Source organism: Callithrix jacchus, chromosome 11 (assembly GCF_049354715.1).
Source record: "Callithrix jacchus isolate 240 chromosome 11, calJac240_pri, whole genome shotgun sequence".
In the NCBI taxonomy this organism is placed as follows: domain Eukaryota; kingdom Metazoa; phylum Chordata; class Mammalia; order Primates; family Cebidae; genus Callithrix; species Callithrix jacchus.
Window position 1 is genome coordinate 38,976,799 of NC_133512.1, and position 72,089 is coordinate 39,048,887.

The 72,089-nt window shown below is 35.7% G+C and overlaps 1 long non-coding RNA gene across 2 annotated transcripts; it reads right to left on the reverse strand.

The window, feature by feature from the left end:
- Positions 1–22,084: 22,084 nt before the first annotated feature.
- Positions 22,085–45,422, reverse strand: LOC103794799 (uncharacterized). Of its 2 annotated transcripts, XR_004728354.3 has the most exons (6): positions 45,314–45,422; positions 43,150–43,268; positions 38,500–38,600; positions 27,592–28,031; positions 26,393–26,544; positions 22,085–22,179 (listed from the first exon to the last, which is right to left on the reverse strand). It is a non-coding gene; the product is annotated as an uncharacterized LOC103794799 (long non-coding RNA). The 2 variants fall into 2 exon arrangements; XR_004728355.3 differs by lacking the exon at positions 27,592–28,031.
- Between the last annotated feature and the right edge of the window lie 26,667 nt (positions 45,423–72,089).

Consider the following 72,089-nt stretch of genomic DNA (forward strand, 5'->3'; position numbering starts at 1 on the left):
CAAGATATAGCATTGTTGATATATTCTTAACAATAATGCTTAACCTGAATTTACTCATGAAGCCACATTGGAAAGACACAAATTAAATAATATTCTATAAAATATGTGTCCTGTAATCATCAAAATTATTAAGGTCATGAAAATAAAGGAAATAATCTGAACTATTCCTGACCAAAGGAGATTAAAGAGACATAACACCTAAATGCAACTGATGATTCGGACCTGAACTTTTTCTATAAAAAAAGCATCATTGACAAAATTGGAAAAACTTGTGTAGGGTCTGAGGATGAGTTAATAATAATATATTAATGTTAATTTCCTGATTTTGATGGCTGTATGGTGGATATGTAGGAGACTGACTATGTTTATAATAAATCACACAAGATTAAAATAGTTAAGTTATAATTAGCTCAACAACTTACTTTCAAACACAATACTTTATATTGGTATTATTTCAAAATAAAAATAAGTTTCAAGTAGATAATTCCAGCAAGGGATAAAAGACACAAAATTAACTGTTTGAGTGAGTCTAAATGAGTTCCTTCTTCACAATTGTGGTCTAATCCCTTATACCTTCGCATCTGTTTTCTGCTTATTTGTTTGTTTGCTCTAGTGCACTTTTTTTGCACATGTTCTTTCCTCACTTTCCTTCGAGATAATGTACTTAACAGACACGCAAAATTTAAGACCACTGGAGACATGATGAACATGTTGTTCATTACATATTTATGGTTTAGAATTCCTTATCTTTCACTTACAGCTAAAAAAAAAACGAGTATATAATAAGCTACTTGGTCTTAATCATATTGTAAATAATATTAACAATGCAAAAAAATCAAAATATTATAAAAGATACTAACTCCAGAAAACTACAGCTTTATTTTTTCTTCATTTTTTACTTCGACTTTGGCTGAAAAGCAACATTTGATTTCACAAGGTTCTTTAAAACAGTTCAGTATGAATAATATCTGCAAATACATTTATTTATTATGCCTCTCAAATTGCAACTACAGCAAGAATATAATTTAGAAAGTATCTAAATTATTTTTAATGTTTAAAGATAAAGAATCATCTATTTTTTTATTTCATGTGTTAGCATTGCTTTCAATGCCAACATTCATATTCCAGAAGAGTATTGTTTCATATAAAGCTAATTTTTAAGCATAGTTTTTAAGCAGGGAGCAAATTTGGCCTGCCAGCTGTAGAAACTGCTTCTTGGCCTAACTTTATCAATTTTATGTCTGGTCAGCTAGCATATTTATAGCAGTTTTATCTTATATAAATACAATTATCAAAGTAATGTTTCTGAAAATAAAATATGTAAATTTTTCATTTCCCAAATATCTTACCACTTCTCACGGTAGGAGAGAGTCTAAAACCCATTTTAGAGATATGAATACGGGTCCAGAAACACTTTGTAACTGGTAGATGACATGTGGACACTTGTAAGATTATACCCCATAACTAGCAGTTCAAGGAAAAGCACAATAGTCATAGAACCAAAAAGTAACATATAATTCATTCATATACATATGTATCTGTTTTTCACTCATTGTATCAATAAATATGCATTAAGCATACAATTTGAACTATAATATAATATAGTTTGGTTTTTGTTTTAAACCTTGTCTTGAACCAGTTTTGCAGCAATAGTTAGAGGCCACGAGATCCCCTTCTTGAGCAGCTATTTATGTCTATACCCTAGCCACTTCCTTAATCAGGTTTTACACTCCTAGGTAACTATGAGCCCTCCTGCTTGCGTCAGATCCAGACACCAGACAACTAGAAGCAGCCTCTACGCCCTGGACCCTACAAAATTATTCAAACTAGCCAATAAACTAGAAGTCCAGTAACCTCTCTAAACCCACTCTATGTGCCTAAGTAAGTTGTCCCCTACAGCTCCAGCTGGTTGTTATTCTTCCCTGTGTGGCCCTGCATAGCAGCCTTTTCTCCTCTGCATCTGTACGTGGCAAAGAGTTCTGCCTTTCATCTATCTGCCATTGTGTTTTGTACTACCATCAAAAGCATATTTTAATCTTATAAAATAGATATAATGGTGAAAAAACCCAGTCTCAAATCTAATAGCTTTCCTACTTATTGAGAAGATAGACAAGCTATCACACACAAGCCGGGAGATTCATCAGTTTCAAATCATGACTTCTGCCACTATTAGAAGTTTGTCAGATAATAGGTATGGAAGGCAGTCGGGGAATACTCCAGGAAGAGTCTAAAAACACTGCAAAGAGTAGGAGATAAGAGAAAGCTCAGAACATTCATAGAGCATAATTTGGGTGAGTGGGAAAGGTCAGAAGAGGTAGTGAAGGATGATCTTAGTTGAGCAGAAGCAGACCCTACAGTGCATTTTATATAGTAAAGAATGTTGGCCCATCTTGAGGCCAATAGAGAGCTACAAAAGAGGATTACGCAGAAAACTGGCCATGATCAAGACAATATTTCAAAAGAATGTTTAGATTTTAACATGAAACATGAATTGGAAATTTTTAAGGGGGACTGCAAACTGTACACAGGGAATGCTAGCCAGGAAAACAATAACACCGCCTACAGTGGCTAAAAGCATGACTTGGAGTAATGGGAGCAGCACATTAAATGTATGCCCATGATCAGACTGTGGCAGGTGAGAACAGACTTTACAATACACACACACAGAGTCTGTATCATGATTAAAGGTTTTCATAGACTTTCTTTTTAAACTTCTAACATGGTTTTAATATATCCTGTTATCTTTTAGCTGGTATTGGCTCCAGCTCAGAGTTTTATAAAAATGATCTTATTGAAACCCTTCAGCCTAAACCAAACCTTAATCAAAAACACGGTTCCTTCTGATTCTTCCAATGCTAATTTATACAGTAGTAAAAATGCTGTCCTAAATTAGCTTTAATCTTCAGTTGTATCATATCATTTACAATTGAGTTAACTTGTTAAATATAATTGATTACAGATTAAGCTTTCCAGGGAATAAACATATCCTCTCATGTAAAATGAACAGAGGCAAGCATATCCTAAGCAGTCTATTTGAGCAAAAGGAAGAGTTTTCCTTTTTTTTTTCTACTATTAGGAAACATCTTTATTTGTGCTTAAATGACCAAAAATGACTGTATTCAACTACCAACAACTGGTAGATCAGCATTCAACTCACAGAACAAGAGCTCACCCAAATAACACGTTTTTAAAAAAAATTCCATATGCTTGGAAACTCATTGATGCAATTGAATTTTTAGCAGCATACTGTACTTATTTCTGTTAAGTGAGCAATGAGTTAAAATATTGTAAAAGGACAATGTAGTCTTCTGGGAGTATGGCACAACTTTTATTGACTGAGTGTTGCTTTTTTGTAAAGCTGACCTTCCTCCCGATTTTTTTTATCTGTTTGTAACAAACCACATCCCTAAACATTACACAGAAAGAAACAGTCATACTTTTTCTCACTGTTTCCTGCCATTATCAGGTCCTCAGATGGCCTTGGAAATAATCCTATAATCCCGTGGACACAAAAGTATTCCAGCGACTCTCAGCTAGGTCATTAATCATAATGCAGAATCCACAAATAGAATCATCATTAATCTGTTTCACTACCCCTTGAGAAATCTGAAATATAAAGTGAGTCACACATAATTAGAAAACTCATATTGCATTTCAGGAAAGGAGGGTAAAGGTCTCTCAATGACAAAGCTGCATGTAAAATGAAGAAACCTACTGAGTGCAAGTTCAGCAGTAAAAGAGTACTCTACTTGATTACCCTGCCATGTGCCTGTTTTTATACAGGATGTCAAACAACAGCCTACAGCTATACTTGATAATTAACCAGTAAAAATATTTTTTATTTATCTGCTCAAAACTTTGAAGAATCAAAAAAGTAGAATACAGAAGAAAAAGATTCTTAAAGTTACCCATAACATTTATGCATGTATCCATAAATACAGTGAAAATAGAATTTATGCTTAAATAAACACTATTGACATGAATTCCATACCTGAATCAGATATATTTAAAGCATTTTTTAAAATCTGAGACAGTTATAGGTTTACAGCTTGGGCAGCTGTAAGAAATAATACAAAGAGATTTGTGTACCTTTTACCCAGTTCCATTCAATTATAACATCTTCTAAAACTAAAATAAAATATTACAGCCAGGATATTCACATCCATACAATCCACTGATCTTGTGAGAATTGTGTTTTAATAACTGGTCAACCGACCTCAGTTGATCTAAATATCTCCCTCTTGCCTCATATTGTTCTTCACATGATGACATTTATGTTTTGGATTCATGGGCAAATAATTTGCCATTTGCTGAGATGATGAATGAAGAGAAAAATTAGGTACTTGAAGGTGGTGGTTAGAGGGAAGAGTCTGAAGATGCTGGGTTTGGGTTTCTGCAAGACATTCAGCTTGAGGTGGCTATCAGGTTTTTGGCTTGACAACTCTGCAACTCAAATCTGAACCCTGCCACACCTAGCTAGAAAGCAGATGTTATAATTAGGCTAAAGAAGCCAAGAAAAGCTTGGCCACCTTTAAAAACACACACACACACACACCAACAGTGGACACATCTCTTCCAGAATGCCCCTCTAAAACAACTACTTCCTTTATTTCTCAGGGCTTCTATTTACACCTCTTATTGGCCTCTAGAGTGAAATGTCAAGAATACAAAGATTGATTTGGTTTTGTCTGGGAGTAGAGTTTATTTTAAAGATGCTAACAAATTCAAGTAGTGGCCCAGTATAGTTTCTATAATATAAAATTTCAAACAGCAAGTTACTGTTCTTCCATCCCTTTGAAGGGGCCCAAACTAAACAGCTCCATATTCATTACAAAAGACCTCTGTGGAGTACCTTATTATGCATCATTTAAGAGTGTAGAAGAACACAAATCCAGGAATCCTTTGGAATTTCAGACTATATAAATAGCCCGTCAGTGAATGACAGCTTAAGCTGTGCTATGCAAAAAGCATGGCAGAGACAATAAATTATTTGAACTGGGTTGGTTTTTCCATATTATTCTAACCCTTGAGCATCATAGGGACAATTTCCCTTTGCTATATTTCTATACTAAAGTCCAAGAGTAATATTTAGAGTGATTTCCCACGAGCTCCTGTGATGATCTGCATTATTAAAAACGATTATTTCCAACCAGAGGTCATATCTGCCAGCAGCAAGCCAGGGGGGAAGGCATTGTGTGAGCTCCTGGCTCCAGGAGCACTGCTGTAGATCCCAGGACAAAGTGCCAGTGACTTTTTTTCACCCGACTGGAGGGTTTGGAAATGGTTTTCCTTTGTGTCTGCAATCCATTTTAACAAAGTAGTTTCTGTAGTGAGTTAAAACCAGGATAACAGAGAAGATGAGGCCTTTGAGAATAGTTGTTTCATCAACTAAAGATTCCTGGCAAACTTTAAACAATGCTGAATTACATTCCTTCTTGATTTTTCTGGCCAACATAGCATAATGGCTGATACAACATCAGGTAGACGCACCGCTGGATATGGAAAAATAACATGCAACTGAGATTTGTACAGAGATTAGGGAAATTGAATGTGCTTTATTAAACATTAGTTAATACTCATCACTGCCTCCATCTGTGCTGGGCCTTTCACACCCTTAGATAAATATGAAACACCCTTCGGCATTTTCATGTTTATCTAAGGCTTTTCCCAAAACATTTCTTACCTGAACTTGGTGTCTAGACTGTGAATGCAATTGGTAGGAAACCTTTAAAGCTGAGAGAGGAGCAGAGAAGGCTTTCTCCAGAAATCCACTAAGAACCTTAGCTTCAGAATAATAACACCCTGATGTCAACTGTTCCCTTCTATTGACTATGTTTCAGCCAATGCCAATCTTGACCTCAAACATTAACTTCCTTCCACCTCTTTTATAAGAAATTCAAACATATTGAATATATTATTTTTGATATGGGATTGCAGGTTGGGTAGGTAGGTAGGTAGGTACGTAACAGCCCACAGCCTACTAATATTTCACTTTAAAAAAGTGTCTTTGCCAAGCCACAAGGTCATATGACTTCCTACTGCCAGCCACCAAGTCACATGCTCTAACCATTCTTCCCACACACCGTTCTCAAGGATTCCTTCTTCCTTTTACCAACACTGGGTACCAGTCCTAGGGTAACTTCTCAAAAGATCTTTGCATTAAAACTTATCTTGCCCTACAAAAATATTTTCATATCAGTGTTCAGAAATTCAATTTTTTTCTTTATCATTAGATTAATAATAATGATAACGACCTCAAGCAAAAGAAGGAGGATAGTATGTCTGCTATTTCATCTTAGAAATTATTCAATGCAGAAAGTAATATTGCACAGACAGAAAGTAATATACTCTGGGTTGGGGAAGGAGGCAAGAGTTAGGTTCAGCCAAGGTAAAGACAGTTGCTGATTCTACAAACAATTGACTAGATTGGACCCTTTCTTGTCACTTTCTGTTACACAGCATTGGGGTGTGTTTAAAAAGTTCAGGGAGAGTGGCTATTTATAGAAATTATACAGGAGGTATCTTCATCTTTTCCAGTTACCAGTATTTCAGAATGTATACCATACTCCCCTAAATTAACACTTCTTTACTCCAAACTGATGCACCGATTCCCATAAGGATTTATCCAGTTTTAGGTCTTCTATGAAATTTTTTCATATTCAGAAAATAAATATTGGTTATCTTCAGAAAAAGAAAAATTTATAAATATTGAATGTCTATGCTAATTTGAGGAAAAACTCTCAATTAGAGACCAAACTACAATATATAAAGAGAAATATTGCTACAAACTAGTACTTGACAAATATCTCAGGGCACAGTATACTCATATTTTTATCCTTCTTTCTCTTTGTTTTTTTTTGAAACAGAGTTTTGCTCTTGTTGCCCAGGCTGGAGTGTAATGACACAATCTCAGCTCACTGCAACCTATGCCTCCTGAGTTCAAGCGATTCTCTTGCCTTAACCTCCCAGGTAGCTGGGATTACACCCAGATACATTTTATTTATTTTTTTTTTTGTATTTATAGTAGAGATGGAGTTTCACCATGTTAACCCGGCTGGTCTCAAACTCCTGACCTCAGGTGAGCCATCCGCCTTGGTCTCCCAAAGTGCTAGGATTACAGCAAGAGTCACCGTGCCCAGCTTTTTTTTCTTCTATCCCTCTCCTTCTGAACCTCCCCTCTCTTCCATCCACACCATGAATAAAATAAATTTCTATCACCCTGGTAGTCAGCATTATTTTTTTGAGAGTCTCATCTCCAATTTCTAAATATTAATAATTTGCCCAGAAACTACTGATGAAGTTCATAGCTGATTCATCTCCCGTAACACTTCTCATCTCCTCTCTAGGGCTAAAAGTGCCCTTTAGAGAAAATGGTGACTACTTAAGTGTGATGGTGCCTCAGTTTGGGAAGAAACAGCAGGTAGGGTCTACAGGAGCCTTCGGCATTTTCTTTAAAGATCTGCATTGGGGATGGGATGGGAGTGGCGAGGCATAATTATTAAACATTTTGGACTTGGACAAGAAATGAACAGGAAGTTGCTTTAGTCCTGGTTTGCTTAATTACTGCAAGGAGCAAAAAAGGAAAAGAGAGACGGAGAGAAAGTTGGACAGCCATCAAAGGATGATTGCTTAAAACTCCCTTCCTCCTTTGCCTTTTTATTTCAATTAACTAGCACAGAACAGCCAGCTTTTCCCTGAAATTAACCCTCTGTTACACTACCAAGAATATAGAAGTTCTGTTTAGAGAAGTCTCTCTATGAAGTCACTGTTATTTTAGAGAAGTAAAGTGATAAAGTACAGGGTAGCTAAATGGAGTCAAATGGGGAAAAATGAATGGCAAGAAATAAAGGAGCAAATGAGCTACATACCAGATTTCAAAATATGCAGTTTTATTTGAACATGCAACTAAGATTTTTGAAAAATTTAATTAAGAATTTTATAGAGTTTGGAGTTATAAATTACCTTAGAAACAATGAAATATGACGATTCTTTTTTTTCACTTATATTAAGAAACTGAATTCCTCAGAGATGAAGCAATTTGTTCATACATGTAATAAGAGTGATGAGTTTAGACCTTCAACCAGGTCACCTGAAAGAAGATAAAGGGACTTTCACAAAGAGCTTCATGCCATATACAAAGAAGAATGTTTTATGTCCTAGAATAATATAAACAAGTTGCCATGTACAAGGCATCTGTCAATCGACTATGTTTATTATTATCACTAATTATTTGAACATTATTCTTAGACTTACACTAAAATAAACAAAATATAGTAAGCTATAAATAAAATTATTGTAACATTTTCAATTTTCTATTGCATACATGCAAATAGAAGAAAATAAAGGAAGCCATAATACGAATCAGTGTTCTGACCTCTACATGACGAACATTTATTAAAATAATTAAATGACTGCCATCTCTATTTTCTTCATGCTTTCAATGCTTTTTTTTTTAATATCTGTATTTCTAGCAAACTTGAAGCATGATTTTTTTTTAGTTCGATTAATAGCCAGGAGACCGTGGGTAAGTTCCTTAACCTGTTGTGAAGATCAGATGAGGTACTTTATGTTGAAGTACTTAGCCTGGCATCTGGTGTTTAATCAGTGCAGTGTTAGCTGTTTTTATTAGTAGTAAGCATTTTTTAATGAAAAGAGTAAAAAGGAAAGGGTCACCTATATCCGAGAAAATGTAGGATTTGGCTACAAGTGTCAGTTCACTGTAAGCAACAGCTGGTCTCTTTACAGGGCTTAGGATACAGATTACATAAAATATATATGTATAGGAAGAGGAAAAGGGTAAAAACTTTCAAAGTTCACCAGTTGTAGCCTACAGCATTTCACTCAAGCTCATTAGGAAGTTTACATTTATAATGTAATCTCTTTGAAACAGATTTGATTTTTTTTTTTTTAGTAAGGATCTTGTAAATTAAAATTTTCCCAAGGGGCTAACCTAATACAAGTTGTTCCAGAGGTGGAATTCCTTCTGATCAAATATCCCTGAGCAGAAGAAAAATGGTTCACTAAGACTAGTGTACTGGTTTATATAATTAGCAGTGACTATCAGAATACCAGGGGCAGCACTAGCAATTAATAATATCCTTGCCTTCAGAACTGCATTTAGCAAAAGAAAGACATTTAACCTACATAAAAGAACTGTGCAAATTAGCAGTACATTGTCTGAGTCCAGCTGTTGTGAAGTATTACCATATGGCTTTATAGTACACCTTTATTTTACCTTGGAGATTGAAAGGCCTTTAAAAAATACTATTTCCTAAGGTTGTTCTCTGCTATACAAAAAATACCAGTATGTCTATACATTTGGGGGAAAATGGATAATGTATGGAAGGTTACAGTTTACACCCTTACCTTTTCCTACTGCCTCACCTAGCCAAGATTCCTGTGAATGAAGTCATACTTACATCAAATAAAGTAATTCAGAAGTGAATTAAATTCCAAACAACAATGCATGCAGAGACACTAGCTGTGGAGAGCACCATGCAGGGAACAAGAGAGTTGCTGCAGGAGTTTTTTCTTTAGTTCAACTCAATATGAAAATGGGGCCCCTTAACAGGGGCGGACTGGGGCTCTTATGAAACAGTGACCAAGCATATTGCCTGGTACCAAATTGACAGTTATAGATGATACGTACACCAATAAATACCTTTTTAAATATCACTGGGAAAGTCTCATAGTTTTGCTAGCATTTGTAAGGACTATTCAACTCCACAGGAGCAAAATACTATTCAAGAAGCCTGGTGATAAAAACTTCGAGATCTGGGAATAAAGCCTTTAGAATCCTGCCACTCTAGGGAGGTAAACTGACTTGAAGCCAATAAGGTAAATGAACAATGAGAGAGTAAGGGTTTTTTATGCACTTCTACTAGTGGAAAATTTTATATCGAATGTGATCAAATTTATCAAGCAATATTTTTAAAACCAGCTGAAGCTAATTATCATTTTTTAAAACAAGGATATATATACCTGGAATATTTTAATTTAAAGCATAAATAGATGTATATTCTAGCTATACACTGCTAATGTGGGACAACATCCTTTTCATTGCATAAAGTGGGTCTTCAAAATTTTCTGGGAAGGACTAGACAGTAAATATTTTAGATTTTGAAGGCCATGTTTGGTCTCTGTTGCTAGGCTGCTACAGATCCTCCTCCTCTACCCTCTTCTGCCTCTTGCTTTTCTCTTTCTTCCTCTTACAACCTTTTAAAATGTAAAAATCTTTCTTAGGTCATGTTTCATACAAATACAGGCTCAGGCCATTTATGACATAAGCCATATTTGGTGACTTCCAGTACGTAAGTTCACTGTTGGTGTTCTGTTTTCATCCCTGCATAAATCACATTGATAATCAAGTGTAATATCCAAATTATTTCTCTTTTAACTGTAAATACATCATTTAAAGACAAATGCAAATGCATGGCACTATAAATGTGGTACACATTTTTTTTCTGATTATTTTACAATTTCCTCTACAGCATTCAACTTAGATTTCCTAGAAACAAATCTGTTACTTCTTAAATTCATGTTTTATAGGTTTGCCTAGTACTCAAATTGCAAGGATAACCAAAACAGGAATACAAAGGTTGGAAACAAACCTACTGTCTCTGGGAAAAATAAACAAAGATAATTAGTGAAAGCAGCAGTGTGGTAATACACTAGTGTTTGAGCTGTGAAGCTTCCATGTGCCCTGGGCATTGATAAGTATGTTTTAGAAAGAGAATGGAAAGCATTGGTAATCCCTTGAATCAGTTTAACTTCAGCTGATCCTGGAAGCTTATATGGAATTGCTTGGGCACTATGCTAAATCTTTATATACGTTTAATGGCCAGAGGGATACTAACTAGCTAATATGCTGCACACTTAATTTGTACGAAGCAGTTTTATATGCATTCTTATTTAATCCTCACCATAACTCTATGATGTAGGTGCAAGTATTAATATCTGACTTCTGATATTTAGCACACATGTGACCTTAACCAAGTTTAGTTTCCTCATCACTTAATGAAATAATAGCACCTACATAATGCAGTTTCTATCCTCTTTCAAATATTTATTGAACACTGACTACATCAGTTAGACATGGAGTATATAACAGTATTTAGACCATTGGCTCTCAGTGTAATCTCTGGCCCAGCAACATCAGCAACACCTGGAATTTGTTAAAAATGCAAATTACCAGGTCCCACCCTTGATCTACCAATTAAGAAACTCTGCAGTTGGCAATTGGCAATCTATTTTTACAAGCCCTCCAGAGAGCTCTGACATGTTAAAGTTTGAGATTCACTGGTTTCAAATGAACAGTCCTGTCCTCAAAACAGTAATAGACTGTTTTGAGCATTTTTCCAGTTAATACATGTGTAAGCACTCAGAATTCTTCCAGGTACAAACTTCACAGTCATTAAATGTTTGCTGTTATTATTACTATAATTTTGACTACTACTAGTGCTGATACAACAATTATGAAGTAGGAAAAACTATAGATTTATTGTCATTAGACATAACTTCTATCTATATTTAGTAGATATTTACATTATGAATATGGAGGAACATTAATCACAAATAAAATGACTCAGGACAAACTTTAAAACACAGATCTACAAATTTTAGAGAAGAAAATGATCATTTAGAAGCTAAAACTCCAAGTGCAAAAGGTAATATAAACGACTCTTAAAAGTCCTGTACTAAAGAGGGAATTGCACGCATTGTATAAGGGGCCATGGCTACTCCCCTGCACCCAATAGTTGCTACGTGGAAATGCAAGCCCAGCAGTGCCAGATTTTATGATTTTTCAAGTGAGGCTGGAAAGCTGGAGTTTTATATAAAATATCTTGCCTTTTAAATATTTAAACCTAATGCAATCTGTGGATCCAATTAAACGTTTCTGTAGGCCACACCTGGCTCTAGATCCATCAGTTTGGAACTTTTATTTCACCCATTCCTCTTCATTTTACATGCATACAAATGAGAGCCCAGAAAACTTCAGAAACTTATTTAAGGTTACAGTGTCAATGAAGAATAGAAAAGGGAATTTATGACTCTCTTTTCATAATCACAAGGCCCTGTTTAGCCTTTTCCTATTCTGAATGACATTTACCAAAACTGGGTGGGGTAAGGGGAGGATCAGATATGAAATTGTATGAAATGAGAAATTACTGCACAAGGTAGGATTTAATAAGTGCTTATGAGTTAAATTCCAACATGAATTAGAGTCTTTCAAAGAGCTAACATTTCAAGTACTCAAGTTCACAGGAGAGGAGCTTCGTTTGTTTTTTATCTTTTACTACACCAACCTGGTCTGATTCTTGGAATGGAGTTTCAGTTTTGTTATGGAAAATTCTTATTGCTTTTTATTGTCTCTGAATGTTTTCACCAATTTTATTTCTTTTCGTTGTCCCTGGTGGCTCAGGCCTTAGTACAAAACTTAAGAATTTTGCTTTGTAAATGCTATGTTTGTATGCAATTGAGAAGCGGCCACTTCATTTGTATGAAAAGAGTTGAAAGACTAGCAGAGACATACAAGGCCAGATTCCATATGAGACACCTCACACTGCACCCAATATGGCATTTCCAGGCCCCAAGTGAAGTTAAAGTTAGCCATACTATACACTATCATTCAAACTTGTTTAGATTTTTTTCTTTTGATTCATGCCTTTGCTGCATTTTGTACATCCTCCTGACCATTCTTAGCAGCTGTAACAACACTTGTGGTATTACCAGTAATTTGCAACTTATCAAACATGATTGAACCTTGTTCTTTTGTGTAAACGAAACAGAACTCTTTGGTTGGCTTTCTTTATACTTTGGACATAGTGTAAAGGAAACGGAGACTATATTTGCATGCCAGACAATGAAACATAACACACAGTGTATACATGCCTTTGACATTGTAATTACTAGCTGTTGTTTAGATTCCATGTATGGTACTGGCTTTGGCTATGTTGAAATCAGCTGTATCAACATTTAATCAAAGTCTTATAGATTTTGGTTGTATATTTTTCTAATGTCAAAATAGAAATGCTGAGACTAAAAAATAGCTTGGAAGGAATGGAAATGTGTGTGCAATACATTGCAAAAATAATGAACATTCACGGTATAATAAATGAACTTTTTCTGATTTTGTCAGTAATGAAATCAAACATCACATGGAGCTCGTTTAAAATTAAGATTATTTCTCTAGCATTTCAGCAACTACTAATTAATTTTGCTTCAGTTTACATTCAAAATAGACCCTTCTGCAACATATTCTATTTAGGTATTTTGTGATTTAGCAAGGAATTTTTTTTTACAAATTGTAGGATTTTTCCTTTGACAAAACCATAATATATAGCTCATGAAAATCACATATAGAATATACAATGAATACCATATCATTTAACACTCTGTTATATAATGGCATTGAGCATCATAATGTCTAGTAGCACTTTGCCCCTAAAGACTGGGATACATTTCTATGGATTTATACCTGCTGGGACCTCTAAAGTTTCAAAGGCAAGATTTTTTTTTTTTTTTTTTTTTTGTGACAATGGTTGGGGAGAGATGGAGGAAAGGGGAAATCAGGCCTATTGCTCTTTGCATTTTTAGAAAACTCCCAAGACTATGGTATTATCCATCTTTTATTACCCACACTAATATCCCTTATTAAATATACTGGGTTCCCAAAAAATTTAAGGCTATAAAACCATATACCCATAACAAATGATGAACATATTTATTAATTTATATGCTACATGATGCTACATCCAGAATGACCTTTCATTTACAGTATCTTATGTATCATATAATGCAACTATGGTATAAATATAAAAAATATTGGGTTTTTGTACTCATTCACCAATCAGCACGTACCGTTGATATATAAAGCCCTGAAATAATCACTGTAGAAAACATAAAGGTAACTGAACCTGAAATCTGTCTTTCATCAGTTTATAATACCAGAATACATTGTAATTATATAACATACAAAGCAAATCATGCAGAAACATAATTGCATTGTATGCTAGATCAGAAAAAAAAGAGGACTCTCTTCTAGCCATAGTGATCAGGAATGTCTTCATGGGGGAAATACAGTGAGGAAAGACAGATATGGGATATATAGGGCTAGAGGGACTACCATTGATGTTGTTCTTTCAAGAAGACGGGGTTGAAGAGCTGAGTTTCAGGAGCTGAGATTTGTGAGTCTAGAAATATGATCAGGAACATGATTTAAGACTAGATTATTTAAAACTAGAATGAATGATTTAAAACGAGGCATGGTGGCTCGCTCTTATAATTCTGGCACTTTGGGAGGCTGAGGCAGGAGGAACACTCGAGCCTGGGAGTTTGAGATGAGAATGAGCAACATAGCAAGACTTCATTTCTACATAAAAAAATTATTTAAAAAACCACTCAGCTGGGCATGGTGGCACAAGCCTGTAGTCCCAGCTACTTGGGAGGCTGAAGAGGGAGGATCACTCGACCCCAGAAACTGAGGCTGCAGTGAGTTATGACAGCACCACTGCATTCCAGCCTGGGCCAACAGAGTGGGACACTGTCTCAAAAAATAAAAAATAAAATAAAAATAGATGAATATATGTGAGCAGGACATATACAGGGGTACCAAAGAAAAATGAAGAAGCTGCTGTAATGATTTCTGACAGGAAATAAGAGATTGATGTGTGAAAGAGGGGATATAGCCAGGAGACAAGAGTAGAATTAACAAAGGAGGCTAGGAAATTATTGCTGATTAAAATATCGAGCTTGCATGAGCTGGGGGATGGTGAAATAACACTGCAAATACAAAAAAAAATAAATGAGGAGGAAAAATAAGTTGAGATAGCTGTATATGAAATTTAAAATAGGAGTCAGCTAGTTGTCATACGCAGGCAGCTAGCACCTGGGAAAAAGAACAGGGCTAGAGATGCACATTCACAAAATAGTTTTCCATTGGTGGAGGAAATTACCAAAGGGTTATAAGGAATCCAGAATAGAACCTTGAGTTAAAAAGTAGAAGGTCCAAAAACATCTGTTGTTGAATCTGCCAGACCCAGAGAAAGGAAAAGAAGACTCTAATATAGAAGTCATCATAAGAAATTTTCAAGGAAAGCTTGGTTTTAACAACATTAAATTTTTTAGAGAATATGGAACTATGTGGACTGAAAATAGTTTGTTAAGTAAGAAATTATTGGCACATTTTTGTAAGGTTGCTTAAATTTTTTTCTCAGCTTGCTAGACAAAAACCAATATAAGAATAAATAATAGAAAAACAGAAATACTAAAAATACAAGGATAGATGTTTTTAGCTGACTTGTACAGTGGAAATACGAAGAAAATCCTTTTGCCATTCTACATTAATATATTTAAATATCCCCTTTTATGGAAGAACATGTTAAACATCCACAACAATCATAAACAAAAATCTGCCACAGACTGTGTAAGACTCTTCAATAACAAATGAGCACATGCATCTAAAAGTGATTTTAAAAGAACAAGCACAATTTAAATCTATGAACTATTACTGTCATCATCCTCACAATAAACTGACCCACAAGGCAGCTAGCCTACTTAGATTAACTTCAAAGTTAAGTAAATGGGCCTTAAAAGTAGCCCTTTAGACCGGGCAAAGATTAGAAAATTAAACTCGGAGATGAGTCAAATATACTTTAATTATAAAGACATTAAGAGAGGTCTGTCTGTGGCACATAGGGTCAGTAAGATAACGGAAAATGTTGCTGCTTGTTTGCTTTAATGGAAAAAGACTCAGTTATACTTTAGACTGAAAAGAAGGCTCCAGAAAGACAGCTGGTATAGAGGAATACCTGATAGAACTAAGTCTCTTAGTACATAAGAGAAAGGAACCAGTGGGCACTATTCGAAATCTCACATTTGGAAAAAGTGTCTATTCCTTCTTCTGATGCAAGATAGAAAAAGAAATGATGGTAAGACAATTTGAAAATGAATACAGAAGTTGCATAATTATATGTGCATGTGAAAAAGTGGGTTTTAGAGTTTAAAATAAATGTAATTCCAGGTAAAATGAAGGAACCCATAGCACACCAATTATTAGAAAATCAAATCTCTTGGTAACATTTAAAATTATTAAACTCCATATTTATCTTAACACAATTCTAATCTTAGTATAAAACATAGCCAGCTTTTGTACTTTGGACTATATATGAATAATGTTAATCACTTGATGCTTAGCCAAAAACCACTATCTGGGGCTACTGTGGACTGGTTCTTTAAGCTGGCAAACCTCCTCAAAGCAAGGGAGCAATTTAGCAGGAAGTCTGACTTCTCAATTTTGGATCCATTTTTTTAAGGGACAGGCAAAGACTGCCAATAGTGTCTAAATACAGAGACAAATATAAATAATAAACTTATATGAATATAAACAAAACATACTTTCCTATTAATCCTACTAATGAGAAGTTAAATGCCTGAATTTTATAAAGGCAGATGTTAGCGATAAATTTACAGTTGCTCCATTGGACTCTGAATGAGACGTCATTTGTCAATAGATAAAAATAATGATGCTGGTGAGGTTGCAGAGAAAAGACTTATACACTGCTGGTGGGAGTGTCAATTAATTCAGCCATCATGGAAAGCAGTATGGCTATTCCTTTAAAAACTTAAAACAGAATTACCATTTGGCCTAGGAGTCCTATTATTAGGTTCATCCCAAAGGAATATAAATTGTTCTGCCATAAGGACACATGCATATGCATGTCCACTGCAACACTGTTCACAATAGCAAAAACATGGAATCATCTAAATGCCTATCAACAGTAGACCAGAAAAAGAAAATGTGGTATACATACACCATGGAATACAATGCAGCCACAAACAAAACAAAACAAAACAAAACTGAAGTCATGATCTTTGCAGCAATGTGGATGGAACTAGAGGGCATCATTCTAAGCAAACTAATGCAGGAACAGAAAACCAAATACCATGTGTTCTGACTTATAAATGTAGGAGCTAAACAATGATAACACATGGACACAAAAAGGGGGAAAACAGACACTGGAGCCTACTTGAGGGTGGAGAGTGGAGGAGGGAGAGGATAAGAAAAAAATATCTACCTAATGCTGTCTTTATTACCTGGGAGACAAAATAATCTGCACCAGACCACTGTGACATACAATTTACCTATATAATAAGTCTGCATATGCATTCCTGAATATAAAATAAAAGTTTTTAAAAGTTGGTAGAGATTAGACAGTCCCCCTTTGGTGCAGCATTTAAAACATGACTTTTTAACTTTCAGAGATTTCAAGAGCCATCTTTGTTTTTTTGTAAATGGGAAATGATTTTTCAAATCTACAATGCTTCCTTATAATGGTAGCAAACCACTTTCTAAAGAGGACTCCTCTATAGGATAAAGTCTTCTTATTCTTTTTATTTAATCAGAACGCTCGGGGTGTTTTGAGATATCACAGGAGTTGTCCTGACTAAAGCAACTCAAAGGCAAACACAGAGCTGCACTGGTAACTGTAACTCTAAGACATAAGAAGACATCTATGGGGAAAACATTGTAACAGTCCTTGAAGTGTTTTTGAATGATGGCAAAAGTCAGCACTGTGTCTTTTTAATCTCGTAGAGAGAGAGAGAGAAAAAAAAAAGAATGACAAGTAACAGCACCCAGATCACCCTTTGAGGAGAGATAACATTGACTTGAAATAGCTTTAGACAGAGGAACTCCTGTCTAGAAGTTGAAGATTTTAAGCCTTTAGGTGTATGCTCACAGGAACAAAACCAAAGTTTACTTAGTTTGAAAATCGTTCAACACACAGTATTGACACCTACTATGTGCCTGATGCAAGAGTTGGGAATATAACAGTAAACAAACTATAGAAATCTCTACTCTCACTGGGCTTATGTTTTAAGACAATGGACTCAACCAGAGTAAGTAGATATTGTCTGTTTGGGGTGCATAAGTGCTTTGGAGAATACCAAATCAAAGAAGAGAGATGAGGGAGGATAGCCTAAAAGAGAAGGAATAGAGAACTGAAGACAATGAAGACAATGAAGGAATAAGCCATGTGGAAATCTGGGGTTTCTCCAGGGGAACCCAGCTGAAAGTAGGAAGGCTTCACGGCATAAAATGTGTCTGGCAGGTTTGTGAAAAAAGCAGAGGCCAATAATCCAGGCTAGATACAGTGGTGGATTGGACTAGGATGGTGGCTGAAGAAATGAAGAAATGTGATTGGATTGCAGATATATTTTAAATAAAGTGCTGACAAGAGATGTTTTGATGGATTTGATATGGGGTTTGAAAGAAAGAGGAATCGGGAATGATCCCAATAGTTTTGATCTAAGCAACTGTAAAAATAAAATTGCCATTGGCCAAGATGAGTGAGACAGAAGGAGAAGATGATTTGGAGTGATGGAAAATGCCAGCAATTTAGTTGTAGGCACATTAAGTTTGAGAGATGCCCATTTTACATCCAAAGGAAAATGGTGTGGGGGTAGCAGGATTTACAATTTTGGAGTTCAGGAGAGAAGTCTAAGATGGATATACAAATCCTGAAGCCATAAGCATATATGTGGTAGTATATCTCTTAGCAATGATTTACTAAGGGATTCAGTGTAGCTAGAGAAAGGATGAGGACCCAAGATTAGGCTTCAGAGATGAGAAGGAAATAGCAAAAAGGAGTAAAGAGGAAATGACTACAGTAATTGAAAACAAGAAGAATGTGGGTCTTAGATACCCAGAGTGGTGTTATAAAAGGAGTACTTCACGACAATAGGAATGACCATCGGAAATCTTAATGATAAGGTCACTGGCAGCCTTAATAAGAGCAGTTTCAGGGGAAGTGGGGGAATACAAGCTTGGTTACGGTAGACTAGAGAGAGAATGGAGGAAAGCTGTAGGCTATAGAAAGCTCTTTCAAGTACATTTGCTATCGAAGTGAGGAGAGAAAGAGATGTTCAAGGAGAGATGTGTCAAGAAATTTTAGGGATTTTTTTTTTAAGATCAAAAAACAAAACATGTTTGTATGATGATAGAAAAAATTTAGTAGAAAGGCTAAACTTGATGATACAGGAGCAAAACAGAAGGGTTGTCATGATGTTCTGGAGTAAGTCTGAGAGGTTGGGATATAGTGCAAAGTAAAGAATTTGGCCTTTGTCAAGAGAACAAACAATTTATCTAGTGAAATAGGAAAACCAGAGTAGAGGCCAAGAGGCAAGTGGAGAAGGACACAGAGGTGGAACACACAGAAATTTGCTTCTGATAGATTTTATTTTCTTAGTAGAAAAGAAGGGGTCATCAGTTAAGATTGAGAATGGGAGGCGAGGTGTTGGGAGTTTGCCTGGAGAAGAAAAAGTATGGAGAATCATCTAGGAGGGTAGGAATGGAAATGGATTAGGGAAATATTTGCTGTCCAGTTGAGTTTGGTAATCATAAAATTAAAATGCGACTATTTTTGTCTTTTTTTCCAGCCTCCTACAGTCAGCTGCTTGGGTACATCCACAGAATTTACAGAGAGGTGGATTCAAACCAAACTTTACATGTTCAAGGGGCTGAAAATATTGACTTCACTTTTATTTTTCAGTTGTATCATCATGAAAAAGTGGTACATATGAAATGTTCTTGATCATCAACAATGCTAAATTACTGCAGTAATATTCCCTAATTTTTTATGCTGTATACAAATTTGCCTATGTAGATTGATTTAAATTGTTTCACAATCTAGTATGTCTTTATGGGTCAGCAAATTTTTCATATAAAGAACTCAGTAGTCCATATATTAGGCTTTGTGGACTATATAGTCTCTGTCAGGTACTCAATAGCTATTACAAAATCTTTAGATAAACTTAAAATTTCCAAAAGCATCTACAAGTGTGCCTGGCATTAACAAAGATTCTTAGAACATTTTTTTCCAACAGAATGTATGGTTGGGATTCTTGCTGCCCAAGGGGTAAAATGCAAATCAGTACAATCAACTTTGCCTTGGAACTTGTTAGAAATGCAGAATCACAAGCTTCACATCGTGTCTTATTGAAGAGTCTGCATTTTCAAAAGAGCCCTATGTGTTCATATGCACATTAAAGTCTGAGAAGCTTTCATTCAGAAAGCAAGACTAGGATTTTCCATATGTTGAATCAAATAACCTATAACAAATATCACAAAGTTAACAAAAACTAGAATAATATGAAGCAAAACAAGAGAGAGAGAAGAAAAGAGGAGGGAAACCATCTTAATCAGATGTCCATCAAACAATAAATGGATAAATAAAATGTGGTATATCCATGAAATAGAATATTATTCACCCATAGGTGAACCTTGAAAATATTATGCCTAGTGAAAGAAGCCAGTCACAAATAGTCACGTATTTTATTTCCAATTATATGAAATGTCCAGAATAGCCAAATCCATAAAGACAGAAAAGAGATTAGTAGTTGCCAGGAGCTAGAAAGAGGGAAGAATGGGAAGTGATGGCTAACAGGTATGGGGTTTCTTTTCTGGGTGATGAGCATGTTCTGGAAGGAGATAATGATAATGGTTGCACAACTCTGTAAATACACTGATGTGTACACTTTAAAATAGTGAATTTAATGGTATGTAAATTATATCTCAATTTTTAACATCCAAATAATTGAAAAATCAAGACAATAATAAAAGAAGTGATGAAAGGTTTCCTTCGATGACAATTTTTGGCAAAGTATTTAAAGATTTCAAGAATTTTGGGAAGAAGAGATGAGCAGAGACTGCAGTTCCTATAGAACGAATTGAAATAAATGCCTATAATCAGAAGTTTTTCCTTTGACTTTAGGTGAGTTTGATAAGGATAAAAAACTGCAGAGAAATGGGTTTTCTCGTGTACCTAAAGTTACCTACCTTGGGCTAAGTTGGCAGCAAGGTTGCTGGCAACTACTCCTGAAAGACAGAAAGGGAGAGAGAGAGAATTTGCAAGTTTGGTATATTACACTGCATGTAACTTGAGTATCTTTCTTCCTGTATTAACACCACAGATCTCTGCCACTAATCCCACAACACCACACCCTGTAGCCACAAACAGCCTTCAGGTTTTTCCCCTGCCTTCGTAACAGTCTTAAGCCCAACCACATAATCTGAATTGGAAGATTTAAATTGTTTGTATATGCTCCAAAAGGAATCCCAACTGTTTGAGTGTTTCACATACTTGGAAGTCAGTAATCACACAGCCCGGGTGATGACTGAATGAGTCACACTGAGGAAAACACAGACTGGAGTTGAATCTGGACTACAATTTGCAGATGTGCCCTTACGCCCACTCGCAATGGGAATCTCCACTTATTTAAAGCCTCTAACTATAACTTAGTACCCATTCTCTTATACTGAAAATTTACAAAACCAGCAAGTTTTCTGAGTTGAAAATAACTTTCAAATAAAGCTGAAAGTAGCAAATTTTTTACATTTTGAAAATATATATATAAAGAGAGCAGTGAGTGCATTAGTTACAAACATCTAGCAAGCTGTGATTTTTAAGGTTTTTAAGGATAATTTTTATTTTAAAGTCATAGCATCAAACTTATCTATTTCAGAGAAAATGTCATTTCTTCTTTTCCTGTACCCATAGTAAAATGATATTGATGGATGGAGTATAATCACTTTCACAAACAAAACTTAACTTCTTTAAAAATTCCACTGTAGATTTACTTAATAATATGGTTAACTCCTTTTGTAAGAATGAACAAAGAATGAGCAATGGTGATTTAGAAATAAAATAGATTATTGGCCTGGTGGCTCATGCCTGTAATTCCAGCATTTTGGGAGGCTTAGGCAGGCACACTTGAGTCTAGGGTTCGAGACCAACCTGGGAAACATAAGGAAACCCTGTCTCTACAAAAAAAAAAAAATTAGCTGGGCATGGTGGCAAGCACCTGTGGTCCTAGCTACTTGGGAGGCTAAGGTGGGAGGATTGCTTGAGCCCGGGAGGTCAAGGCTGCAGTGAGCCAAAACTGTGCCACTGCACTGCACTCTAGCCTGGATGACACAACAACTCCCTATCTCTAAATACATACATACATACATAAAATATTATAATCCTTTAGGGAAATTTTGTTAAAGTCTCTTTTAGTCATAATATGTTTATTATAGATCAATACCTTTAGAAGAAAAAGTTGCACTGTACCTCTGTATAGTCTTCTCAAGGGCTGGTTCTTATGCTAGTGAAGCAGTAAATAATTTGATCATCTCCACTGAAGAAAAGAGAAAGAGTAGATATTAAAGCTTGAAATATAAATCTAATGTGAAATGCCAAATAGATTTCATCATTTGAACCAAGAACTTAATGGTGGATGCCTTGAACAAGGACTTGAAGAAGATTCTCAAGCTATATCTAGTTCCCTAATCAATTAGATATGTCTGCTATGGACTTTAGAAGTAAAGCATGAGTAGAATTTCTATATGATATCTATTGCTCTGCTTATAATTTCAATCCTGAATATATAATCCCTCTCAACCTCAGTTAGGTCACCATACTAAGCCAGGGTAAAAGCTCAGCCCTCAGTTAAAATGATTTTATGCAAAATGAGTATTTTCAAGAAAACTAGAAATTATCAAAATGAGAATTTCCTGAGGAAAACTTAACAATAAAAAAAATGCACACATCTGAAAGGTGAGTGAGCAGAGAATACTTCCAGGGATGTTAATTTGTGTACTCTAAGTACTCACAGTAATGCATCAGAATGCAAGTCCTTAGAAAAATAACCAGCCATGATGTTCTTCTTTGTTCTTGTCGCCTTTCATTTGTTCCTTGACTTTAGGACTCCCAAGGTTAGTACAGTTTTTTCTTAATGCTTTTGCTGTTTAAGTTTTTCCTTATAAATTTGCCCATTTTTCTTAAGGATTTTTGTCATTTCTTCCAGCAAATAAAAATATTTGACATGGGATAGCAATCAATCAGAACTACATTTTGAAATACATAATATATAGACATGCATGTTTGGTTTTATGAATAGTGTTATATAGCTGCGGTCACTAAAATAACTTCCAATGTAAATTTTTTTGTTTTGCTTGTGCAGCATTTGCAATTTCAGTCATTAAATGAGCTTTGCAGGTGTGCAAATACATGGTTAATCCTGGTGTTTTCTGAAAGACTGCTAGCCACATCAACCTATACTTTGGAAGACTGGCAAAATGGAGAAGCTTTTTCAGAATCCAACAATAAATTAATAAGATGAGTTGTATAACAACTGGAACTTTGTAGAGTTAAAAAATAAGACCACCTGAAATTTTACTTTTTTAATTCATCAAGGATTGGATTTTTAAATGCAAAACCAGATATGACCATTCTTGCCTGTCCTTTCCTTTTTCTTTCATGTAAACATTATTTCCTTGATAGGGAGAGATCCCCTAACCTGTACTTCTCATTACAGTACATTCAGACTGCTTTGGTGAGTTTTGTTTTGGGATGTTTCTTTTAAGGGGCACTTGTGTGCAGTAGAGAGAAACCATCTTTACATCTTTAAGGTGATGTGTGGCTTTTAGAAAATACCAACTAAACTATTTAGATGACATGCAGAAACCAGTAAAAAAAAAAATACCTGTACCTTTTCAGTGTATTTTTAATGGTTTTTCCACACTATGTTTAGCTGATCACACAAAGAGCTTTATAGTAACAGTTCTTTGCTATTTCTACAAGAGAAAGGTAATCTGATAGTAATTCCCATTGTAGAGTCAGCCTAAGCTGTGAACTTTAAAAATGTGTCAGTAACAGAAGTCAGGCTTCATATTACTTTGTAGCAGCCAAGAATTCAGGTTAAATTTTGGACCCAAATTCTGGAAATTACGAAGGAAAACAATTCACTCAGGTCTACATAGGAAGGTTGAGAATATCTTTTATATTTGGATGCCGTGAAAATGACTTGGAAAAATTTCAAGTTCTTAGGTATTATTGCCACCCCAGTGGTGACCAGTCATCAATTGTCTTCAAATGATCCCATACATTATTAGTTCTTATGAATTTGCAATCATTGACTCACTATGAATTCGGTAACCCTTTGTATAAATAATTCTTCTCAAAAGAGAGGATGAACTTAGCACTAAGAAGCATATAGGCATCTTAAACATCCTTTGAAGAACAGCCTAAGAGAATACTGTTTATTTTTTTGCTGCATGTGAAAGTTCACTCTCAGTATCAAGTTTATTTTGTCCGCTAACTTTGTTAACCTTTCCAATTTCTTCAGTATTTGGTGTCCTTTCACAAAGAGCTGTTAGGATAGAACAGTTGCATCAGGGTTAAAGGCCAGAGCCATTACCATGTTAACCTGAAGCATATATACTATTTCTTGAGCTCACAATGTGTTTTTGATTACTTTTTAAAAATAAAAAATGCCAAGAGTATTACAGCATTGTACAAGCAGCATCTATAAAACCTCCTATATCTAGTATATGTTACATAAATGCTTAAAATATTCCTATTTGTAAAGTCACTTAAAAGGGCAGGAAAAATGTAGTTTTTTTCATTAAAAGAATCAATCTGATGGTTTCATTTTAGCTAGCATAGCTGAATTTGTGATGAAACCAGAAATTTGAACTTTTTCAAAAACTGATGAATTTCTACATATCTTCTAAAATAGTATTTATGTGACCATGGTTAATGACTGAAACAATATCTATTCTTATTGAAATCATACTATCATAATGAATAACTAACTGAGAGATATTTTCTTGTAAAGATTTACTGCTAATCCCTTGGTCGTAATTCATTTCACTTAAGAGACATTCAGCCTATTGCTTAGAAACAGTATTTGCAGACTTCACCAGGGTAACAGCTCTAATCCTTAAGGTAATCATCTTTCACCCTCCTCTCCAGTTCTTTCTCCTTTTAAGTCTTCACTGGTCTTTTTAGAAAAACAAAAACTAGAAGACAGCTATTATTCTCCTCCATGGGATAGTCTACTTCATTCAGGCAAGTAATATCTTCTTCTGTTTACCTTCATCTAAAACAAGTGCACAGGGTCACCCTCTTCATGCTGATATTTTCCCAAAGCAGAATGAAAGACGATGTCGGGAGACAGCCAGATTGCCAACTATAAGAAACTAAGAAGTAAACTCCCTTTGCCTTTCTATCTTTGTATGCAATACCCAAGGGAGAGGAGAAAGAACAGATGATAAAGGGGAAAGGAGGAGAAGAGAAAAGCTACGTTTCTATGTCAGAACTCACCCTAAAACAGTATGAATATCTTCTTTTACTTTCACTAATATTCATTAACAACATTTCGAAGCATACTATAATCAGCAATAAGGCAAGAATAATTATTACTTAATTATTTTATTTAATGCTGGCATTTTCCTTTATAATTTCAGGCCAAAGAAGTATTAGTACACAAAGAATGAAAACACTAGTACACAAATAATGGATTACATGCTTTCATATACCATAGCAAAGGACAGGATTGCATAAAGATTTTGTGCGTTTGTAGATGTCAATGCAACAACTGTCAAAAAAGGGAAAGGATTTCAGAATTCTGTAGCAGGTATAAGTTCTTTAGGACCCTGAAACTGTTTATTTTCTTCAATTACTTTTTAGTCATCTACCCACATTTATCATTGGCTTTGGCTGGAAAAATAGAAGTCATTCATAGCCCTGAACGATAATAGACAATTGGCTAAAATTATAATGCATGTAATTTGGTAATGAATGCTACGTTTTTATCAAACAACTAGACAGGCTTCGGTCATCAAAAGACCTTCTAGATAATAAAAAGGTAAAATTTTTACCCTGAATCTCAAGTTTGTGCTAGGTTCTAGAAGTTATTTAAATTTCTACTTTTCAAAAAATTACTCTAGTCCATATAAATTTAGAAAAATCACTATTCTACTACCAGAAAACTTATTTGCAAACCACTTCTGTGTAAGGCAATAAGAATTAATTAATATTTTAGACTTAGCTTATGCTTCCAAGTATTTGCTTTCTCCTATAATGTTTTTATTTGAATATGCCCATGATTCCAAGCTAGAAACGTTCATATCTCTGATGTCCTCTGCCATTCAGTCTCCAAGTTCTCTAAACTCCACCTCCTACTCTCTCCACTGTCCGTGGATCTCCCCTGTCATTGCCTTAGTTCAGATTCTCATAGAATGCCTGGCTGGACTACCTGGTGGGCAAGAAAACCATATTCTTCAAGTGTCAGTATAGCAAATACAAGGTAAAATATGAGAAAAGCTTAGGTTCAATGAATGTATATAGAAATTTGAAATTTGAAGCTCTGGAAAGCAGTTATATAAATTATGTGTTATTTTAATGTCAACATTTGTGTATGCTTTGTATATTATTTTAAATTGTATAAAAGGTGCCCCCAGAATCTTTTCAATGTTTAGGACTTTTAAAATTTATTTTAATAGCCTTTATCTGTCCTTATTACTATCAGTGACATTTTCCCAAAATGCACCAATCGTGTCACTTACTTGTTTAACGATCTTGATGGGTCCTTAACACCAGAGGGAAGGTTCACATGCCTTAGCTTCACAAATGAGGCCCTCGATGGAATAGCCAGAACTTGTCTTTTCAGTCTTCACACATTCATCCTTTGTCCTTTAATCACATTGAACTGTAAGTTCTGCAGACATAGAGATTTTATTTAATATTTCTCTTGAATTTTCCAATAGGATCTTATACATTGCTCTTCCTAAAAGCACAGTGGCTCATGCCTATAATCCCAGCACTTTGGGAGGCTGAGGTGGGCAGATCACCTGAGGTCAGGAATTCAGGACCAGCCTGTCTGACATGGTGAAACCCTGTCTCTACTAAAAAAATACAAAAATTAGCTGGGTATGGTGGCATATGCCTGTAATCCCAGATACTCAGGAGGCTGAGGCAGGAGAATTGCTTGAACCCTAGAGGCAGAGGTTGCAGTTAGCCAAGATCACACCACTGCACTCTGGCCTGGGTGACCAAGCCAGACTCCATCTAAAAAAAAAAAGAAGAAATAAAAAGGATAACAAAAACTAATGACAGGCATATAGTCTTAAGACTTCATTAAATTTAGATTATTTTCCTTTGGACCAGCACCAATGTTTCTTTTGCCTATTCTTTGACATTTTCTTCATTCAGGTTCAAAACAATCCAGTCTTTAATATACTCTACAGATGACATGTCAACTGGTAACATCCTTCCTCGGATATTTTGTTTTTATAAAGGCAGGATGTGGCTTCTTCAATCTGACCTTTGGACACTTATTATTATGAAAATACATAAGTGAATTATAAAAATCCATTTATTGACTCACATGTTGGTTCACCATATAAAATCAGCAAAAAATGTCACCACAACTTCTACATACCACACCCCAAAAGGAGAAACTTCATGCACTACCATACTATTAAGTAGCCTCAGAAATCCCTACCCACTGTTTTAAGGCTGAGTTCCACAATGAGGTCATGTGAACAAAACCTCAGGTTCCCACATAGGGTAGCTCTCTCTGGAAGGAAAGGGAGCTTTCACTTCTTCAAGCTGCAGATAGCCTCATGCACAAACCTTAGGAACAGGGCCAGACCAAGATCCATGGGTTCTCAGGACAAGCTAATAATTTGCCATCCCTTTAAACCTATACTTTTCAAAGTCTAGCTAGATCACTACGTGTTTAGAAAAGAGGTTGGAAACTCACTAAGAAAAAGAGAAAAAACAAAAGGAGCATTCACACAGCTTCTCCTCTTGTCATGAAAAATCAACATGAAAACAGCAAAAACTCTTGGCTCGTCGTGGTCACTTTTATGTGTCAGCTGGACTGGGTCATGGGGAACTCAGACCTTTGGTCAAACATCTGGTTGTTTCTGTGAGGGCATTTTTGGATAAAATTAACTACATAAAGCAGTTGTCCTTCCTAATGTGAATGAGCTTCATCCAATCAGTTGAAGGATTGAATAGAACAAAAAGCTGGAACTTCTCTGAGTAAGAAAGAATTCCTCGTGCCCAATGATCTTCAAACTGGGACATCAGCTTTCTTTTTTCCTGTGGTTGGAATTGAGCTAAAACATCAATTCTTCCAGGGTTCCAAGAATGCCAACCTTCAGGGTAGAACTACACCATCAGTTCTCTTGAAAATGACTAATTCAGGAAAAAACAAAACAAAATGCAACATATATTGAAAGACGTCAAGGATGTTTATTTCCAAAAAGTAAAATGTTTCCACGTTAAAAGATCTATTAATATAATTCAACATACAAGTAGATCCAAAGAGAAAAATCACACAATTGTAAAAATGCTAAAAAAAGATTTGGTAAAATAAATAATCTTTAATAATTTCCTGTAAGTTTGCAAGTGTGTGTCTATACCTGTGCATACGTATACATATACACACAAACACCCCTGTATTTCAGGCTTAATACAGAAATACCAAGAAGATCCTCAATAAAGTAAAAATTAAGACAAAGATGCCTACTGGCTCCCAATCATTTAACACTGTATTAGAAGTATCAGCATTAGAGTTCAACTAGGAAAATAATTAGAAGCACAAAAATTAGATATACAAGATCAAATATAGAATTAGCTACACTGGTATGCTTGCATACATTGATTATTTAAGAGATTGAAGTTCTAGAGAATTCAGTAAATTGGCAAGGACAGTATGAAATCTGTATCTTTCAAAAAGACACACAACATATTAGAAGATAAAATGGAAAAAATTCCTTTTTCACAACAATGAGTAACTGAAACAATAAAAATATTTTAAAACTTGTCTAGTGATAAGCTTACAAGAAATGTACAAGATCTGTAGAAGGCAAACTTTAAGATACTACTAAATTATGTAAGGGAGACTGGAAAAAACAAAATTTTATAAAAGGAAAACCAAAAAAATTTAAAGTAACCAATACATTTAATGTTACTTCTATGAAATATTAGGAAGATGTTTCTGCTTCCTACTAGACAAACTGCTTTTGGCATATGTATGGAAAAATAAAAACAAAGGATTAAAATAAAATAAATGCTGGGAGACCCTAGTACTACCATATTTTAAAACATATTCAAAAGCAATAATAGTTAGACGAGTGAGATAATAATACAGGAAGAAATAAACAGATAATATGAAAAGAACAGAATGTCCAGGAATTAACCCAAATACATTTAGGAAATTGCATCCCAAAGGTTGCAATTCAATCACTAAAGGAAAAAATGGATTATTTAAGAAATTGTGTTGAGAAAGATAAATAGCCATTTAGGACAAAATATTTTTGGTTGCATACCTCATATCTTATACAAATGTAAATTTCAAATGGACCAAAGAGTTGAATGTGGTAAATTAAGCTGTATAAATACTAGAAGAAATAATGTTACCATGTTTTATAATCTCTGATAATTAGAGACCCCTTTTGACCCCCCAAAAAACTACATAAGACACTGATAACATTATTAGATTTTAGGAAGGTATGTTGGTTTTGTTGATGTGTCAACTTGGATAAGCTATGTAAGGTCTCCAGTTGTTCAATCAAGCACTCAACTAGATGTTGCAGGAAAGGTATTTTGAGGATGTAAATAAAACTCCTAATCGGTTAATTTTAAGTAAGAGAGGTTATCCTGGATATTCTGCAAGGGCCTGACTGAATTCACTGGAAGGCAAAAATGCAGGAGAGATATTTTCTGAGGAAAAGAGATCTTCTGCCTGTGGACAACAGCCTCTACCTGAGACTGTGGAGTTCCCTCCAGCTTGGAATCTTCCTTTCCTGACTACCTTGCTGTACAGCCTAATAGCTCCAGCCTGCACCTGTGGGTTTGAGACTGCCCATAATCTCACTCTTCCTGAATGGCTGCCCTGCAGATTTTGGACTTACTTAGGCAGACCCCACAATCACGTAGGCAGATAGACAGACAGACAGACAGACAGACAGACAGATGGACGGACAGACAGACAGACAGACAGACAGACAGACAGACAGACAGACAGATAGATAGATAGATAGATAGATAGATAGATAGATAGACAGACAGACAGATAGATACATAGATACACAGATACATAGATAGATTAGACAGATAGATAGACAGATAGAGAGATAGATAGGCAGGCAGGCATGTAAATATATACTCGTAACTCCTACTGCTTCTTTGTTGAACCATGGTTAATACAGGAGGGTAACTGTGTTCAGGATGAGAGATCTGGGAGATAAACTTTCTGCTGTATCTACTCTTATATTTTTAAAATTGGAAAAATGTGAATATATTCCAAATCAACAAATAAACCAAATACATTTAGACAATATGCCCTAAACACAAAGTATTGAAAGCTCTGTGTTAATTAATAGAAATGTGTTCTAACCTCTTTTTTTGTTAATTTTTTATTGGATTTTAGGTTTTGGGGTACATGAGCAGAGCATGCAAGACAGTTGCATAGGTAGACACATGGCAGTGTGCTTTGCTTTCATTCTCCCCTTCACCCACATTTGGCCTTTCTCCCCAGGCTATCCCTCCCCACCTCCCCATCCCACTGGCCCTCCCCTTTTCCCCCAAATAGACCCCAGTGTTTAGTACTCCCCTTTCTGTGTCCATGTGTTCTCATTTTTCATCACCCACCTATGAGTGAGAATATGCGGTGTTTCATTTTCTGTTCTTGTGTCAGTTTGCTGAGGATGATGTTCGCCAGATTCATCCATGTCCCTACAAACGACACAAACTCATCATTTCTGATTGCTGCATAATATTCTATGGTGTATATGTGCCACATTTTTCCAATCCAGTCTATTATCAATGGGCATTTGGGTTGATTCCTTTGCTATTGTAAACAGTGCTGCAATGAACATTCGTGTGCATGTGCCCTTATAGTAGAACGATTTATAGTCTTTTGGATATATACCCAGTAATGGGATGGCTGGGTCAAATGGAATTTCTATTTCTAAGGCCTTGAGGAATCGCCACACTGTCTTCCACAATGGTTGAACTAATTTACACTCCCACCAACAGTGTAAAAGTGTTCCTTTTTCTCCACATCCTCTCCAGCATCTGTTGTCTCCAGATTTTTTAATGATCGCCATTCTAACTGGCGTGAGATGGTATCTCAATGTGGTTTTGATTTGCATCTCTCTGATGACCAGTGACAATGAGCATTTTTTCATATGATTGTTGGCTTCATATATGCCTTCTTTCGTAAAGTGTCTGTTCATATCCTTTGCCCACTTTTGAATGGGCTTGTTTTTTTCCTATAAATCTGTTTGAGTTCTTTGTAAATTCTGGATATCAGCCCTTTGTCAGATGGGTAGACTGCAAAAATTTTTTCCCATTCTGTTGGTTGCCAATCCACTCTAGTGACTGTTTCTTTTGACTTGCAGAAGCTGTGGAGTTTCATTAGGTCCCATTTGTCTATTTTGGCTTTTGTTGCCATTGCTATTGGTGTTTTGTTCATGAAGTCCTTGCCTACTCCTATGTCCTGGATAGTTTTGCCTAGATTTCCTTCTAGGGTTTATATCATGCCAGGTCTTATGTTTAAGTCTTTAATCCATCTGGAGTTAATTTTAGTGTGAGGTGTCAGGAAGGGGTCCAGTTTCTGCTTTCTGCACATGGCTAGCCAGATTTCCCAACACCATTTGTTAAACAGGGAATCATTTCCCCATTGCTTGTATTTGTCAGGTTTATCAAAGATTGTATGGTTGTAGATATGTTGTGTTGCCTCCGGTGTCTCTGTTTTGTTCCATTGGTCTATATCTCTGTTTTGGTACCAGTACCATGCTGTTTTGATTACTGTAGCCTTGTAGTATAGTTTGAAATCCGGTAGTGTAATGCCCCCCGCTGTGTTCTTCTTGCTTAGAATTGACTTGGCTATGCGGGCTCTCTTTTGGTTCCATATGAAGTTCATGGTGTTTTTTTCCAGTTCTGTGAAGAAAGTCAATGGTAGCTTGATGGGGATAGCGTTGATTCTGTAAATTACTTTGGGCAGTTTAGCCATTTTCACGATATTAATTCTTCCTAACCATGAACATGGAATGTTTCTCCATCTGTTTGTGTCCTCTCTGATTTCGTTGAGCAGTGGTTTGTAGTTCTCCTTGAAGAGGTCCCATACATTCCTTGTGAGTTGTATTCCAAGGTATTTTATTCTTTTTGTAGCAATTGTGAATGGCAGTTCATTCTTGATTTGGCTTTCTTTAAGTCTGTTATTGGTGTAGACGAATGCTTGTGATTTTTGCACACTGATTTTATATCCTGAGACTTTGCTGAAGTTGCTTATCAGTTTAAGGAGTTTTTGGGCTGAGGCAATGGGGTCTTCTAGGTATACTATCATGTCGTCTGCAAATAGAGACAATTTGGCTTACACCTTTCCTATTTGAATACCCTTTATTTCTTTTTCTTGCCTGATTGCTCTGGCTAGAACTTCCAGTCCTATATTGAATAGGAGTGGTGAAAGAGGGCATCCTTGTCTAGTGCCAGATTTCAAAGGGAATGCTTCCAGTTTTTGCCCATTCAGTATGATATTGGCTGTTGGTTTGTCATAAATAGCTTTTATTACTTTGAGATACGTTCCATCGATACCGAGTTTATTGAGGGTTTTTAGCATAAAGGGCTGTTGAATTTTGTCAAATGCTTTCTCTGCATCAATTGACATAATCATGTGGTTTTTGTTTTTGGTTCTGTTTATGTGGTGAATTACATTGATAGACTTGCGTATGTTGAACCAGCCTTGCATCCCCGGGATGAATCCTACTTGATCATGATGGATAAGTTTTTTGATTTGCTGTTGCAATCGGCTTGCCAATATTTTATTGAGGATTTTTGCATCTATGTTCATCATGGATATTGGCCTGAAGTTTTCTTTTCTTGTTGGGTCTCTGCCAGGTTTTGGTATCAGAATGATGTTGGTCTCGTAAAATGATTTGGGAAGGATTCCCTCTTTTTGGATTGTTTGAAATAGTTTCAGAAGGAACGGTACTAGCTCCTCTTTGTGTGTCTGGTAGAATTCGGCTGTGAACCCGTCTGGACCTGGGCTTTTTTTGAGTGGTAGGCTCTTAATTGCTGCCTCGACTTCTGACCTTGTTATTGGTCTATTCATAGTTTCAGTTTCCTCCTGGTTTAGGCTTGGGAGGACACAGGATTCCAGGAGTTTATCCGTTTCTTCCAGGTTTACTAGTTTATGTGCATAGAGTTGTTTGTAATATTCTCTGATGATGGTTTGAATTTCTGTGGAATCTGTGGTGATTTCCCCTTTATCATTTTTTATTGCATCTATTTGGTTGTTCTCTCTTTTATTTTTAATCAATCTGGCTAGTGGTCTGTCTATTTTGTTGATCTTTTCAAAAAACCAGCTGTTGGATTTATTGATTTTTTGAAGGGTTTTTCATGTCTCAATCTCCTTCAGTTCAGCTCTGATCTTAGTTATTTCTTGTCCTCTGCTGGGTTTTGAGTTTTTTTGATCTTGCTCCTCTAGCTCTTTCAATTTTGACGATAGGGTGTCAATTTTGGATCTCTCCATTCACCTAATATGGGCACTTATTGCTATATACTTTCCTCTAGAGACTGCTTTAAATGTGTCCCAGAGGTTCTGGCATGTTGTGTCTTCATTCTCATTGGTTTCGAAGAACTTCTTTATTTCTGTCTTCATTTCATTGTTTACCCAGTCAACATTCAAGAGCCAGTTGTTCAGTTTCCATGAAGCTGTGCAGTTCTGGGTTGGTTTCTGCATTCTGAGTTCTAACTTGATAGCACTATGGTCTGAGAGGCTGTTTGTTATGATTTCAGTTGTTTTGCATTTGTTGAACAGTGCTTTACTTCCAATTATGTGGTCAATTTTAGAGTAGGTGTGATGTGGTGCTGAGAAGAATGTGTATTCTGTGGATTTGGGGTGGAGAGTTCAGTAAATGTCTATCAGGGTTGCTTGCTCCAGGTCTGAGTTCAAGCCCTGGATATCCTTGTTGATATTCTGTCTGGTTGATCTGTCTAATATTGACAGTGGAGCGTTAAAGTCTCCCACTATTATTGTGTGGGAGTCTAAGTCTCTTTGTAAGTCATTAAGAACTTGCCTTATGTATCTGGGTGCTCCTACATTGGGTCCATATATGTTCAGGATCGTTAGCTCTTCTTGTTGTATCAATCCTTTTACCATTATGTAATGGCCTTCTTTGTCTCTTTTGATCTTTGTTGCTTTAAAGTCTATTTTATCAGAGATGAGAATTGCAACTCCTGCTTTTTTTTGCTCTCCATTTGCTTGGTAAATCTTCCTCCATCCCTTTATTTTGAGCCTTTGTGTATCCTTGCATGTGAGATGGGTTTCCTGGATACAGCACACTGATGGGTTTTGAACTTTTATCCAATTTGCCAGTCTGTGTCTTTTGATTGGTGCATTTAGTCCATTTACATTTAGGGTTAATATTGTTATGTGTGAATTTGATACTGCCACTTTGATGCTAAGTGGCTGTTTTGCCTGTTAGTTGTTATAGATTCTTCATTATGTTGATGCTCTTTAGCATTTAGTGTGATTTTGGAATGGCTGGTACTGGTTGTTCCTTTCTATGTGTAGTGCCTCTTTCAAGAGCTCTTGTAAAGCAGGCCTGGTGGTGACAAAATCTCTGAGTACTTGCTTGTTCAGAAAGGATTTTATTTTTCCTTCACTTCTGAAGCTCAGTTTGGCTGGATATGAAATTCTGGGTTGAAAGTTCTTTTCTTTAAGAATGTTGAATATTGGCCCCCACTCTCTTCTGGTCTGTAGTGTTTCTGCGGAGAGATCTGCTTTGAGTCTGATGGGCTCCCTTTGTGGGTGACACGACCTTTCTCTCTGGCTGCCCTTAGTATTTTCTCCTTTATTTCAACCATATTGAATCTGACGATTCTGTGCCTTGGGGTTGTTCTTCTTGTGGAATATCTTTGTGGTGTTCTCTGTATTTCCTGCATTTGAGTGTTGGCCTGTCTTGCTAGATGGGGGAAATTTTCCTGGATGATGTCCTGAAGAGTATTTTCCAGCTTGGATTCATTCTCTTCGTCCCCTTCTGGTACACCTATCAAACGTAGGTTAGGTCTTTTCACATAGTCCCACATTTCTTGGAGACTTTGTTCATTCCTTTTTGCGCTTTTTTCTCTAATCTTGGTTTCTCGTTTTATTTCATTGAGTTGGTCTTCGACTTCAGATATTCTTTCTTCTGCTTGGTCAATTCGGCTATTGAAACTTGTGCATGCTTCACGAAGTTCTCGTATTGTATTTTTCAGCTCCTTTAATTCATTCATATTCCTCTCTAAGTTATCCATTCTTGTTATAATTTCCTCATATGTTTTTTCAAGTTCCTTAGTTTCTTTGCATTGATTTAATACATGTTCTTTTAGCTCACAAAAGTTTCTCATTATCCACCTTCTGAAGTCTAATTCTGTCATTTCGTCACAGTCATTCTCCATCCAGCTTTGTTCCCTTGCTGGTGAGGAGTTTTGGTCCTTTCTAGGAGGTGAGGTGTTCTGGTTTCGGGTATTTTCCTCCTTTTTTCGCTGGTTTCTCCCCATCTTTGTGGATTTATCTGCTTGTCGTCTGCGTAGTTGCTGACTTTTCGATTGGGTCTCTGAGTGGACGCCCAGATTGTTGATGATGAAGTATTTCTGTTACTTGGTTTTCCTTCTACCAGTCTAGCCCCTTCGCTGTACGACTGCTGAGGTCCACTCCAGGCCCTGCTTGTCTGGGGTGCACCTCTAGCAGCTGTGGCACAGTGAGGGATGCTACCCGTTTCTTTTTCTGCTATTTTGTCCCAGGATGATGCCTGCCAAATGTCAGTCTTTTGGATATAGAGGGGTCAGGGAGCTGCTTGAGGAGACAGTCTGTACTTTATAGGAGCTCAATTGCTGAGCTGTGAGCTCTGTTGTTCATTCAGGGCTGTTAGGCTGCTATGTTTGATTCTGCTGCAACAGAGCTCATTTAAAAAACCCTTTTTTTCTCAAATGCTCTGTGTTGGGGGGTTCGGGCTTTATATTTGGATGTCCGTTGAAGTGTCCTGCCCAGCTAGGAGGCAGACTAGCCACTGTTTGCCTGCCGAGGCTCTGCCCTGCTGTTGTGTGATTCGCCCTGTTGCTGCAGGCTCTGCTGTTCTGCTGTGGTCTCCGCCACACCCTGCGGCGGAGTCTCTCTGTTGTAGCGGGTTGCTTCGGCAATGGCAGGCTGCGTCAGCAGTGGGCGTGTATCTCAGTTGGGGTGGGTTGCCTCAGTAATAGTGGACGCCCCTCCCCCACAGAGCGTCTCGGACCGTCTGCACAGGGATCGTTTGAAATCGCGGTTTTGTTCGTCCCACTGGGCTACCCCAAACGCTCTGTCCCTGCAATCCCCTGGGCTGGCCCACTGTCCATGTCTCGTTCAGTCTCAAGTCCAGCCCTCTTCAAGTCTCAGGTTGCCAGTTCAACAGGGCACCTGGACAAGCGCGCCCTGTGGGGAGCGCTGGGTAGGGCTGGCCGCTGCCACCCTGGCTGCCGGCTTCCCCAGGCAGAGGTACTGCCTGGCATCCCGCGTCTCCTTATACTTGAAAATTTCCCCGTTCTGTGGGCACCAAAGATCAGTCTGGAAATGCAGCTCCGACTCACCTCTCTGCGGATTCAACGAGAGCTCCAATCCTGGGTTGTTCTCACAGCGCCATCTTGAGTCCTCCCATGTTCTAACCTCTTAAAAGGATTTAGAAACTTGCTATTTTCTACCAAAATTAAATTCAATATTTTCTCAAACACCTAATATTTGCTGTTTGCCTACACATGGCTCTACTTCTAATTCTATTTCAAGTGCCTGCATTAAAAAAATGTATATTGAAAACTTGGTATGTATCTTGACATATAAAAATGAGCATTGGCTTATCTCAAGGCTTCAAACTGACCCCCTAGCATGAATTGGCCTTCATTTATCTACTTGTGTTGCACTCCCCAAGGCCCTGCCTCTGCCAAGAGCAGTATGGAATGGTAGAGAGACTGGAGACATAGAGGGTTCAGTCTAACCATAACATTTATTAATTCTGTTATGTATAGTCTCTAACCAAACTGCTCTAAATTCAGAATAATTTGTGTAATGGTAAAAGAAACAGCTGCTCTGTCTGTACCACATAACATAATAAACCTGGAAGCATTTGCAAACTGTGCAGGATTAGGTAAATGCAAGCAAATGTTTTTATCATCGTTAGTTATTTTGGATTTGAGTCTACTCATGCTTGGACTGATGTAACTACAAATCAAGAAGGAAAAGAAAAGGAAGGGGTAAGTTATTTGGTAAGTATTTGCTCTGCGTAGTCTCCTTTCTTAACCTCATTAAATATAGCAACTCTTGAAGGTAGGTTAACTCTGCCAAAGATCCAGAACAGATAAGAAGGGAAACTAAATTTTTTTGGGGGGATGGAGTCTCACTCTTTCACCAGGCTGGAATGTAGTGGCATGATCTTGGCTCACTGCAACCTCCAACTCCTTAGTTCAAGTGATTCTCCTGCCTCAGCCTCCCAAGTAGCTGGGTCTACAGGTGCTCACTACCACGCCCAGCTAATTTTTGTATTTTTAGTAGAGACAGAGTTTTACCATGTTGGCCAGGATAGTCTTGATCTCCTGACCTTGTGATCCGCCCACCTCAGCCTCCCACAGTGCTGGGATTTCAGGTGTGAGCCACTGCTCCCAGCCAGGAAGCTAAATTTTAAAGAAGAAACTGCCTGGCATGGAAGTTGGTACTACAATGGAATGGCCATACAAATAACTGTCCTTGTTTATTTATATATCACAACCATAAATATATATGTAAAATAACCCAGATCCTTAAGCCCAAAGACCCATCAGATTAAAATTAGTTAAAACAATGTTCTACATTAGATAAATCAGACTAGAAGACTGAGATTGCATTAATATGTCCATTTACCTGGTTGAAGAGAAACACTGAACACTTTATACAAAATGATTTTGTTCACAGCCTTGTGGATTTTCTCAGCAATAAAATGACTTTAGGAAAACACACTTTTAAAAATCCCTCGGATGAACTATAGATTTATTCTAATAGGGCATAAACTGAATCATATAAAAAAAGTTTTTTTTCTGAATGTGGGATGATAACATAAATACATGGTTTTCGCTGATTAAGATTTTGTTAATTTTCTCAGAATATTCTTATTGTAAAACTAAATATTTATTTTTAGACTATTTTATTTTTGAGGCTATGTATTAATATACTATAATAACTAATTTTATTTATATTTTAGATTCATATTAAGCTTAGTCATTTGAGTACTATATGCCATATTTATTTCTATTATTTTATAATTTTTATAATAATCATTAGTTGTAGTACTATTTTTCTTAATGAAGTAACAGGCAGAGAGGCCTTGAATAACTAAAGCTTTATTACATATTTGAAATGTTCTAAGAGTAGATCTTAAGTGTTCTCAAAAAATGGTAACTGTGAGGTGATGGATGTTCTAATTAACTTGATGGTAATCATTTCGCAGTGTATACTTATAACCAGTTATAGCACTGTACACATGAAATATATATTATTTTGATAATTATACCTCAATAATGCTAAAACAAATAAACTGTGTATCTAAAACAGAAACACTTTATTACATACAAATTATACCTTAATAAAGTTGATTTTAAGAAAAACTGAGCCTACCTCTTGGGACATGTCCAGAACTGTACAATGTGGTTAGAAAGATCAGTCCTCCTCATACCTTCAAGCTGTGAGACTGGCCTGCTTCTTTTTAATCATTTGTCCTACAAATAGAAGACAGAAGAGACTTCTTCAAGAAAATTTTTATTTGCAATCACTTCTCTGCTCAAATCCTTCTAACTATTCCCAATTATTTTAAAAATAAATTGATACTTTGAATTGGAAAGGTAACAGTTAATTACTCCATTACTTGATTACTACAATTTGACATAGTACTTATTTTCCAAACACATCATTCAGAATTCTGTCTCCTAATTACAAACCTTCTTCCTTGCTTCCTACCAATCCTTCAGAAATGTGTTTCAAGTTCCACTCCTTTCTAAAGCTAGTCCAGCTAAAGGCAAGTGCCCCGCTTCTCCATGTTCACACACTCTCACTCATGTGCACACACGAATGCCTATGACTGATCATGTATATAAATACATGTTTTTTGATTGATGGTGACTGTGTTACATGTAAGTTATTATGCTTCAAGCATCTTTTGTAAATGCATGCAAAATATTGTAAAATGGGGGGCCTTTGTAAATTTTAGTTGCCATTCTTTCTACTTTTTTCTGATTATAAGCACCTTGAGGGCAGTGTTGCCATTTTGGTTTACCACCTGGCTGGTTATAGCTCTTCTAATATGGCAGGTGTTCAATAAATTGCATTGCATAAGGATCTATGGTGGACTGATTAACTTCTTGGCAAGTGAAATTTATTTAACATTCCCCTTGAGTTCACAAATGGTTTATGTACTTCACAAAGCACCATTACTTAAAATCATTCTGGCCTTGCTTGAATCTGACAAACAACCTCTAAATAAAACACTAAGGGTTCTAAAATGAAGACTGTCTTTTAGCCACATGGAGTGTTTTCATTTTTATTACCCTATTGTTACACACATATCAGACTGGAATATGGTTTACATATTGGAACCTTCCAACCTCCAACCCAGCAGTCTTGCACTGGTCTTTCCATGCTCTGTTTTCTTTGTGAATCACGGATTAGTACTGTAGCCTTTCTGACCTGCAATAAAACTCACACATTCCCTTAAACATATGCTACTCTACAATGAATTTCATTGAAGGAAAAAATACATGTGAATTCTACCTGACGGATTTTTTTCAGCTTTGGGGTACTGTGGTTAGATCAAATAATGCAAGTTATGTCAGGGAGAGCCAGGAACTTCAGGCCTCCATAAATTCTGATCCTGTGAATCTACTGACAGAATTAGAAAGAACATTTTTCTTTGTCAAGGTTTCAACTTCTTTTTGTTTAAACATCAGCTCTTTCTCCTCAACTTGCTGTTGTTTCTCAGACAAAGCAGAATCAGAAGTCATATTCCAAGGAAGGATGTGGCACATGATAAATGACTGGAAATAAAGCTTACTACTGGAAAATACTCTTTAATAGTTCTCACTTGGATATCACACTTTTGTTTTCTCTCTTTCTCTTTCTCTAGCACTGGACTTTGGAAAACACACATATCCATACCCACACAACATAAAATAAAGCCTGATTTTGTATGTATTAATACTTATTTACATTAGTAAGTTGAAGAAGTTTTAAGTCACATTTAAATATCTTTATCATTTCCAAAGCTTTTTAAGGAAAGGGATCTTATTTATCTATCACTAGAAAATACTGCTATGAAATTCCCCTCTGCCATCTCCACATAGAGAAGAGATATATACACATCAATACACACATATTAATTTTGTTTGCCCTTTTCTACACAGAAACTCTGGAAGAATAAATTCTTAATTTGTAACAAAAGATAGTATGTACACTTCAGCTCATTTATTTTTAGGGAAGCATCTCTATCAGTTATATCCATTTGTTCTCATTATGAATACATACAAAGCACTTTTAATCTTCTTTTTGAAAGTAGACAGTGGGGGGAGTTATTTTATCCCATCATGAATTACGGCTTTAAATTTACTTTGTTTTTAAAAATATTTTTAAAATTAATATACTTTGGAGTTTGCTGAGGAATTTTACATTCCCAGAAAAACTTGGTAGAACATACAGTTTCCATACATTATCATCCAACCCTCCCCACTTATAATTTCCTGTATTATTAATGATTTGCTTTAGTGTGTAGTACATTTTAAATATTCTTTTAATACATGTTTTTGGTAGGATTTACATTAATAATATTCAATCTATGTTTAATAGTAGCTGAAAGTACATTTTTAAATGGACATTTTGCCTTTATGTTAAAAATACACAATAAAGATCTATATAAAGTTATAACTGTATATTTTTATGAGATATAAATAGTACATAATCCATCCCATTATTATGATACGTTATAAAATTTTAAGCCTACCTTGATGCTTTTTTGAAATAAACACACACACACACACACACACACACACACACCTGCTTGGTCACTTTCTGAGTCCTGCATGGGCACTTTACTTCAAAATGTGCTAATTGCTCTGACTTTGGCCCAGGCTCTTTGCTGGGCTGCACACCTCTGCCTGCTACATCTGTGTTTACATAAATTGTGGGATCACTCAGAGCCCTGCTGCTGGTCCCTTTAGCTTCTTTCAGGACCAGCCTTCAGTGAGTCTAACCAAAGTCAAAGTCACCAAGATCAGTTACTCCTGAGAGCTTACTCTGGTCAGAATTTGCCTTTCATTAACAGTTTGATGCAAAATCATAAACAAAATATTCCCTCAACTGAGGATATACAGCTTGTAAGAGTGTGAATTTAAAAAGTAGTTGATAAATTACTTTGGAAGACCTTTACTATTAATTTCTGTCAGGAGACAGTATAATAGTAAAGGGCATCCAACATTGTTCCAAAAACAACACTTCCTACAACAGGGTAGAACTCTCTGCAGTGTCATATTGAAATTAATCTTGCTCTCTGTTGGTTACCGAGTGCTATTCAAAGTTTTTCAGCTGAAGTTAAACAGAAGTATTGTTCTTACGTAAGAGTATAAAACCAAATTCATATATTTTTATATAATTAATGTCTGAAACACAGGTCAAATAATGTCAGCAACAAGATATAAGAGGGAAGAAAAATAAATATGTAAATATTAGAAGTCAGACTCACAAATATAATGAAATAAAAAGTAGTTGGAAACCTATGCCTATTCTAATACAATGAATATATCATTTGTTGTACTCTGTGATGTTTTTTAGGTAAAGCAAAACTAATTTGTCAGTTTGAATGCCTGACAAAGAATTCAAAATAATTGTTCTAAAGTAGCTTATTAAGTTACAAGGAAACACTGTTATACACATTAAAAACATAAAAAAAAATGAACAAAATGAAAAATTCAATGTAGAGATGGGGATAAAACAGCAAACAGAAACACTGAAACTGAAGAATACAAATGAATAAAATGAAAAAGGCAATGGAGAGTGTCAACAGTAGACTTGATCAAATGAAAGAAAGAATCTGTAAACCGAAGAGAGACATTTGAAAATATGTAGTCAGAAGAGAGAAAATGAACAGTGAAAAAGGGATGTAAAATGCCTGTGGGATACATGGGACACAATAAGGAGAGCTAACTTTTACACTGCAGGAATTTCAGAAGAAAAGATAAAGGGTAAAAGTTTATTTAAAGAAATAACAGCTGAAAACTCCCTAAATCTACTGAAAGATACAACCATCTAGATACGTGAAGATCAAAGCTCTTCAATCAGGTCCAGCCAAAAGAAGACTTCACCGAGACATTTTATAACCAAACTAGCAAAAATCAATGACAAAGAAAATCTTAAATGTGTAAGAGAAAATTGGTTTGTCACAAAAAATGGAAACACCATACTGGCTACCAGATTTCTCAGCAGAAACTTTGCAGGCCAGGAGGTGTTATAATATTTTTGAAGTACTGAAAGAAAAAACTGCCAACCAAAAATACTTTGCCTGGTATAGCTGTTCAGTAATGGAGAAAGCAAAACTTTCTCAGACAAGAAAAGCTGACAGGGTTCATTATTACTAGATTTGCCTTACAAGAAATGCTGAGGGGATTACTTCAAGCTGAAAAGATGGATGCTTCTTAGTAAAATAAAGTAATATGAAAGTATAAAACTTATTGGTAAAAGTACCTAAAGAGTCAAATTCAGAATATGTAATACTGTACTGGTGGTATGTATATCACTTATAGCTCTAGTATAAAGGTTAAAAGACAAAAGTATTAGAACAACTATGGCTACAATAATAATACACAATATAAAACTATGTAAATTGTGTCACTGGAAACATAAAAAAGGTGAAAGAGAGTAAGTACACAGAGTTTTTATATATAATCAAAATTAAGATATTAGCTTAAGATAGATTGTTAAAATTATAAGATATTATATGTAAGCCTCACAGTAATCACAAGCAAAAAGCTACAGCAGATAAACCAAAGATAAAGAAATCAAACCATACCGTTAAAGAAAATTATCAAATCACAAAAGCAGAAAATAAGAGGAGAAAGGAACAAAGACAAAACAACAAGAAAATAATTAACAAAATGACAATAGTAAGTATTTATCTAAAAATAATTACCTTAAATGTAAATGAATGAAATTATCCAGTTAATAAAACATAGAGTGGCTTAATAGATTAAAGAAAAAATATATAAGACCCAACTATATCAGACTTACTTCGGCTTTAAGGATACACATGGACTGAAGGCTGAAAAATGATGTTCCATGCATGTGGAAACCAAAAGAAAGCAGGGGCAGCTATAATTATATAGGACAAAGGAGAGTGTGAGTCAACACTGTAAAAAAAGAAAAAGAAGGTAATTATATAATGACAAAGGGGTCAATTTATCACAGATATAAAAATTATATATATTTATGCAACTAATAGCAGAGCACCCAAATATGTAAAGTTAATACTAACAGATGAAAATGGAGAGATAAACAGCAATATAGCAACAGTAAGAGGCTTCAATGGATAGATTACTGTGATCAATGGATAGATTATCCAGACAGAAAATCAATAAGGAGACATTGGACCTGAACTGTCTCAAAAAATATATACAGAACATTCCATTCCACAACAGCAGAATACATTCTTCTCAAGCATAAAACAGAATATCATCTACAATGGATTCTGTATTAGGCCATAAAACAAGTCTTAATAAATTTAAGTAGACTAAAAGTACATATTTTTTCCAACTATGATAGCATAAAAATAGAAATCAGTGACAGGAGAAATAATGGAAAATTAACAAGTATGTGGAAATTAGACATGTTCTTTTATCCAAAGATAACAGCCTTTTATCCAAAGATAATAGTCATTGGGAAAAAGTTATCTTAATTGATGTGAAGTGATATCTCATGGTGGTTTTGATTTGCATTTCTCTGATGATAAATGATGCTGAGTACCTTTTTATATACCTATTGGCCATTTGTATGCATGTTCTCCTTGGAAAACTACCTATTAAGGTTCTTTGCCCATTTTTTTAGGTAAAAGTTATCACTTTATATTTACTTCACACAATCGCACAATTGCCCATCAATCGAGTGGATAAAGTGTGGTGTGTGTGTGTGTGTGTGTATGTGTGTGTGTGTATGAGATGGAATATTAGCCATAAAAAGGAACAAATTGATGGCATTTGCAGCAACCTGAATGAGATTGGAGACTACTATTCTAAGTGAAGTAACTCAGAAATGGAAAACCCAACACTGTATATTCTCACTGACATGTGGGAGCTTAGCTATGAGGACACAAAGGCATAAGAATGATACAGCAGACTTTGGGGACTTGGGAGGAAGGGTGGGAGTGGGCAAGGAATAAAAGACTACAAATAGGGTGCAGCATATACTTCTCGAGTGATGGGTGCAGCAAAATCTCACAAAGCACTACTAAAGAACTTACTCATGTAACCAAATACCACCTGTACCCCAATAACCCACGGCAAAATAAAAAAAAAATTTAAAAGGCTATTATCAAAAGTTCATGGCAGCATTATTCACTATAACCAAGATATGGAAACAACCTATCTATTGATGGATAAATGGGTGGATATATCATGGGTGTGTTTGTGTGTGTGTATACAATGGAATATTAATAAGTCTTAAAAAGAAAAGAAGGTCCTCTCATTTTGGACAGTATGAGTGAAACTGAAAGACATTATACTTAGTGAAATAAGCCAGACACAGAAAGACAGATGCTACATAATCTCACTTATGGGTAGACTCTAAGGAAGTTGAACTGAGACAGAGAGAAGAGAATGATAATTACCAGAGGTTGGAGGTTGAGGAAATGGGAAGACTTTGGTCAAAGGATAAAAATTTCGATTAGGCAGGATGACTGAATTTTGGAGACCTAATGTTCAGCGTGGTGACAATAGATTTTTAAAATATACTATATGCTTGAAATTCAGAGAAGCTAAGAGAGCATATCTTAAGTAGATAGGCATGTTCATTAGCTTGACTGTGGGAATTACTGAACAATGTGTATGTACATTAAAACACCATGTTACACTACTTTAAAAGAAAGAACTCTTTTTTACCAGTGTGGTATTCTTTTAGGTAAAGCAAAAGCAGATTTGTCCACAAATTCAGAAGCAACACTTTTCATTTAAAGAGCTAAGTAAAGCACATACAAATTAATAACATGTATTTCTAAGAACAAAGGAAAGAATTACAATTAAGAACTTTTAACATCATTCTAAATACATCAAGTCATCGACTTTGTGGATTGATGTGTTTATTTTAAAGTTTTAATCCTTTGAAAGTCTTTATACAAATCAGTGCTCTTTAAAACTGATTTGCTAGTATTATACTAATATAGGGTGATAAATTCATTCCCTACCTATCGTGAAGTAGCATTAAGATGAAACATATTTCATTAACTGTTTTTTGTTTGAGGCAGTTATGGATGTTCTATATCACTGCAGGTAATTCCATATCTTAATAACCTATGGCAAAAGAAAAAAAATTAAAAGGCAATTATCGAAAGTTCATGGCAGCATTATTCACTATAATCAAGATATGGAAACAACCTATCTACTGATGGAAAAATGGATGGTTATATCGTGTGTGTGTATTTTCTCTTTAAAATACTGCTCAAAACTCACCTACACAAAATATATGAGGTAAGGAATCTGCTTTATGTTCATTTTAGCAAATATTTTCACTGAAAGTCCATGTTACATGGTAGAAATAGCCTATATTATGTCTTTGCAGTAGAATTGAATTCTGGGGAATGTTAGTGATATTCCACTGGCTTTTGACAATTAGTAGCTCAGAACACAGTTAGATTATAGGGGTATCAGCCCACTTAACATTGAGGGTGGCTCAGTGAGATGTGATCCAAGGGAAAAACAGAAGTAAGGATCATGGACCTCTCTGATATGAGACATGGTGGTGCCCTATTTACTAACAAAAAGGCTGGAATCAAGCATGTGACCACCTTACAAGCCATTGTTTCTTTTACTCTCTACGACATGTACTTGGCCTCTCAGCACAGCACAGCTACCCTGGCAATACTGCCAGCCTTCTGCTGAACTGGCTCAAAAAACAAACAAACAAAAATCCTATATCTGAAAGTGCACAAGGTGTTAAGAAACTAAGGTTCAATGCATGTTAATTTTAACTCAACAAATGCTTGTTATAGTAAATATTATATAATACAGAGAAAAATAAACATTTCATATTTTATAAGAACTAAGGATTATATGTGAGGTTTTTTGTTTTGCTTTTACTCAAACGAAAATTTTAAATCTTTAGTTTTATTGACTACCCTCTTAGGAGATTTCTAATATGGCTTAGAATTTTTTCCCCAAAGCTTTTGCTTTTAAGTATTAGACATTAAGTTTCAACTACCAGTAGGTAACTTTTTCTTGACGTCATCTCAAGTTGGAAGATGAGATATGTGCCTTTTCTAGATTATACCAGTTACCTATAGCTTACAATAATTGTGTTTTATGGAAAGCACTTTAGGTCCTCAGGATTGTACTTTCAATCAGCCACTCTATATATACACATGATAAGCAGTTTGCTACTGGTAAAAATTTCTTAATACTATACAGAAAATTTTTGTTTTTTCTGCTATTATCTTCTTTTTACAACTATTTCCTAAGTTGAGGTTATATGCGTTTGTATCTGCCTATGATTTTTCTTTCATATGGACTTTTCAGGCATTCTGTAACTCCTTTATGTCTACCCACTCAGCCAAAAGCAAGTTCCCAACTCCAAAAGTACGAGATTTCAATTAGTTGGTTCATGGCATTATTGACAAGATATAAGAAAATTGATTTGCAGAGACTTAGGTTGCAACAAAAGTTCCATATACAAACTTATAAGTGCATGCACACATGCATGCATGTATATAAGTGAAGGGAGGCTTTGCTTTATTTACACTTGACTCCTCTCATACCAAAAAAGATTATCTAGTATATTTCATCCATGTACTGTTTTAAGAGCTTTTAGAGTCAGTTTTCACTTTTGCACCATTTGAGGTTTATGACTAGGAAGCATCCTCTGGCAAAGGCTGTGCAATATTTGTGAAAGGAATAGCACATAAGTTACCAATAAATCATATGAACTTTACATTTGACATCTATAAAGAAAATTAGACTGGTTCACATCATGGGTAAACCACGATTGACATTATTTAGAAGCATTAGATTGGAAAGATAAGGAAACTCTACCTCTTTTTTGCAGAAGGACTGTTGATAATGGTAGGAAGAAAAGAAAGTGCGAGATGCAAGGTTTCATCAACAGCAGAGAATGCAGAGGCCATACTGTTTATCTGCACTTTCCAAAAAAAGGAGAGTTCTGTCCCAAACCAATATCACAATTCTCCTCAGGTAGACTGTATAGCCATAACAATCAAACAATGCAAAGAAAATATCAGTGAAAGCTTTGAGAAGCTTTGAAAACAGTTTGAAGGGAATGAAAACTAAAACTATATGCAGACTAGCATATATTTTATTGCTGCTAACTTTAGGGCAAGCTCTCAAAGTGTCTTTTAAATTTAATTTTCACTAGTTCTTGATGAAATGAGAGCAGACATGGACTGCTAAAACTTTGTTTTTACAGTAAGGAAAAAAATGCTGAAAAGGAAATAAGCAACTACACTCATTTTTTAAGTCAAATGACAAATCCTGCCACATATTTCAAAAGCAGCTTAAGAAGAGAATAAAATAACAGCTAATTTAATCTGATTTATTTGAAAACCTAGACGTGTGTGCAAGTTTTTAAAACCATGGTTTAACTCATGCTGCATTTTAATTTGATATCTTTTCTTTTGAATTCAAACACACTAAATTCATAGTATTTTCTTTGTAAAACTTACATATATTTATGTTTCCATGCATAATGTAAATTCCTTTGCCCAAAATAATAATAAATTGTTTTATCAGGACATAGTAGCAATCTAAAAATAAATAAATAAAAACATCAAATGGAGCACTTGCAGTTATTATGGATGGAGATACTCTGCACAAACTCATATTTATCTGTTGGGGAACCAGGTATATTTTTGCAAGTCTCGTGTCACCTGTTACAATAGAGTAATTTGATACTTCCCAGAACACAACTGCCTAGTGGAGTGAAGTTTATTTGCAGAATGAAGTTGTATTTAATTCCTTATTTTTTTTTTCTTACTCATTCAAAATGGCCTCTAAATCTGATTTTGACTCATGTTTTACATAGGTTAATCTTTCTCTGACGGTGGACAAAGGATTACGGTTAGACTTACCAATAAAATAATCTAGAAATAAATCATTCAATCTACCTCCTCCTAATTTTTCCATCCAGAGTTCCTTTTCTGAGTAAGTCCCTTTGGCCATACAACTCAATGAATCTACTAGATAACAGTTGATCTAGAAAGCTGTTAATTATCCTTTGAATAAAGTACGTCTTGCTAAAGTTTCTAATTTCTTTTCAGTCATTAAGGAGACCATAAGGGAAATTAAAAGTAATCCTTACCTACATTTCTTGTTTTACACTTTTTTATCCACTTTACATTTAATTCAGTTTCCTCTTATTTTTACAAAGTGTCTGCATCACTCACCTGTCTTATTTGTGGTAAGAGTTTGCAATTTTTTTCCCAAAAGTAATACAGGTGTTTAGTAGAATATCAATTATTGAATTGATAAAGGTGTTTTTACCCCTGAGATTTTTTTTTCTACTCTTCTTTTTACTATAAGAGGGAAAAAAGGGCATATCTACCCTAGGTTTAAAATTTTCCCTGAACTCTGAAAACCTTCCAGCTGTATCTTAAAAGGAGACTTTGGCTTTTGACTCTCTTTCCTGTCTTATGGATAAGAGCCTGACTGTTTTCATAAACAGTGACCAGCTGTGTAACTTCTAATACTTTTCAACTATCTCCTACTTTTCACAGGGAAAATAGATTTTGATTGCCTCTTCTTCTCCTGCCTAAGTTAGGAAACTCATTAAAGATTCTGAATTTATAAATGCTTCCTTAACCTAGACATGCAATAAATATATTCAGCTGCTGGTGTAAACCTAGAAGTTGCCTGTAAGTTTCAACAACGTCCTTGTAGTTATTAAGCAGGTTGTTTGGGGATATTTTAGAATCTTTAGAGTAAGACACTATCAGTATAAGAGGGCAGTGAAGGACAAGTATGCTGAGCATTCATGAGAAATAGCCTAACCATGTAAATTTGTTTCATACAATTAGCAAAGTTGGCTACATGGAAATATTATGGGAGAAACAGATACCGCTAGACTCTACTACCTGCTCCACCATGTAAGGGCCTTAACAGCAATAGTACAATCGCATGGGGTAAAAAAGCTAATTGTCAAAGCCATTCTACCTTAAAGAATAATCAGAGCATAGGGAATATAAAGCTCTTAAATTGATTCATTACATAGAAATCTAAATGCTTTATTTTATTTATTTATTTATTTATTTATTTTGAGACAGAGTCTTGCTCTGTCAACCAGGCTGCCATGCAGTGGTGCAATCTCCGTTCACTTTAACTTCTGCTTCCTGGGTTCAAGCCATTCTCTTGTCTCTGCTTCCCAAGTACCTGGGATTACAGGTGCCCACCACCACACCTGGCTAATTTCACATATTTTTAATGAAGATGGAGTTTCACCATGTTGGCTAGGCTGGTCTCAAACTCCTCAAGTGATCCACCTGCCTTGGTCTCCCAAAGTGCTGGGATTACAGGCGTGAGCCACTGCGCCTGGCCAGTGCTATATTTTTTTTAAGTGAAGACTTACTATGAAGATAGAAAAGATGGCTGGTAGAAAAGGAGGGGAAAAACACAGGTAAAGTTTTAAAAGCAGATAAAAAATAGACTTAGTTTTTTCCATTATGCTTTTCTAATTGAAGAACAATATTAATTATTTTCAAATAAAACATTTACATTTGTGCACAAACTATCCGATGAAGAAAATATCACTATTATAATCCAAATGATGAAAGCAGGTATTCTGGGAACACCTTCTATTCTTATTCGATGAAGGATAAATATATATGTCTATATCCATACGATAAATGAACTTGGACGTAGACATGGACAAGAACATTGTTACAGAGACGCCTCATTCTTGAAAGTAGACTGCCAGAGGTAAGGATTATAGGGAGATGGGAGGAGAAAGGAGATGAGAGAGAAAACTGGAAAATATTTTCTACATGTGAATTCAAATATTTAACAAAGAAAATTCCCGTGTGAATAATTGTTCAACCATTGTTCCCTGAGAATATCCTGAATTGCTTGTCAATGCAAAATATAGATTAAAAAGAACATCTTCCTAATGATTTCTTAATAGCAAAGGTGTTACATGGTGCTCATATGTAGCTCAGAGTCTGTTACTTGTGAGGCTAGATGTGTATTTTCGTTACTAAATAAGTACCTGTAAGTTTGCAATTCCATGGGGACTTAGTAATCTAAGGAATGTTAGCAAATGAAGGGATAAATATCAGGAAGTTTCCTGCTAAGTACGTTTAAAATGTCAACAGAATGTGATGTTTAGGCATCTTGGAGAATTTTGAAATAAGAGCCTGGACACTCTGAATAGTTATTGTCAGATCAATTGGATTGACCACTAAAGTAATACTCTGCTTATTTTTTCATTATATTTCAGGTACCTCTACATTTCATTAAGAGGCAAAATGTAAATGTGACTTGTACAAAAATGAATTTCTGATGTCTGACTTGGATTTTCTTCGAAATTTAGAATTTGTAACTTCTAGCAGCTAAGGATTGCCATGAAAGTATAACCTCAAGAAGGAAAGGAAAGCTCATATATCAAGGATAATTTAAAACTTTGGAAAAATAAGGCTATTTTAGATTTATATAAAATGTCTCCATGTATAAAGCACTTTGACAGCCATTATATCATTTCATTCTCTCAACAACTCTGTGAGGCTGGCAAGGAAATGGTATTTTTCCCATTTCCCAGATGAAGAGGCTGAGGCTCCAAATGCTTTCATGCCTTGCCTTAGAACAATGTGCTACTTAAGCTGCAAGACTTGAATTCTGACCAGCTTTGTCCAGCTCCAATAATTCTTTCTACATCATCTGCCAGAAGAGCTACACGCAAGAGATGAAGTGTGATCAGTTATTTAAAATATCAGAAATTAATAAACCCACTACCTTTGCTTTCTAAGTAAAACTTTTTTCCTGGCATGAAGAAAAAGGTAACCTCGGAATATTAAACATGATAAAAACTTTTCTTCATCAGTTTGGTTCTTTTCCAATTAAAGAGAGTTAACAAACTTGCTGTTGGAGATGACAGTAAAATACCCAAAATGTAAACACACCAATCAAACCTATGAGTACAGTCATAGTCGTTGAAATTCAGAATCGTTGTTCCTTGGCTGGTTAATTAATATAATTTTAAATATTTCATATGAAATAATTTTTTGGAAAAGAAATGAAATGAACCTAAGATTGACTGGAATTTACAAGCTCATTTAAAGAAAAGTCTCAGCTATTTTTTTTCTTAAAAATGTAATACCTCCCCAGATGGTAGTCTTTGTAGTTAGTGGCACCGATTCAAAAGGCATATTAACTGCCACTCTACTAGCTGCATCAAGCATTTATGGCCTCCCTACAGAATGGGTTCAGCAGTAATTAAAATAACACCTTTCCTCAGGGTGAAGTTACACTTGAAGAGTTCGGGGATGTTTCTCTTTCCTTCCTTTGGGTAAATTCCTTCTCCCAAAAATATGAGAAAAAGATGAGAGTGGAGAGAGCTTAAGAGAAAGAAGATGGGAAGAGAGGGAGAGAAGTTTAAAATAGTACACCAAAGCCTGTGTCACAGAAACTATGTTAAAATATTAGTATTTCTTCCATTCCCTACTAGACATTGATAGACAAACAGGTTAAAAAAAAAGCAAGGGGGAAAAATATCATTTACTCACTGTAGCAGCAGGAAATCAAGGAAAGAAAATAAACAGGGCTTGAATTGTGGGCCTTTAACCTGCTAGTCAGACAGTTTCATTCTGTGTGTATTTGTGTGCTGCTAAATGGCGAAGGGGAGGTACAAGGACGGGAGGGTTGTGGGATTCTCGGGACTCCCACAGCTTCCAGTCCAGCTGTACAAACACGCACAAGCTTTGTTAAGGTACGGTGGGCAACAAGCTCAAACTGCTGAGCTATCTGACCTATAAATCCCTCGCAAAGGCTTCACTTGAGGGGAAGCCAGAAGTTATGTGTAAATGTTGTATCCAGCCAGAAGCTAGCTATTGGTCACTTCCGCCTCCCCTCTCTTTTTCTTTCAATGAATCCTCTGCTCTGGCTGGCTACATTTAAAGTATGTTTAGATGCATAAATGACTGTCTTAAATTCTATTTCTCTCTAGGCTAAACAAGAAAGTATGACTCAGAAGCCCCCTCTTCATGACACAGCTTAGAGCCTGGGTACTGAAATTATGAGCCATAACTTTAGGCAGAGCAATAAAACTTTGTTATTATTATTTTTATAAACTTCTTTTTCAAACTCAGTAAATGCTTCACTTAAAATACTATGAATTTACAAATTCATTTTTTTTTAAACAACTCAGGCACAAGATCCTTGAGATAGTCCCTTATATATGACACAATTTACTTTGCCCTGTTATTACCTTTGCTTTTTGACTGATTCACAACAGATAATCTTAGCTTGGCATATTGTATCTCGAATGCAAACAAGGCAGAGGTTCTGAATTGCTAACTCCAAGGAGAAACTTTCTAAGATTTTTTTTCTCTTTTCTAAACATTTCTGAACTCTAAGTGACCTCCTTTTATGAAGCTTCCAAATGGCATCCAATCACCTTAAACATTGTGCAGTTACTAAACTATATAGACTATTAAAAAGCTGAAGAAATTACATAAAACAACAGTAAGTGAAGCAGGCTAAATTTAAGTAGAAATGGTTTTTGTAAACATTCTGAAAGCTAGAGGTGTCTCTATGTTTAAAATACTTAGAAGCCAGTACGGGCTTTCCCAAGTCCTGAGGAAAAAAATATAATCCACATTAAAAAAAAAAAAAAAAAGATACGTACCCAGAGAGATGTTTACTCTATGTACCTTCTGTTATGATAACTTAGAGTTTATGTGATTTGGGTAGCATTCAAACAATATTAAATATTGAGAGACATTAACCAAAAGTTGCATTTTTCTGAAATAATATTCCTCGTTAGTCTAAAGATTTACTTCAATAATGTCACGGAATTTCTACAACACACTGAGCCAAAGACTAGGACAAGTGATGAATCACTGTTCTTGCTATCTTATCAGAATGTGCACTCAGGGAAAGAAGATAAAACAAGCACACACATAACTACGCCACACAACTGAAAGAGAGAAGTACACCAGCAAAGTAAAAACGCAGGGCTAGGGACATTCAGAAGTGGCAGGAAGAACTTACAGAAAGAGGAAGTCAATGAAAATTATGCCTTGGACCTTTACCTCTTCTCAAAATATATGAAGGATGATGGATAACTTCCATCACTTTAAAATAATGATAAAGAAATATGGATGACTGTGGCAAAAGAGTTGGTAAACATTCTCTGACAAGGAATTTCAAGGAAAGAGATTTTATTTCAGTGAACCAAATCCCGGGAGAAGCAGCCTCCAGTGTAAAAATGAAGGTGCACATTCTAGCAGACAGAGAGTTTGAGTTTTATAGCAAAAAAATCCTGTCCAGGTTTCCAATCAGATCTTTTTATGCAAATGAAGGATTGACTCTTCCTTAGTTCTGATTGGTCAGTGCAGCTAAGCCTTGATTGGCTGGGTCAGGTAATATCTGACTAGTTTGTTTCAAAGCCCCTATGTTTCTATGTTTCTTTCAAAGGGCAGTGGAGGGTAGGAAGGAGCACATGTTGCACGTGGCTGGGTGAAGTTCTGGCTTTCTGATCCTGGCATGACAATAGGAACTGGTTTTGCTTGATTGTAGAAAAGAACGTCCTGCTACTTTCACAACATCTTTCTGTGAATATAGTTATTGATGCCTCTCTCATCCAGCTATGGCTGTGTGGTTCTATTTTAACTTTAAGCACTTCTGTTAGCCATGGGGAAGTCCATTTTGTCTGATGGCCGGGAACACACTTTAGCAAGTTAAAGGCTAGATAGAGTACGTAACTTTATATTGAAAAAGATAGCTCAACTAGGATAAAATAAAAAGAAGTGGAGTCCTGGTCCCTGACTTCTATTTAGAAGGCAGTATCTTTTCATCTCTCTGATGTACATTCAAAGAGCACAGTTTTGTATAATCTCTTGGAACCCAGAAAAATCTAGTAATGTCAGTGTTGATTGTGTGCTTTATCTAATTAAAACGATATAAAATAAAATTTATCTCACTATCATTCCTGCCTAGGTCTAAAGACCAGTTTTCCAAGTATTCTCTTGATATCTCTAATATTCTAGGAAATTACAAATAAACCCCAATATATGTAGGCTCTAATAATAAGTAATGTAAATAGCAATTCTCACATTCATAAATGCAGATTATGTTAAGGATCACTATTTGTGGTGGTTGTGGCCTGACTACAGTTACTGTTGCTTCTTGCCTTATTACTGTGAACTAAGAAAGACATGGGTAATAATACTGACCAAGACCAATGTAAATTTAGAAAAAAAAAATCATGGCACAAAGTCACAGAAAGTAAAGCTGTGACTGATATTGCAGTGACTCTGAACTTTAGCTGTACACATCATAGTGCATCACCTCACTCTGTCATCCTTTAGTGCACCTAAAAGTTTGCCACTTCAAAACCAAGTATATCACATACAGAATTTTATCTGATTTAAGCCACTGGGCAATTCAAATATAAAGAAAAAGCAACACTATTAGCTAAACAGAAAGAAGAAAGGAACTACATTTAAAACTAAGAATAGTAGCTAAACTAACCATAATCTTCCATAGAAAAATTACTGACCTGAGATTTAGGACACTCACTTGTTCCACTGAGTCCCTTTGTAATACAAAGAAGTTACCCAATAGCTGTTTGCTTTGCTATGTACATTTCTAAACTGAGAAAAAAATTGTTTTCCTTCCCTACCTCATATGGATTTGAAAATATTTTAAAACCAATTGTAGTGTAATTAACAAAATGCCTTAAGTCAACAATAACTAAAATAATAATATAAAAAATAGAGAAAATTAAAAAGTTATTAGTCATCCATTCATGATCAAATGAAATTTTTTTAAATTATACTTTAAGTTCTGGGGTACATGTGCAGAACATGCAGGTTTGTGACATGGTTTGGTGTCATGGTGGTTTGCTGCATCCATCACCCCAATATTTTTTAAATTTTATAAAATTTCTTATTTAGATTCACCAAATATGCAAAATACCAAAGACTAATTATAACTATTGAAAAAATTTTTGTCATACTTATTTTTATTATTACTGCAACTTTTCAGTAAAATACTGACCTAGTAAAGTGTATTAGAATTATTATTTAATTGCCTTAACATATTTACTTTGCTCATTTTTCTCAACTAATACACTGAACACAAGTTAAATTTCCCATTGAATTCTAAGCTTTCATCTTCCTGTTATATAAATGTAATAAGTGATGTCGTTTTGGATTTTTTTAATATTAGAAAAAAGAGATTAATATTTGAATGCCACAACTGACAAGATACTCCATAACATCAATGAAAACATTTTCAATGCAAGATGATATATGGGCAATAGTTTTTAAAACTGCTGAACAAATATTTATGTCTTAATAAAGCATTTTAAAATGTGGTACATTTCAGATGACAGGAGATATTTTATAAAATTTTATTTGATTATTCTGATATTAACCCACAGTAATTATAATTTCTCAATATAAGTATAGATCATGATCTCATGTTCTCATCATTATATGTATTTTCTTTGGAGTGTACACTTCCATACACACACACACACACATACACACACACACACATTCAAATGGCAAATAAAGATGCATATACTAAATGATAGTTTAAGAAGAGGGAGGCTGGGTACAGGGGCTCACACCTGCAACCCCAGCACTTTGGGAGGCTGAGGTGGGCAGATCACCTGAGGTCAAGAGTTCAAGACCAGCCCGTCCAACATGGAGAAACCCCATCTCTACTAAAAATACAAAATTAGCTGGGCATGGTAGTATTTGCCTTCAATCCCAGCTACCCACGAGGCTGAGGCAAGAGAATCACTTGAACCCTGTAGGCTAAGGTTGCAGTGAGCAGAGATCATGCCATTGCACACTCCAGCCTTGGCAACAAGAGTGAGACTACATTTCAAAAACAAAAAGAGAGAGAATCTGATATTTCTTGAGTGACTGTGTGCCATAAAGCTGCAACACTAGACACCTCACATATCATTAATTCTCCTCCAATCATGTGAAGTAGTATACCTACTCCCTGTTCATTCTACCAATTACCAAATTGGGGGATGTGCATTTAAGCTAACAATGTCCTTCTGGGGCTCCACTGTAATCAGACCAATTTTGCTTTGCGAAGATCTGGCCATGCAAGATTTCATTTCAACAGAGATTTTCATGGCTAGCAAGAGTAAGAAAATTACGGTTTTGTACTACAGACTTCTCAGCATCTGAGGTTAGTCTTTTCCCATCCCATAGATTTATGATTGAGAAGTCAGGAAATCACCACTAGAAATTCATTATAGCCAGCTAACTATTTTCAAAAGGAAGCTAATTATTGCTCAAGTTACGAATATCCTTGATTTGGAGAATGTAACTTTGTTATGTTATCTACATATAACTTTATGGTAAGCAATGCAGTTAATATCCATGTTTCCAGGAGACCCTTTAACCTGTACCTCCGTGAATATAAATATCTGCAGTGTGAAAATGGGAAGATAGAATAAAACACTTGCCTTTACAAATGTACTTGGCTTCCTCCCCCAAATGTGTGACTCCAGTCTAATCATAAGGAAAAAGGAGACAAACACAAACTGAGAAACATCTCACAAATATCAAACCAGAACTCCTCAAAACCAGTAAGGTCATCAGAAATGAGGAAAGTGTGAGAAACTGTCACAGCCACGTGGAGCCCAAGGAAACATGACAAGTAATTGTAAGGTGGTGTCTTAGATGGGACCCTTGGACAGTAAAAGAATATCAGGTACAAACAAAGGAATTCTTGATAAATTTTATATTTCAGTTAATAAAAATACATTAATACAATTCATTAATTGTGACAAACGTCACAATATACTATAGAAGAGATTAATAGGATAAATTGTGTGGGATGGCATCTTTACTATCTTTTTAATTGTTCCATAAATCCAAAACTATTATAGAATATAAGATTTTTTAAGGTAAAAAGTATGCTTGGTGAAAAACACGTATGTTCAAATTTTTGTCTAATCTGGAGGCTATAGTAGCTATGTACAGTTTTTATAAAAGAGGAGAAATATTGATGCTTAAAAGAGATTAACTGTAAATTACATTTTGTTTCTAAGTCCTTTGTTGATGCTTCATTTCACTTGTGTTAACATAGGAGCAAAGGAGATATTACAAGTTTAAATTTGTAAATTAATAAATAACAGATCGAGTAAATTACCTGCATTTCATTAAAACACATTATGGCACTGAGGAGCACCAATTTAAAAAAAGTATTTCTCAAAATTGACATTTTTTAATAGAAAAGTAGTGAAACAAGAAATCTAAATATAATAGTCTGAAGTTTTAGTGGTTCAAAGGAGAAGGTGTTATGTACAAATAAAATTTTTTTCTAATATGTGCCTTCTAAAGTTGACATGAGGGAAATGATATCGTTATCTTTACCTAAAGTATAAAGAGTAAATTATCTTCTTATCACATGTTTATGGAATGCTCACACAATTGTACAGTACAGCCCACACGTCCTTCAAAATGGCTATCTGGAACCAGAAATGGATGGGGGGAATCTAAATAGTCATAAGATGCCTCTAGAGAATCAACCAGTTTTTTCTTAGACCTGAGAGATGGAATTTATTCAGTACCCAAAGTGGGAAGGTCACTTTGTAAATTTGCTGTAGATCTGAAACTAAATTTACATCAGTGAACAGACTCAAACCTAGAAGAAGATATCACATCTCTTTTGGGTCATCCTCTAGCATTCATGTAAGTTACTTCTAAAATATCAAGGTTAAAGAAACTTTTTCTCTAAATGCCAAATGTGGGTGAAGGGGAGAAGAAAAGCAAAGCACACTGCCATGTGTGTACCTACGCAACTGTCTTGCATGCTCTGCTCATGTACCCCAAAACCTATAATCCAATAAAAAATTAAGAAAAAAAAAAAAAAAGATTTCTGTGATTGACAACTCACCCTTTCTTGGAGGATTTGCTTCCTTACATCTAACCAACATGTTCTCTTTTAATTGGAGCCTGCTTCACTTCTTATTGGTTCTTTACTGACAGAGAACAAAGTGATTACCACTCCTCCATCTCAAACAAAAAAGAAAGAAAAACTTATTCTAGGCCTTGGCATATACATAACAGTTGTTAATGTTATGAGACCATGTAAAGGTACCACAGAACAATGTAACATAATTAACCTGTATGGCAACAGATACATCATTAATATTATGGTGGCATTATTAACAGAGTTCTTCCTGTATTAGAAAATCATGCATGTCCCCACCTTAGGGACTTAACTCATCAATTTTGTGAAAGTTCTAAATCTTGACCTAATTAGCATAGGCTGAAGCAGCAGAGTTATTAACCTCTACCCACAATGAGCACAGAATGTTGAACTACTCAATGTCACCTCTTGCATTGTCAATAAGCAAAATAATAGTAAGCAATGGCAGATAGAGCTAAAAAGACATCCAAGATTTTAGAATCCTTGCAAGGGGAAAAATAGTCGATTCTTAGATACAGTAGTATGTATGTGTTTGGGGTTGGATCAGTAAGAAAGGAGGAGCAAAAGGGATGAACAGTGGTGAACATTTGGAAAAAAGAAATCTGGATTATTATTTTTTAAATACAACAAGAAGTATCCTCAAAGTGTCATGATGGAAAGTTAAAAAGTATCCATTTATCAAGGAGCAAACACACTTACTTTAACCTCAAGAAAACACAGTACTTCTTTTTGTCTGCTCAGACCCTTCTTAATCATCTTTACTCTCATTAATGCAGCTATGTGCATTGACATGGGTAAGATTTTCCTCTTTTAAATGAAAAGGAAACATCTGGATTGAGAGAAATGATGAGCATGCTTTAGAAAGGTGCTGTTGAACAGCAGATAAAGTGCTCATAGTCAAAGACATATTAATATTGTTTGGAGGCCATATTTTATATAAAAGATAATGTTTTCCTTTTGGAATTTTAGCTGTTCCCAACCATTCACACTGTTTGAAGTGCTGAGAGCCATTGACCCAACTCAGCTCGTAATCTGCTACTTTGATGTTTCACCATGACCAGGCTCCAGGAGTTGCCCAAACAAAAAGATGACATATCCTAATGACGTGTGTGTTTTCCTTAATGGGAGACTCATAAAAAGATGCTGAAGGTAGAGTAAAAATACATGTGCTAACATTTCTATATTCCTTCTCATGTGTACTTGTGCATAAGAACAAAATTACATCTGGTTTCGTACCTCTGGCAGACGCTATTGTTTACTCACCCAGCAGGTACATCTCATCTCCTCCTTATTTGTTGAACTGCTCCTGTTTTTTTCAGGTACATTCTCTCCTATAAGCTTAAAGGAATTTACCCTGCCCGGGAGAGTGAATGCAGCTTATTCTTTCTAAGCAATCATAGACATTCCAGTCCCCCTCATGGCAATTAGTTTAGGGGCAGGCATGAGATGTAAGCCAGACGAATGAAGCATAACAGAATTTATGGATTTCTGGAGAAGCTTTTCCTTCCTAGATACAAACTGTAAAAAAATAGCTTGCTCCTGACTGGATGGTATCCAGTGGTATGTTAGAGCCAAGTTATACTGACTTGTGATGGTGCACATCTTTTCCCAACTCCGTGTTCAGAGATATAGTGGATGTGGGAGTCAATTGACTCTGGTGGGAAAATTTACAACATAAAAATCAGCAAAACTGTAAATGAAAATGCCTTTTGTTCATTTTTATTTTCCAGATAAAAAGTTAGTAGAACATTTACCAGACCATCACTGAGTATTCTCTGGAAATATAATGTTTGGCTCTAGAGACACCATCTTGTCACCAGGAACGTAGACAGTAGCGGCACACTCAGAGTGTACATGGTGCAGGTGGGAGTGTGATAGTGATGAGAAATCCTGAGTTCCTTATAGGATTCTTCAGCTGCTTAACCAGCCCTGGAAGCACCTCATCTTCAGATCCCTTTTTATAGTAACTAATAGATCTACATTGTTTAAATATCTACTGCTGAATATGCTGTTGCTTGACTTGAAGCTGAAAATAGCATGTGCAGTCTGTGACACACAAAATGGACTCAATTTCTCTACTAGAGACACTCTGAGATGATGTTTCATTTTATTAAAAGAGATAAGAAAATATTTATTAAAAAGTATTTTTATTTAAGTTTAAATAAAATCAAAAAAACTAGTAGATTTAAGTTTAAAAGGGGTGGGGGCATTAAGTGAGAACAATAGTGAAACTGCACCCACTATTATTTTCTAACTTAGGAATATGATCACTAACATTTTCCTTAATTACATGATTAGGGATACATTTAGTATTTGTAAAACAAGATGTTCTGAGGGAAATATAAGAGTAATAGCCAGAGCAGCAGGGTGAGCACAGCTAACCACTGCAATAACATTAGACTAATCCTTCTTACCACACAGGGACTACCAGGACACAATCACATTCAATTCAGACCAGAATTTAAGTGATGGGATTTCCATGAAGCTGGGATTCTGCCCTGAATATGTTATGTTATGTCCTTCTGTTCCTCAGGCAGTGGGGATGAGGACAGTGTGAAATGAGTTGTTCTGGTTTCATCTGAAATCAATTACCATGAGTGGATCCAAATTGCTAAGACTGCTGCCGAGCAGCCGCATCCCAAGTACAGCTGGGAATCAGCTGGTGAGGGCTGTCAAGAATTCTCCCTATCAATTGATTCCAGGCCAGTTTGTGACTGCCTTTCACCTCTCAAGCATCACTTTTCTGTTCTCCAAAAACTGTTCCAAATGGCAAGAATTTGCAAATAAAATTAAATAAGTGGGGGAAGGTAAAAATTGGGAGAGAGGAGAAGACTCTGGAAGTAGGACCAATCAAGAAAAGAACTTGGCATGCGACTGTAATGAATTTATTTTACTGGTGAATACTCATGTATCTGGGATCAATTTTATAATGAATTCTTTTTCTTCCCCCTGCCAAAACAACTCTTCTTCATAAAAGTAGAAACTTGATGCTATTTAAATGAATTGTCTAAAAGCAATAATTGATTTACTAATTATAAATTTGGGGGTCTAATTTTCTCCCTTATTCTGATTATTTCTTGGTTTAAACAAAGGACCCAATTTCAGAGAACTTGTTTCCACAGTAATCTTTGTTGCTTTCACGTAACAAGTATAAGTGAAATGCACAATCTTTGAATTTCCCAAAGGGCATTACTGGAGAGTATTTTTAAGAAACAGTAGATTTTAATATACACTATGGGAAATAATATTTTTTAAAAACAAAACAAAAATGTTGTTTTCTTCTTGTAATCAGCAGGGAACAGGATGAATGAGCTAACAAATGATTGTCCTCTCCCAGTGGTTTCCATACTTTGTTACACATGGGAATTATCCGGAGATTAGAAAATTTCTAATGTTCTCATTTAATCAGTATGGGCTTGAAATGGACACTAGAATTTTAAAAAGCTCCCTAGTAGATTGGGATAGTCAACCAAGTTTGATTTTTATCAATAGGACAGCAATAGCAACAATAATCATAATTTGCTAGAGAAAAGGCTGTCAATTTCATTGTATTTAACATTCCATACATGCCATAGATATTCTTTTATTTCATAATGAAAAAAATTTATATAGAGAAACTATGAAAACAAATACTAAGCACTCAACTCAAGAATACTGAACACTAGGCCAGGTACAGTAGCACATGCCTGTAATCCCAGCATGTTGGGAGGCCGAGGTGAGAGGATTGCTTGAGCCCAGGAGTTTGAGACCAGTCTGGGCAACACAGTGAGAAAAAGAAAAACATTTAGGCAGGGGTGGTAGTTTGTATCTGTGGTCAGAGGTACCTGGGGACCCGAGGCAGGAGGACAGCATAATCCAAGGAGTTTGAGGCTGCTGTGAGCTATGATTGCATCACTGTCTCCAGCCTGGATTACAAAGTAAGACTGCATCTCTAAAAAATAAAATAAATAAAAATTGAAGATAAATATGACCAATACAAAATAAATTCGAGAAAATTAAGATGAAAGCAGAAATTACTGAAATAAAATACAAATGGAGACCTCAAAAGAAAGGGTTAATCAAAACTCAAACCTGTTTCTTTCAGAATGTCATTTTAAAGGCCTATTCAAAATTATTTAAGAAACAAAGGTAAGATAAATATTTTTAAGAAACATAAAAGAATCATCAAAATGAACACATTTATCAATAAAGTTGAAGTTAGTTATAAGCATTAAGTTTTTTGGGGGGGAATAAATTATAAAAAAAAGATTCAAAAATGTAAACTACCTCATATCCAAACTTTGGTTTCTAAGTACCATCTCAGCTACTAAGAACTATGGTTTTGGGGAGTAATTGCTGCTTCCAAGGATGTGGCTAGAAAAGTACAGGACAAGCCTAGCACATCTTAAAGTGCCACAGAATAAGAATGTTCCAGGAGTGAGGGGGACATGTCAAAAGGACACAGGAGCCAGCTTACAGTGGCTCCTCCTCACCAAATCTAGGATGCTGAATGTCACCCCAAGATCAGACTAGACCAAGGCTGCACTGGGCAACAATATAATCTTACTGATGAAAGTGAATGGAAAAAATGTTAAACAATAATTCAGCAAAAGTTCTCAGCAACATTAAAAAAAAAATGATCATATTCTGCCCCTACTCCTCCACTCCTAGGGTTTATTAACAGAGCAGAGTGACCCTTTAAAAATAGAAGTCAGATCACATCACTTTCCCTCTTCAAAATACTCCAAAGACAGCCAGGTACAGTGGCTCATGCTTGTAATCCCAGCACTTTGGGAAGCCAAGGCGGAGACATCACCTGAGTTCAGGTATTTGAGACCAGCCTGGCTAACATGGTGAAACCCCATTTCTGCTAAAAATACAATAAGTTAGCTGGGCATGGTGGCAGGCACCTGTAATCTCAGCTACTCAGGAGGCTAAGGCAGGAGAATCACTTGAACCCAGGAGACAAAGGTTACAGTGACGAAGATTGCACCATTGCACTCCAGCCTGGGCGACAAGAGTGAAACTCTGTCTCACACACACACAAAAAATACCCCAAAGGCTTAACATATCCAATGGAGTAAAAGTCAGTTTTTACAATGTCCTGCAAGACCTCTCCTGATGTGCTTTCCTTCCCTTGACCTCTTGTATCTTTTCTTGTACTCATTTCCTCTACACTATACCACTACCTGGCCTTCCAGGTATTTCTTAGTCATTCTAGGCCTTTATGTTGTTAAGGTCATATATATTTTGATACATTTTCTGCTATTAACTTTTTTAAATTTCTGAGATAAATTGTATTTGTTAGACTCAATAATAATTGCTCTTCTACCAAAAGTTTGCACTTAGTATTCAAAATCATGCTTTTGTTTCTGTTTTACTAATGTCTCTTTCTCCCTAATAGATCGCAAGTTCACTCTTTTATACTCAGTGGAAAATAGAGTGTCTAGCAAGTAATACCAGTTCCTAAGTATTTGTGGATTTTTATCAATCATCACCAGCATAGAAGACTTGACCTTACAGACAGGAGACAGAAGTCCTGAAGAAAAAATAGCATATGCTGCAAAGGGAAAGTTATATTATCAGGAATTTAAAGTTGAAGAGCAGAATTGAAATCTGAACTGAAAATAGCCAAAAACTGTCTAAACAAATGGCAAAACATTCAGCTTATGTAGTGTAGAATGAATAAAAAATTTTCCCAGAAAGCCAGAGCAAAAGAAAGACATGGTGCTATTTAGAGGGGTTGGGGATTTAGAAGGACGGGGATTGGATACCAAACTTTAGAATTATAGATTTTTTATTACAGAAATTATAATTACACATAGAAAAATTATTTTAAATAACCTAAGTAAACATTTTTGGACTTAAACCAAATTTAGGTATAAAAGGGGAAAGTTTCATTGTCTTCCAAACAAATATACAACAAAATCCAACAATAACCTTAGAATTTTTACACATCAAGAACATAGAAAGCATTCTACAAGTGTTTTGGGAGAAAATAAAATAATCTAAGCAGGGAAAAATGCCAGAATGAGACAATGGAGGAAGAACATTTTAAAGATAGATGTTACATAGTAAAATCTTTAATTGGGTGTGGAGGAGGATAATCTGGTTAGAAAGAATATTGGGTTTTTGTTGTTGTTGTTGTTTTGTTTCTTTTGGCATATCTCTCCTTTAATATAGTCATTTTGTGTTGACTTCTTTTTAACTCTACCCAAAATTGTTTTGTTAAACTTCGCTTCAAATACTCCAGAAACCATCCGGGACAGTAAATAGAAGGGAAGGGCATATTACCATAGCTTTTCTTGTGCTAATGACATTCTAAATTTTCTTCAAATTTGAGAGTTTTTGTGTACACAAATTAGTGGGGAGTCGCTCAGGAGATATTGAGTAAATGAAGGACAGAGGGGATTGAAGAAATATTTGTTTAGGGAAATATTTGCCTGACCTGTATGTTGACTCCTCTTCTGTCATCTCTTCTCTTGTGTTATTTGAAAGCAAGCTTTTATTCCACATAACACCACTCTTAAATGTCATTTCTGATTACACACAATCAAATATCTCTAATTACAGTATTTCTGTTTTACCTTTCAGCAGGATAAAGAAAAACTACCCCTCAGGATCTCTAGTTCTGGTAGTGCAGCATTCTAACTCTCTAACAGCTGACAATGAGAAACCATAAAAGGACTAATGAAAATAAAACATGGTGAAGTATCTGGTGTATAAGGAAAATCGCATAGGGATCAGAGAGGGTTCACCCTTATTAAAAGTAAAGAATCTCCCAGGATGAGATCCACATATTTATGACCTCTCCCTTAAAGGAAAACTCTAGTCCTGTGGCACAGGTTGAATACAACTTGAAAAGAAAGTGATGGTCTCTTGAGTTTGAGAAAGCTGATGAGATACAGAGATTGCCTAAATGAAGGCATAAAGTATATTTCCGGGGATTTGGAAATGTTCTATATTTTCAGTTAATCATCGGTTACTTGAATCTCTACGTTTGTCAAGCTCATCAAATTGAACACTTTAGAGATGCAATTATCTTTCTATGTATATTTCTCTTAGTTTTTTTTTAATAAAGGAGAGGCAAAACATTTGTATTATACAAACCAAGAGCATTTTTGTCTAACAATTAAGGCAATCTGAAACCAGATGAAAATTATCATGCAAAAATAACAGCAATGTCACATGAAGAAGTAACATATATAAAAATAATAGCAAAAGACAGTAAAATATATAAATGTAATTATTACACTGCTATAAGATTCTTACCTTATGCACAAACTGGTAATATAAGATAGACTGGAATAAGATAGGAATGTACACTCAACTCCTACAATGATTATAAAACAATATAAAGAAAGATAGCTAAAAAGATAATAAAAGAGATAAGATGGAATAAAAGAATACATAATAAATTTAAAAGATAGAACTGGAGGCACAAGGGAAAAAAAGAGATGTGGAGCAGCTACAATTCTTATGGATTACTGGTGAAGACAGAAAATTGTCCAATTACTTTGGGAAATAATTCACACATTTCTAATACAAAGTTGATCCCACATTTATCCCAAGTCACAGCAATTCATTTATCATAAGACATACCCTGACATAATTACCCAAGAAAAATGAAAACATGTCCACACAATTGATTCTACAAGAATTTTCACAGTAGTTTTCATTATAATCTAGCAAATTATCCAAATTACTGTAAAAGAACAGTGGCTAAACAAATTGATGCATTCATAAAATTGAATACTACTCAGGAATAAAAAAATCAAACTGCTGACATATGCAACACTATGGCTATCAGTGACATTTTGTTGACCCCAAGCAGTCAGACCCAAAAGAGGTGCTGTTTGATTTCATTCGTAAAAATTTTTGGGTCTGCAGACTATTCTAGACTACTATATATCAACTGTAGCAATGGAAATCACAAGTTGCCCTGGGGAAGTGTGGATAAACTGGAAAGTAGCTCTAAGAACTTAGTGTAATGGAAGTTCTTAATTGGTCACAAAGATGCATTCCTTTGTCCAAACTTTTCAAGCTTTATACCAAGGCTGCTCATTTTGTTATGTACAATAATACCTCAAAGAAAGGAAACATAAGCATATTGTACCTTACCATTTTGACTTTTTCTATTTAAATATTCCATTTACATAACTGTCTACATTACAGATTGTTCCATGATAAGTTATCCTTAAAGAAGACCTTTAATTGTTCAATAAGAAACTAATGTGTTTTCATTCAAGCAACCCTTTGCAGAAAGAGACTTGGTTAATTTTTGTACATGGTATTTTACATTTAAAACAGACTGGAGCATTTGTGTCGTTTTTGGTCTTTATTTGGATACTTTTAAGTGAATAGTAATTCACTGACATGTTAATATATACCTAATTAAAAGAAAATGTTGGGGCAAGGAGAGGTGACTACAGTCATGCTCAGAAGTAATTAACACTGTTTTTTTTAAAGGGTCCTACAATACATATGTATCCTTCAATGCTTAAAAGTAACAAAACCCAGCTCTGGCTTAGGTAAGCAGAAAAGAAATGTATTTTAAAAATATGTGTTCACTCACAGGACCTCTGTGCGGGTTTCTGTTCTCCAAGAAGGAGACACCAGGACAGAATGAAAAGTTCAAGCATTTCATTAAGGAAAATACCCCTTTAAATAGAATGGAAAGAGATCTGGGTCAGCTTGGAGAGCCATCAGACCTTGCAGCAATCCCATGACTGTGAAAGAGAGCCGGGGAAAGATCAAATGGGAAATTCTGAATTCAGGCTAAAGAAAGCTTAGGCCAACACGGGGCCTGTCTTAACATTATTGCTAAGTTCAGTCACTGGTTCAGTGCAGCCTTTTCGGAAGGCAAGGGCAAACTCAGAGACGAATTTCAGAGCACACCAGCTATACACTTGCTCGATTAAGCTTTTAATAGTTGGAGGCCTGTGAGAAACATTGCCATGGCCGCCGCAAGCAACAAGTGGACTAACAAACAAGCGTCAGAGTTATAAAACCAGTAACAACTCCAAAAATTATATTTCTAAACTGCCGAGTGAAGACCTGACAGGGTCACCTCTCAGGACAGCATAAGGCAGCTTGCATTACTAATACGTAAAGTATTAGATTCCAGATGCTGCTATTAGCAGCACAGACATTGGCTCTCCAGGAACTGAATCTTTCTGCAGCCTCCAACAGAGAGGAGTTCTGGCAGTCCCTGCATCAGCAACTCCTGATTTGATGTCTGGGCCAAGTGAGTCAGAAAGTTGAAGTCTAAGTCATTGGTCCACTCCCTACCTACCATGAAATCTGGGAAATCAAGTATTAGACACTTGGTGAGAGGCACTGCCTTTTACCAAAACTCAAAGATGAGAAATATTTGAAAGACAGGTGCCAGACAGACAAAAGAATGACAAATATCAACCGCAATATGCCACTAAGAGATGAAAACAGTATTTCCAAAATTTTCTATTATGTGTAAACTGTTCAACATTTCTTCTTTCTGAAAATTCTAAATGATCTCTATCCATCACTTGTTAGGTCAAGGTAGGTATTGATGCTAACATATTTTTTTAAAAGAGAAATTCTTGAGAAGAATGGACATATACCATATGTCTAAAGAGGATTAGAAGCCAACACATTTGTCAAACATCTGGAATTTTCATTGAAAAATCTTTCTGACATGAATATTTTGACTATACCTGTAACACTAATAATGCCAAAAGAAAATTCCCAGGTGTCAAATATTTCCTAACTTTGCTGATGTGTTTTAAAGACTCTGAAGGTTACTTGTTACACCCTATAGCTTTAAGGACTTAATTTTAAAAGCTGCATGTAGTTTTGCTCAAGGGCTATTTCCACAGCCAATTTGATTAAGCACAGCTTAAAAAGTCCAGGATATATATTTCAATGCACAAACTAAATAAGCCACAATGGTTGCACTTATAAAATTAGACATAATTTTTACCCCTGAACTTTAAAGTTGCCTTCTTATTCAGCTCCCTACCTCTTATTCACTTTTATTTTTATTTTTAACATTAGTAAATAATGCCAATGTTGCTAAACTACAAGAACACTTTCAGCTATAACCCATACTATAAATGCGTTTTCAAATGTAACATACACAATGCAGATAACAGGCAGAAAGTGAGAAGTATAGTCTAGAAATGCAACAAAATATTTCCTAGCCATAATTAATTAATGTAACAAATGTAGAATGACTCATATAATTACATTTTTAAATTCTGAGTGTAAGAAAAGTATAAAAATACTAATGGATAATTTCACAAAACCTGCTATGTTTTTAAAAAACATAGTACAAATACAAGAAATTTATTAAAATTTAGATGTAGTATTTCTAGTTTCTAGTTTTGGAAAACTACAACCATTTTAGAATTGTATCATGTAAGTTAAATAAATAATATTTATCTTGTTCTTGTTTTATATTTTCATAACAGGAACATTTTAAGACACGGAAACAACTAAATATTTGGCAAACCTCAGTTTAATATACAGAGAATTTCTTCTATAGAGTTGAATGTTCATAATAAGCTATGCTAAAAATATTTCTGAAATATGAAATAAGTTTAATGTGGCTTAATAGTGTAAGTTCAATTATAGTTTATTGAATTAAGTTCAATAGTAATTTTAACATATAATTTTTTATTTAAGACATAAAAGAATATGTTTAATCATCTTTTAATTTTAAACAATTGTCATATGATAATCAAATCTAGGTCAGGCTTTATATCTATCTATTTAATCAGCATCACAAGTTTTATAGTGAATTAATTAGAATTCCAGAGATAAACTTACGAATAAGAAACTAAGCAATAGGCAGGAAACAGAAGTTCTCCAAAGTCATACCACTCACCAGTGGTGGATATTAGACAGAATTTGGTATATTTTAACTACTATGCCACTGTTGTTTGTATGGTACTGTCTTGGTTTTTTATCATATTAGTTTGACAGTTGTTTTATAGTTTTTAGATGTTTTCCTTTACATAGGACAGCAGTTAAACACAAAGATAAAAATGTTCAAGAAGAAAACTTGTATGTTCTCACTTAAAGTGGGAGTTGAACAAGAACACATGGATAGAGGGAGGGGAACACCACACACCATGGCCAGACAGGGTCGGGGAGGGGGTGGGGGCTAGGGGAAGGAGACCATAAGGACAAATAACTAATACATGCAGGGCTTCAAACCTAGATGACAGGTTGGTAGGTGCAGCAAACCACCACGGCACGCGTATACCTATGTAACAAAACTACATGTTCTGCACTTGTATCCCAGAACTTAAAGCAAAACAAAACAAAAAAATGCTTAAATAAACACTTACGTTTTAATTTCTAGACTAGGTAAACCAGTACTTTTAAAACGTATTTTATCCTTAACATTATTTTGCGTATATTTTAGCTACCTAACAGATTATGTACTACAATGCTTGAGTACATATGCCTAAGATTTTATGTTGAATAAGCATAAAATGACCTTCTAGATAGAGCAGAGATTTGAGGAAACCATGGCGATCTCTTATTTATTCAGCAGCATCTCCCTTTTCTCTGCCCTTCCTTGATACCAGAAATTTGGTTATATTTAGAGTAGTAATATATGCAGCCCCTAGCAATGGATTACAATTAATTCAAACTAAGCATGATAATCCTGTTTCCCATTGTCAGATACGTGGTATTTATATGCTTACCACTACAACTAATCATATGACTCATTTCTAGCTCATAGACATAAGGAAAAGTTTGAGAGGGATATTTCTTGGAAATCTTTAGCTTGCCTCCTAAAGGAGGTGGATATGTCTAGGGCAACGTGTCCCTCCTTTTTGTATTCTAAATGTGGTCATGTTTCCTAGGGCTTGAGCAACCATTTTCCCATTTTCTTGGAAAAGAAAAGACCAAGAAAATTGTGAAAATACTGAGGGAAAGTGTTTTCTTTCCAGGGCCCACAAGGGGGGTGTAGTTTTAAGGGCAAGAATTTCACAGCACCATGCCCCACTCCTATCTCTCTCCATCCGGAAGATTTAATGGTTCATGTTTAAATTTCATGGGCTGGAGAAGAAACGATCAGTTGCTCCAGCGGAAGTTATAAGGAACTCCTTTAATTGGCCAGGGGTCTTAGAGAAGGTGGACTTCTCTAACCTCCCAGGTTAAAAGTCCCCTTCTTCCACACCCCTTGGGACTCCATGTTTGGGTCCCCTTCCACGAACACTCCCTTCATGGAAGCCATCTTTCTCCTGAATTATCCCTCTGTAGTCCCCTTCCGCACTCTCTCGTGGAAGCCTGACTTCTCCTCTTAAACTCCATCTCGCTCTATTCCCTAACACTCTCGTGGAAGCTGCTTTCCTCTCCTGGATTCCATCTTTCGGGATTCTCTCACTCGGTGTTAAGAGTTAGCTGTTTCTCTCTCTCCTTCTCCTGTTTCTCTCTCTCTTTATATAAATCACTTTCTACAAACATTTTTGAGTTGGGGCACTGGTCCCCTCTCTCATTCTTGAGAGGGCAGGAGACCAAGACCCTGGAGAAACGTCCTCTCAGGGGAGCTAAGGGCACCCTGAACCCCGATATTACAATAACTGATGTTATTGCACATAGTAACCATTATCACAGCTCTTATTTTCAGACACAATTGCTACATGAAAAAAATGTTAGCATAAATTCTCTTTTGCTTAAGACACCTTAAGTCAGGATTTCTGTGACTTTCATCTGAATATGTTCCTAATAGTTATACATGCAAATGTAAGCACTGGTGTAGATGCAATGCAAATATTATTATCATTTAGGGATGTTTGCTGATATATTGTTTCCACCCACTAGTAAATGTTTGTTTTACTCTGTTTTCTGAATTTGGGTAACTTATAAAGAAAATAAATTTATTTGTTACAGTCATAAAGGCTGAGGTCCAAGGTGGATGGATCACATGTATTAAGAGACTTCTGGGGACCCTCTGAACAGTCCGCAGGTAACACAGAGTATCACGTGGTAAGGGGTCTGAGTATGCCAGCATGCATGCTTAGGTTTCTCCTTCTCTGTTTATAAAGACACCAGTTTCACTCCCATGAAAATTCACTATTCCATTAATTCAAGAATGGATGAATCCATTCAGGAGAGTGGAGCCTCTATAATCCAATCACCTCGTAAACCCCCGACTTTCAATACCACCACACTGGGGGCTTAAGTTTTCAACACATGAAGTTGGTGAACACTACCAAACTCTAATAATATTTAAAATTAAACGAATTTTATAAAAAATTACTTTGATCTATATTACACTGTCACAACTATAACCAGTATAACATAACCAAATCTCTACTTCCCTTAGTCAGAAAGAAGCTAACTTCTTTAATTTCTAAAATAAGACTGTGAGCACTGAGATTGTATTAATTCAGAGATCCACCATTCAATAAAACTGCTTACCCTGTTGCAAGGCATGATTAATTACCAAATATTTTTCTCACAGAACCCAGAGCCCTCCTGATTGGTACAACTATTTCCCTAGGTGGACATTCTTTACGTGAGGTCCTCTTTTACAAGTGGATTGCTCTCAGGACATTCTAAGTACAAGAAATTTATCCATTACACTGTATCTCAGCTCAGCTAACACACAGTGCTCAGCTCTAGTGACATCTGAACAGCCTTAGTCCCAAAACAGCACCTTCCCTGACTGAATGAGGAGGGATTTACAAAGCCCTTGTCTCTTCCGCTTTTGTTTCTTTCTTTTTTTTTTTTTTTTTTTTTTTTGAGGTGGAGTTTCGCTCTTGTTACCCAGGCTGGAGTGCAATGGCGCGATCTCGGCTCACTGCAACCTCCACCTCCTGGGTTCAGGCAATTCTCCTGTCTCAGCCTCCTGAGTAGCTG